Source organism: Hyperolius riggenbachi, chromosome 1 (assembly GCF_040937935.1).
Source record: "Hyperolius riggenbachi isolate aHypRig1 chromosome 1, aHypRig1.pri, whole genome shotgun sequence".
Lineage (NCBI taxonomy): Eukaryota > Metazoa > Chordata > Amphibia > Anura > Hyperoliidae > Hyperolius > Hyperolius riggenbachi.
The window spans coordinates 514801814-514873902 of NC_090646.1; the positions used below are offsets into that span (position 1 = coordinate 514801814).

A 72089-nucleotide genomic window follows, 5' to 3' on the forward strand; every position below is an offset into this window, starting at 1 on the left:
GCTAGTGGAAAAGGGCCCTTAGCGTACAATGTATGCTTAGAGGGACATAGTCTCAGAAAAAGCGTAGCTTCCGAGAGAAGCTGTTGCTTTTTCAACGGGGGAGAGGAATCAGTGATCGGGCACCATAGCCCGATACATTGATTCCTGGGCTACCGAATCCGGGGCCGGGAGTGCGCGTGCACGTGCGCGATCGGCTGCGGGAGCGCGCCTGTCCTCCTTGACGTTTTTATACGTCAAGGAGGACAAAGTGGTTAAAGTACCAGTCTGCTGGCCTCAACCTTAGTCTTTTACTTCCTTGTTGAGAGGAAAATGGGAGTTAAGTTCCCGTCCTAAAACAGATCTGGTCCGCCTCCTCTCTGTGCTGGAAGAGCTCGATCCTGTTTGAGATACTGTGAGGGAAAATAATTTCAATATGCCACTAATATGGCCTCCTCCTCCCCTACAGCCATGCCAATCCTCACCAATCATGGCAACCTGCAGAGTACCACGCCGGGGCTTATTTAAAATGATTTAAATATGCAGTCTAATATGGCCTCCTCCTCCCCTACAGCCATGCCAATCCTAGTCAATCGTGGCAACCTGCAGAGTACCACGCCAGGGCATATTTAAAATGATTTAACCTGCTGGGCGTTTCAATTCGCCCGATTTTTTTTTCCTTTCATGTAGCTAGCCTAGCGCTAGCAACATGATTCTCCCCTTCCTCCTCTCTCCCTCCCACCCTTCTGATCACCGCCGGCGATCACGCCCATAAGGAAATCCCGTTCTGAACGGGATTTCCTTTAGGGCTTCCTCCGTCGCCATGGCGACGAATGGAGTGACGTCATCGACGTCGTGACGTCATTGGGACTCCCGATCCACCCCCAAGGCGTAGCCTGGCGGCGATTGGCCAGGCTGTGCACGGGGTGTGCGGGGGGGGGCCCTCTTTCGCGGCGGATCGGCGATGAGCGGTGGCGATCGGGGCAAACACGCAGCTAGCAAAGTGCTAGCTGCGTGTTTGAGAAAAAAAATTATCAAATTCGGCCCAGCGGGGCCTGAGCGGTGCCCTCTAGCATCTCTGGACGAGCACAGCAACCTGCAGAGTACCATGCCGGGGCATATTTAAAATGATTTAAATATGCCGCCTAAGTATGGCCTCCTCCTCCCCTACAGCCATGCCAATCCTCGCCAATAGTGGCAACCTGCAGAGTGCCACGCCGGGGCATATTTAAAATTATTTAAATATGCCGCCTAAGTATGGCCTCATCCTCCCCTACAGCCATGCTAATCCTTGCCAATCATGGCAACCTGCAGAGTACCATGCCGGGGCATATTTAAAACGATTTAAATATGCCGCCTAAGTATGGCCTCCTCCTCCCCTACAGCCATGCCAATCCTCGCCAATCGTGGCAACCTGCAGAGTACCATGCCGGGGCTTATTTAAAATGATTTAAATATGCTGCCTAAGTATGGCCTCCTCCTCCCCTACAGCCATGCCAATCCTCGCCAATCGTTGCAACCTACAGAGTACCACGCCGGGGCATATTTAAAATTATTTCAATATGCTGCCTAAGTATGGCCTCCTCCTCCCCTACAGCCATGCTAATCCTTGCCAATCATGGCAACCTGCAGAGTACCATGCCTGGGCATATTTAAAATGATTTAAATATGCCGCCTAAGTATGGCCTCCTCCTCCCCTACAGCCATGCTAATCCTCGTCAATCGTGGCAACCTGCAGAGTACCATGCCGGGGCTTATTTTAAATGATTTTTAATATGCCGCCTAAGTATGGCCTCCTCCTCCCCTACAGCCATGCCAATCCTCGCCAATCGTGGCAACCTGCAGAGTACCATGCCGGGGCTTATTTAAAATGATTTAAATATGCCGCCTAAGCATGGCCTCCTCCTCTTCTACAGCCATGCCAATCCTCGCCAATCGTGGCAACCTGCAGAGTACCACACCGGGGCATATTTAAAATGATTTAAATATGACACCTTAATATGGCCTCCTCCTCCCCAACAGCCATGCCGATCCTCGCCAATCGTTGCAACCTACAGAGTACCACGCCGGGGCATATTTAAAATTATTTCAATATGCTGCCTAAGTATGGCCTCCTCCTCCCCTACAGCCATGCTAATCCTTGCCAATCATGGCAACCTGCAGAGTACCATGCCTGGGCATATTTAAAATGATTTAAATATGCCGCCTAAGTATGGCCTCCTCCTCCCCTACAGCCATGCCAATCCTCACCAATCATGGCAACCTGCAGAGTACCATGCCGGGGCTTATTTAAAATGATTTAAATAAGCCATCTAAGCATGGCCTCCTCCTCTTCTACAGCCATGCCAATCCTCGCCAATCGTGGCAACCTGCAGAGTACCACACCGGGGCATATTTAAAATGATTTAAATATGACACCTTAATATGGCCTCCTCCTCCCCTACAGCCACGCCAATCCTCGCCAATCGTGGCAACCTGCAAAGTATCACGCAGGCTGGATAGCCTCAGGGAGCTGATCCATTGGCTGAGCATCTGGCTGGGCTGTTGGCTGAGCATCTGGCTGGGCCGTTGGCTGAGCATCTGGCTGAGCCGTTGGCTGATACCCCGATACAGTCTGTGCGGGCTGGAATGGAGCCTGTGCGGGCTAAAAACGGAGCCTGTGCGGGCTGGGAGCAAAGTTCTGCAGGCTGTCAGCAAAGTTCTGCAGGCTGGGAGCAAAGTTCTTCAGGCTGGGAGCAAAGTTCTGCAGGCTGAAACACTGCGGGACTGGATACTGCAGGGCGAACATTCTGGCACTCTGCAGGCCTGGCAGGCTGACATACTGTCAGCAAATCTAGTCCATAAAAAAGTCCAAAAAGAAAGGCGAGAGGCTGCACAGGACTGACTGAAGATTGCTGAGGACACAAATCAGCAGGAGTCTGCACGGACATAATGAGAGTTGACAGGTTTAACAACATATAGAGACACGTTCCTCAGCTACAACTCAATGAAGTGTTCTGCTGCTATTGGGAAGGGAGAGGATATGACTGTGCTATGCAGGAAGAGTGGGATAAGAAGAACAATGCAAAACAATGCTGTACATCTTTACCCAAGATGGCCCCAGTCATTCATCTCTGCTGAGTTTCGTCAAGCATGTTGATAGCTCAATCTCAAGATGATTTCAGCAGCATTCAGACCTGTAACCCACTGGATTCAACTCCCTTCTGCTAGTGAATATTCTCTCTCCAGCTGGGAGATGCAAAAATCACACTACACACAAGTTGGTGACCGCATCTGATTTCATTATTAACAAACAGCCTTATATATGCTATAATGGTTAAAAAAGCGGATCAAACTGGTGTGCAACACATGGGTTCGTGTAAACAATAGGATAGATCTTTTGAGGCAATAATTGTGTTTACTGTAAACAATGTGTTAGAGGTAGAATTGGTCACATGACTTAATTTTCAATACAACAGGTTCTTTACCACAATGCATCAAAGGAGTCTTCTCATTTTGTTAAATTAGCTTTTATGCTAATACATAAGCTAGTTAATGTTCCTCTGTGATATGTGTAAAGGTACTGTCAGCAACTTACCTCCACGATCCCGCGAAGCGTCTATCACCGCAGAGACCCGACCTGCTCCCTCCTCTTTTGCTCTGATGGTTGTTTCACGTGTGTGCGTCCATAGCAACCAGGATGCGCACACAGCCTCCGGCAATGTTGCAGGGCGGGTGCACTCCGGCAAGCGTCCGCCCTATGCTTTCAGACGCAGGAAACTTAGTGTCAGCTGACATGGGTAGTTAGCTGACACTTAGGCAGATTTGTAAACTTGTGTCAGCTGGCATGGGTAGTCAGCTGACACCTAGGCAGAGTTGTAAACTTGTGTCAGCTGATCAGTTGTCAGCTGACACTCAGGATGACTTCTCTGTGTCTGATTGGATGCTGTGATGTGTGGCTGACCACTTATTGGTTGCATGCCTGTATTTAAAGCCTGCTGTGACACTTTGATGTTGCCCATGATATTAGCTGTGTGCTTATTGCTGGGTGCCCTGTTATCATATTGAATTATCTGTGTACTGACCTTGCCTTGAACCTGACCATTCTCTCTGATTTCCGCCTGTATTGACCCTTGCCTGGAAACATGACTACTCTCTGAATGCCGTCTGTACCGACCCTTTGCCTGTAACTTGACTACTCTTTGAACGCTGCCTGGACCGACTTTGGATTGCCTGACTCTGAATTTGCCTACTCCCTGTGTACCTTGCTATCTCTGATCTTACGTGTATGAACTCGGATTGTCACTGGACTTACTCTTGTCTCTTGTTTGGCTCTGGTGGGTTACCTAATTCTGCTCTACGATCAGCATTTATACCTTGCACGCTAAGTCCTGGGGGTACCCATAGTCAGGAAACACTTTCAGACTTGGGCTTGTCTATAGGTGAAGACCGTGAGCCGAGCTCAGAGCTATGGCACTAGATTGGGGCATAAGTGTTGATCTGCAGATAAATAACTTTCCAAGCCTGACAGGTACGTAAACACGTCTGATATTTCCTAACGACTTGTTGTTCAAACCGGTCACTTCAACGATAGTTAGACGTGTGTATGTTTGATCGATAGCAGCAGTTTTGACTGATTCGCTTGGTAGATCCTTTGGATCCACTGTCGTTCAAACGACAGGTCCGTACATGCAAACAAAAGACTGGGAGTCGTTTGTACAAGTAATGGCCATTCAAACATACAGTCTTTTGAGCAGTCATTTGATCTGGTCTATTGTTCTATCCAGTCCATTAACCAGTCAATCGACATGTAAATTAGTTGACATTAGAATATCAGCCGTTTTGTTGGTCTGTGTGTACAAGACTTTCGAACTACTTGTTGTTTGAATGACAAGTCATTCAAACATCCGGTTTAAACGACAATCGGGCGTAAAATCAGACGTGTGTGCGCACCTTAAGTCCATATTTGTATACTGTCCAGCATGGATGACTAGAACTAATTTATTTTCTGTTTGAAGTGTTAATGCAAATTACCCACCATCCTGAAAAGCACATTCCACAAGAAATGTGCTTCTGAGAAGCTGAAGGAATTATGTAATTTTACGACATCTCAGAAAGGTGGCTGAGGGCGCTCCTCTATTGGGACACTCTTCAAATTTACACAACAAAGGCTGATGAGTCTGATGAGTCTTTGCTGACGAAACTAGTAAGGCGGGGCCTCTAGCGTGGAGTGAGCTGGGAGACACGAGTGTGCGAGCCTTGGCAGGACTTTAGAGAAATATTACAATGCGCATTGTACCGCTGGAATTGTGAGTGCACTGGATGTATTTTAAACTTTTGAATAAACAGTATTACACTATGCAGCGTTTGTTTTAAGTTCATAGGGAGTCGCATATGGGAGCTGCCATTGAAGGACACTGATTACTAAAGCGATGTGTGCTGGTCTGGTGATCTGATCAGCATGTTTATTCGATTCAAGTGAAGTTTTGATGACTACTTGATGCAACTGACATGCACACTTGCTGATCTGTAATTGAATCAACCAGCAGAGTCGGTGAGAGTACCCAATGTGGACATTATTCCAGATGTGGATTTACTTGGGACTGTTAATGTGAATGTTTTATGTTGTGTTGAGCGCCTGCACAATTATTACAGATTTTATGACATCTGCTGTGGTGTATGTTTTTAATATCAAGGTGATATTGACAGCACATAAATAAAACCCTTCACATGTGGAGAAATATTTTAATTTTAAGAAGAGGGAGGAGGTGGGTGAGGTCAGGCATTTTGTGCACAGAAAGAAGGGCTGGCTGCTGCTCCTTCCCTACACTCTTTTTGCTGTCTCATGTGGGCAATAATGGGATACATAGAGGAGTTTGACAAGTTTTTTCCAAGGCCAGATTTATATGATTTTCTCTGCTAGGACAAGTTTCTTGTGGCCTCAATCCATATGCAACCCTCTTACACAGTTTGTAACCAGCCCTTGTAAGTGACAATCCATGTGTAGCTCACTCTTCCATGTATAGCCTCAATGCTCAACAGGCTCTTTCCTTCATGTACTCTTGGTCATCGGCCAGATTTTTTTTTTTTATTATTATTTTTATTGCATAAATTACATATACGCCTTGCACAGAAGTGCATTGCTGATTAATACAAATTTACCATCAAATTAATTATATAAATGGGAGGGTTTGTACATACAAATAAAGCACTTTGACACTTTAGAGAAAATCTTCTGTATACACATACACTCATAACAATCTACAAGAAAATTGGGCTGTAAGGTACAAAGAAAAATGCAACATAACCTTACCCTTCCAATGCAAGTGTAACGATCGGTGAAGCACAGAGAGGATCTGATTACCGGTGATCTGCAGTATCACTGGGAATACAGATGTATTCCAGATTATAAGTGATCTGCAGTATCACCGATAATCCGATATACCAGCTAACCTCTGTTCACCTGAGTAGAGTGTAGTGTTTGGTGTAACAGAAACACGTTGAGGACTAAGCCTCAGCGCAGTAAGGTATACTGCACGGATTCCTTCCGAAGACCTGGACTCTCCAAGACGGGAGGAGTCAGGCTGCGAGTAGGAAGGATTGTCTAAAAGTAACACTCTGGAGGAAGTGTCACTGATAGAACGGGGAACCGCCTCCAACAGTGAGGTCGGTTCTCGAGGTCGGACAAGCCAGGTCGTACACACACGGACAGATAAAGTACAATATCAAGAGGCAAAGGCGGAGTCAGGTACAGGCAGGGTTCGGCAACAGGGTATGAGAAATATCGAGGTACAAGATCAGTAGGCAGAAGCAGAGTCTAAGGACGAGCCGGGGTTCGGCAACAGAGTATCAGAAATATCGAGGTACAAGATCAGAGTTCAGGAGGATAGTCAGGCAGGCAAAAGGTCAAAACAGATAATCGCAATCAAACTAGTACTTTAAGCTATCAACAGAAACTAGCTAAGTGTAGGATTACAGCTCCAGCTGGTCCCGGCACACTTGCGGATCTGACTACGGATCTGGGCGCTCCCACGTATGTGATCGCAACGCCAGACAACCAGCAACTGAATAAGCAGCAGAATATATAGTTGCTGGACTCTGCTGCCCCGCCCGAACCATTCAGCCAATCATGAGTCCTGCAGGAATCAGCTGACCTTCCTGATCAGCTGACACTTCCTCTGCAGGTATAAAGGTCCTGAATTCAGGCCCGTGCGAGCATAGCTCTCCATCTGCCTAGGTGCACTAACAGACCCAGCCACACCAAGCACATGCTGCTGCATGCAAACAGCCGCTTTGCTGTCAGGACATGCGGCGGCTTTTCCGCGTTCCACCACACAACCAGACGCGTGCAAACCGCCGCGTAGGACGCGGAGTCAGCCGCCTAGCTTTTGGCACACACGGCGGCTTTTCCGCGTTTCCTCACAGCAAGCTTTTGATATCGGAAGGTGCAGGTGCAACCTAGGAATTCTGATTGTAGCTGAATAAAACTATGAGGCACATATGCAAATCTCTTTTCCCCCTACATTTTCTCTCAGGAGATACTTTTTCATCTTCTCTTTAAAATAACTTTTAAGCACTTTGCAGTTGAAAAAGTACCAAAAAATAGAGAATGTACTAACAAAATTATTCTGGGTATTTTCTTGCTTGCTGGTGGCTCATTGACAAGGTGTGATATTTTTGTATTACTGTGTGGTATTTCACAGCATCTCATTTCCTCAGAGTTACTTTGAGTAATGCCTGGTACACATCGCAAGGTGTGTAGCAGGCATAAAGCAGAACTTGTTATATTTTCACCATGTTTTTCCGTTCCCCTTCCTTTAGTAAATTTAGCTGTGGATAACACCATGGCACCACAGTAACCTCAGCTCTTGAAGGCTCTTTTCACAGTGCTCAGTGACATTGCAGAATAATTCTGCATGTGGACTTGCTGCCCATACAATTCTATGGGCCTGCTCACAGTGCTGCGCTGTAACTGACCATGTTATTCTAACTCGCTGCATGCAGGCTTTGTATTGATTCGTATTATAATTATTTTTATTTATAAAGTGCCAACATATTCTGTGTCACTGTACAACGTGCAAAACATACAACAATGGGGAGCATAGATACATGAGCAGTTCAACATACTACTCAATCGGGACAACCAGTGACACAAGTACAGATGCATACAATTGATGTGTAGTTTGAATAAATTGCACAGAAACAGGAAACAAAAAGGGGAGGTGTATGGTAATGCGCTTGTAGCTATCACACATTATAACGAGTGCGTTACGCAACATATGCAGTATGAATCCAGCCTTAAAGGACCACTATCACGTAAATCGTAAATACTTGTAAACATATAGAAATAAGAAGTATATTTCTTCCAGAGCAAAATGAGCTGTAAATTAATTTTCTCCTTTGTTGTTGTCACTTACAGCAGGTAGTAGAAATCTGACAGAACCGACAGGTTTTGGAGTAGTATATCTCCTTATGGGGGATTCTCAGGGTTTTGTTTATTTTCAAAAGCACTTTGTGAATGGCAATTGCTCTGTCCAAATGCCAAAAACGTGTGCAGCGAGCAGGGAGGCTGGCCAGCATCATTGTATAAATCCTTTTCAGGTGATGTCTTTATAAGGAATAAATGCATTGCTGAGAATCCCCCATGAAGAGATGGACTAGTCCAAAAGCTGTCGGTTCTGTCAGATTTCTACTACATGCTGTAAGTGGAAAAAAAAAATGATGGCTCACTTTACCCGGGAAGAAACATACTTCTTCTTTGTATATGTTAACATGTATGGCAAATTTTACAATTTTTAGAGATAGTGGTCCTTTAAGCCCTCTTTCTGGGAACAGAGTTTGACTCTGAGTATTAATTCAGCCCTTACATAAACTCATGAACCACCTTTTGCTTCTTTCATCCTAAAGTGTACCCGAGGCAGTATTGAAAAATAATCATGAGCTACTTACCTAAGAAAAGGGAACCCTCTGGATCCTGCAAAGGCTTCCCACGTCCTCCTGGCCCCCACACACAGACTGTTGGAAGATATTCAACAAGAGCTTGTCAGATGTTATGTGGCTGTGCTCCTCTTCATTCACGAGCACCACTTTACTGCACCTGTGCAAGTATGGCCACGCCTGCACAGTAAGCCGGAACCACTCCTCCACAAAGAGAAGCGCAAACACGCCTGACAATATCAACTAAATAGGTAAAATATCAACTTATGAAGTAAATGTCTTAAAATGTTATTTCACAAAGCATAAAGCAAACATTATTAAATGTGATTTTTTATTTACCCTTCAGCCTGAGACTGAAGAGAAAAATAAAAGTTGCTGAAGGTGTTATATTTTATAGTATAACAATATTACATTACACTAGAACTTCAGTCATCCAGCACCTGCAGGAATTGGTACATGCCAAAAATATTCCCAACCAATACTGTACTATACCCCAAACCATCCACAGACCATAAACTCTGTAATAATGTCGAAGTACAGTAACTAAAAGCATATTGCAACAAATAAGGACAAAGTTAACTCAATGTAACACAGTTTTATTACATATATTGTACTGTAAAAATAACAAATAACTGCAAATCAGGTGTTCAATTTTAGTTAAATGGCAGACAGTAAACTTTACAGCTTAATGAACTTCATGAACTTCACTTATGTTTTTAACTCCAAATAACTGTTACAGTAGAGATAATGGGCAGACATCGCATCCGGTTTATCAGGATAAGATGATGTAGCTGGGGCAGAAGAAGGGGATGCAGTGCTTGAGAGTGCCGGTTAACTGAGGTCCAGATAAGTGAGAGGCCAGTTGCTTGAGAGTGCCGGTTAACTGAGGTCCAGATAAGTGAGAGGCCAGTTGCTTGAGAGTGCCAGTTAAAAAGTTCCAGATAAGTGAGAGGCTAGTTGCTTGACTGTTCTGGTTAACGAGTTCCACATAAGTGGGAGGCCATTTGCTTGAGAGTGCCAGTTAAAAAGTTCCAGATAAGTTAGAGGCCAGTTGCTTGACAGTTCTGGTTAACAAGTTCCACATAAGTGGGAGGCCAATTGCTTGAGAGTGCCAGTTAACTGAGTTCCAGATAAGTCAAAGAACAGTTGCTAGAAAGTGCCGGTTAACTGAGTTCCAGATAAGTCAGAGGCCAGTTGCTTAAAGAGGAACTCTAGTGAAAATAATGTAATAAAAAAGTGCTTCATTTCACAATAATTATGTATAAATGATTTAGTCAGTGTTTGCCTATTGTAAAATATTTTAAATCCCTAATTTACATTCTGACATTTATTACATGGTGGCATTTATTGATTCTACTGTCAATTTTAATAAAAATTCTGATGACGTTATGGCCAATTAAAAGAAAAGAAAAAAATAACTGCTTATAAAATATGTTAATGCTGGAAGTCCTATCTGTATTCCATGTAGTCAGTAAAATGTTTATAACTTGAAGAGGAAATGATCAGGAGACCTAATGAAATTCTCTGTCATAGTATTTAAACCCATGTGATTGTTAGGACAAAAATGATACATACTTACCTTATAGAGGGAAGCCTCCGAATCCTCCAGAAGCTTTCCCCTCCCCTTCCACTTTTCTGTTACAGGGCTGGTACCCCCTGAATCTCGCAGCTGTGGTTTTGTACATCAACAAGCGTTGCCACACTGCACAGGTACAGGATGGGTGGCGCCTGCGCAGTAGCTCGGAGCTGCCACTTGGGCCCGGCAGAGGAAGCTGAGTCCATTCGTGATAGATGCAGGCCATCTGCGCCTGTTTAGTGCAGCCATGCTCCATTGACGAGGGCTTGTTGATGAGTTTTGGGAGGTACCAGTGCTGGAACAGCAAGGTGAAGGATGCAGAGGGCTCCCGCTACTGAAAAATGCAAATTCTGGATACTATATGCAATTCATTTTTCACCTGAGTTTTCTCCTAGGAGATAATTTTTCAACTTTTTAAAATAGATTTTCAGCATTTTGTAATTGAAAACGTACCAAAAAGTAGATGAAAAGCACTATCAAAATTATTTTCAGTATTTTCTTGCTTGCTGATGGCTTAGAAGGTATTTAATTAACAAGTTTAAAAATAATACCTAGGAGAAAACTCAGGAGAAAATGTTAATTGCATATGGCCCAATGGCCCTTAACCTATGAGACAATTTTTAATCTTCTGCTTAAAAAAACTATTCAGCACTCTGGAATTGAAAAAGTACCAACAATTGAAAAAGCACTGTCAAAATTATTAGTTTCTTGCTTGCTGGTGGTTTAAAAGGCATTTTATTGAGAGGGTGTATATCACCCAGGAGAAAACTTAGAGGAAAAAGTCACTTGAATAAGGGCCTATATTTAATTGTCATACATAAAGCAATATTACAGTTGACAAGCACAGTGAATACCATTAACAAGTAGCAAAACTTTTGCCTTTCCTCGAACACCTAGCAAGGGTAATAGAATACCATTCATTGTACAGTCTTAATAAAATGTATGGTTTTATTAGAGAAGTAAAATATATGTGCTTGACTAAAGTTGACTTTCAATTGTTCGGGTCTGAGGCTGGTTATTGGTATTAGTTGTTCCAGCCTCTGATTCAGACTCTCGCACGCTGGAACATTTCATTATTTTCAGGTAAAACTGTCTAAATGAAGGACTTGAAAAGTAATAAACCAAAGGATTACACATACTGTTCATGTAGGTGAAGCAGACTGCTATGTAAAAAGCTGTATCTGCGGTTTTGTAAGTGCTGCATTTGTCTCCTTCGGGTGTTGCTTGGAGTCTCAACACCTCTATTCTGGTCCACACACTTGGCAAATAGCACACAGAGAACAGCACTGCCACCACAGTAATACATTTAACAGCTTTCTTAATCTTTGCATTCTTGTCCAGGTTCCTTTGCCCAAGTCTCCAAATGATGCTTCCAGTACAAAGTAAAACAACGCAAAACGGCAGAAAAAACATAAGAACGTAGAGGAGATCATGTTTCCGTGAACCAGCAGGACACACCATAAAACTGTCACAATACTGGTTTGCTCCACCGGTATGGACCTTCATGAAGATGTATATTGCCAATAGAATTGTAGCCAGCCAAACTGTGCATGCAACAATTGTAGCAAGCTTACTGGACATGGAGTTGATTTTACTGTAAGGATGGACAACTCGGATGTAGCGATCCAGGGCAATGAGGGTTAAGAAAAGGATGCTTCCTGTCCTATTCATAGCAAGCATGAAAAGCATGAAACGGCATGGTGCATCTCCATACGTCCATCTCATGTGCTTCAAGTAATAGTCCGTTCTGAAGGGCAGGCAGATGATGAGCAGGAAATCAGCCAGTGACAAGTTGAACAGATAGACTGTACTAGACTTCCATTCTTTGACGTGGAAGCAAAAAGCCCACAAAGCAAATCCATTAAGTATCAATCCCAGCAAAAATGTGACAATAAGAACTGGAGGAAGCATGTAGAAGAACACAGGCTCTTCAAACGGGCAGCAGGTGCTGTTGCTCTGGTTCTGATAGCTCTCCAGCATTGTCCTGTCTACCTTGTGTGTGCTTGGTTAGGTGTAATAACAGCAAGTCCCTTCTCAGTACAGGAAAGAGAACAAAAACTGAAGACTGACTGTATTTTGAAACTGACAGCTTTGACTTACTGTCATTAGTGATGTATATATATATAAGTCCCTTCTCAGTACAGGAAAGAGGAAGCCAATCACAGAATAAAACAATGATAGCTCTGACTTACTATCATTAGTGATTTTTACATATCTATATAGGCTTCCTTTGTTATTTCACTATGGTGACAGAAAGAAAAATCTTTCTTTGTGACAGCAGATCTTACAGTAGCACCCTAGAGCAGGACTATGCAACCTAAGGCCCTGGGGGCACAACCCATTTTGCTTGGCTAATCTTTCTTAATTTTACTATAGTAAATCTGGAATTTGCTTGCGTTTTTAGGACATAATATGCTTAAAAAATGAATTTTCTGAAATTTTCAGCCAAAATAGGTAAATATCTCAAATTACAGCAATAAAACTTTCAGAAACTGATTATTCCATATGTTGTCTATGCAAATATGTCAAAATTATGTAGATTATTTATTTTGTAGGTAGACTGCAGGGACACTAAATAGAGGTGGAAATGAGCATTTTAAGAGCGAAAAAAGGGACTAAAAGAGATCTAAAAGCCCTCCTACTAAAAAGCAATGCAGCTTGGGGTTGTACTACTCTGTTGTACTGGTCCAAGCCCTATCCCATAAAGCCAAATCAATCCCTGCCATGCACTGAGGAGGACCAAAAGTCAGAACCAGGCTGTCTGCATGTGGGATTGATGGGGCTCTGTAAAATTTGAAGCTATAGGCTTGCTACACACCAGCGGTTCTGGATGCAAGCCTGGCTTCAAGGGCATAAAGAGATAATTTACATATTCAGTAATGGTGCATTGTGGGAAACCACAGATGATCACTTAAAGCTGAATTATCACAGGTATTTTCTGTTTTAAGAAGGCAAATCACAATAAGCATTGCTTTTTAGTAAGAGGGCTTTTCGATCTCTTTTAGTCCCCTATACTTTCCTAGTGGTTTTGGGTCACCTCAAGCTGCTTAGTTACGTTATTTAAAGAGACTCTGAAGCCTCTTTAAAAATCAGTGTTTACCTCTTATTGATGTTAAGGATCTATGCCAGACCTAAAAGCCGCTATCCCTTGGCCGAACAAGGGTTTTATCACCTTCAAATCCTCTTGGTCGTGGATTTTGCTGTCCAGGGAGGCAGAGCTTACCACTATAGCTCTGCCTCCATTCACGTCAATCCACTGCGGATCTCCGCCTCTCTCCCGCCCCTCTCAGTGAAGGAAGACTGAGAGGGGTGGGGAGAGGCGGCGATCAGCAGGGATTGATGCGAGGAGAGGCAAAGCTACTGCAGAAAGCTCTGCCTCTACCAGGAAATGCTCCTCCGTTTTTGCCCTGGGGATTTGAGGGTGATAAAACCCTCGTTCAGCCACGGGATAACTTATTTTTAAAGAGGCTTCCGTCTCTCTTTAAAGAGAACCAGAGCCAACCTAAAGAAAAGATTCTATACATACCTGGGGCTTCCTCCAGCCCCATACGCACCGATCGCTCCCATGCAGCCATCCACGTCTGCCCGCATCTAGGAGAACCAGGACCCCGCTCTGCCGCCAGTCTAGCGTAGCAGAGGTGCGCTGTTTGCGTATCTCTGCTGCAGTGTATGGAGAGATACGTAGAGGGCGCACTTCTCCTGCATAGCACGGCTCCGATGACGTCACTGACGGGAGCCAATTCTCCTAGATGCGGGCAGCGGTGGATGGCGGCGTATGATCGATCAGCGCGTATGGGGCTGGAGGAAGCCCCAGGTATGTATAGAATATTTTCTTTAGGTTAGCTCTGGTTCCCTTTAAAGAAACTGATTGTCATGTGGAAGCAGCAAGTATCTTGTCTAGGATGAGAAAACAAAATGGGGAAACCCCATAAACATTAAAATACCAGTAGCCAATTATCAAAGACAATTATCAAAGCCAATTATTCTCCGGACACACCCCTGATGGTTTTTCAGGATGTGATGAGTGAAATTGTTGTTTTAATTCCTCAGCATGAAGACGATGGGCCGGTACCCATGACCTTTCCTCAGGACCATAACCTATCCAGTGGACCAGATACTGTACCGAATTCCGCACCCTGCGAGAATCCAGGATCTCCTCAATTTCATATTCAGGCTCCCCATCAATCACAACGGGGGGGGGGAGGGTGAGAGGAATCTCCATATACAGCAGGTTTTAACAATACAACGTGAAAGGACTTTACACCCCTCATAGTAGCTGGCAGGGCTACTCTATATGCCACCTCATTAATTTTTTCAGTAATGGGATATGGCCCAATATATTTAGGTCCCAACTTTTCTGAGGGTTGTCTTAAAGCAGGGGTCTCAAACTCGCGGCCCATTTGCGGTCCTCGATACAATTATTTGTGGCCCTCGCCAGCAAAAGCTTCCTTATAGTTCGCTTCAGTGCTCCCAAGTAATCCCCTGCATCCCCGCTGCTAAACGAGGGCTGCAGGCCCCCAAATCGCCCGGGGGGCAATCCGACGGCATTTCCTGGAAGGGGCAGAGCTTTCAGCTTCAGCTCCGCCCCTCCTGACGTCAATCGCCGCACGGATCGCTGCCTCTCCCCGCCCCTCTCTGTGAAGGAAGAGTGAGAGGGGCGGGCAGAGGCAGCGATGCGCCGCGATTGTGAAATTCCTTATGCGGCCCAGCCTCATCCTGACTTTGCCTCCTGCGGCCCCCCAAGTAAATTGAGTTTGAGACCCTGACTTAAAGCAATATGATGGGTGGAGACCCATACCATATCTCCTGGTGCAAACCCCTACTCAGGAGAACGCTTCCTATCAGCATGTCTCTTTTGAATCTCAAAATCTTTCTCCAGATTTACTTTTACCAAAGCCCAAATTCTTTTAAAAGACTCCTGCCACCATTCCAATGCAGGAAAGGGAGAATTATTCACAGGTAATGGAGAAAACTTCGGTGACCTCCCCGTGACAACCTGAAAAGTTGAAAAACCTGAGGAAGTGTTCCTAAGATTGTTATGGGCAAATTCCGCAAAAGAAAGGAATTTTACCCACTCATGTTGAGAATCAGCTACGTAGCAATGGAGAAATTGTTCCAGAGATTGGTTCATCCTCTCTGTTTGACCATTAGTCTGAGGATGATATCCTGAGAAAAAAGACAAGGTCAAGCCCAAATGCTGACAGAAAGCTCACCAAAATTCTGAAACAAATTGAACTTCCCTGTCTGAAACTATGTTCTCTGGTATCCCATGCAAACGAAAAATGTGGGTGACAAAGAGATCCGCTAGTTCTTGGGCAGATGGGAGTTTTTCCAAAGGTACGAAGTGAACCATCTTACTAAAACGGTCCACTACCACCCATATCACAGTTTTCGCTTCTGAAGTAGGGAGTTCCGACACAAAATCCATGGCAATGTGAGTCCATGGTTCTGTGGGCACTGGTAATGACTGCAGTGTCCCTGCAGGAGCTTGCCTGGAATGTTTGCTCTGGGCACAAACTGTACAAGACATCACAAACTCTTTACAATCATTCTTAAGTGAAGGCCACCACACACAACGGGACAATAATTCTTGAGTTCTGTCCATGCCAGGATGCCCTGTGTTCTTATGGCTGTGAAATAGTTGCATAACTTGAAGGCGCAGATGCAATGGAACAAACAGGAGACCATCTGGTTCCCCTCTGGAGTATCCTGTTGATAAGGCTGCAGAGTGGTTGCCAGATCCTCCATGGGTTCTGTGGCGGCCAACACTACATGCTCAGGCAGAATATTAACAGGAGATGAGGGCTGAACTGTCTCTGGCTCAAAGTAACGGGACAATGCGTCTGCTTTGATGTTTTTATTCCCAGGTTTGTACGTTATTATAAACTTGAATCTGGAGAAAAAGAGTGCGCAACGAGCTTGTCTCGGATTGAGCCTCTTAGCTCCTTCAATATACTCCAAATTCTTATGATCCGTGCATACCGTGATCACATGCTCCGCCCCCTCCAACCTATGACGCCATTCTTCAAAAGTCATTTTCATGGCCAATAACTCCCTGTTACCAATATCATAATTTTTTTCTGCCGGGGAGAACTTGCGAGAAAAGAATGCACACGGATGTAACCATCCATGAAGCCCTGAATGTTGAGACAGAACAGCCCCCACTCCTATTTCAGAGGCATCCACCTCCACAATGAAAGGACGTGTCACATTCACATGTCGGAGAATGGGAGTGGGACAAAAAAGTGTTTTCAACTGAGAAAACGCTGCACAAGCTTCCTCAGGCCAATTGCAGGTATCTGCCCCTTTTTTGGTAAGATTAGTGAGGGGGCGACCACTGAGGAGAACCCCTTAATACATTTTCTATAATAGTTTGCAAACCCAAGAAATCTTTGGAGTGCCTTCAAACCAGAGGGTTGAGGCCACTCCAACACAGCAGAGACTTTCTTATTGTCCATAGACAGACCAGTGGTGGATATGATGTACCCTAAGAATGACACCTCTGAAACCTCAAATAAACATTTTTCAAGTTTTGCGTACAAACAATTCCGTCTTAGTTTATTTAATACAAACTTAACACGATCCCTGTGTTCCATGAGGGTTTTAGATAAAATAAAAATGTCGTCCAAATATACAACAACGAATCATCCCAGTACCTCCCTGAAAATTTCATTTACCAACTCCTGAAACACAGCAGGAGCATTGCATAACCCGAAGGGCATAACCAAGTATTCATAATGACCATCGGGTGTATTGAAAGCCGTTTTCCACTCGTCCCCCTGTCTGATTCGTATCAAATTATATGCCCCTCTCAGTTCTAATTTAGAGAAATTTCGGGCCCCAGATACCTGAGAAAACAAATCCTCTATTAACGGCAGCGGGTAGCGATTCTGAATGGTAATTTTGTTCAAAGCTCTGTAATCAATACAGGGACGAAGTCCACCGTCTTTTTTTTTAACAAAAAAGAATCTTGCTCCTGCCGGTGATTTAGAGGGACGAATGAAACCGTTCTCGAGGTTTTCTTTAATATAATCCTTCATGGCAACCTGTTCTGGACCTGAGAGGTTATACAAATGGCCCCTGGGAGGCATGGTACCGGGTCTCAAATCAATGAGACAATCAAATTCTCTGTGAGGATGAATTTTATCGGCAGAACGTGGGCAAAAAACATCCGAATATGCGACATACTGAGGAGGAACAACCTCAATGTGGATTTCAGCAGAACACAAGGTAATTCTCTCCAAACAGTGATCTTGACAAGCTGGAGACCAGGCCAGCAGTTGACCTGTGTTCCAGTCTATTTGAGGAGAATGTTTACGTAACCAAGGGAGACCGAGAACTATGGTAGAGGAGGACATGTTCAACACATAAAATTGAATTTCTTCCCTATGCAGAACCCCCACATGACAAGTGAGGAGTGGAGTCTGCGAGAGAGGTTGCTTGTTCTGTAGGGGAGAATCATCAATGTCTGTTACGTTGATCTGCCTTTCCATGGAAAGAACTGGAATATTCCACTTCAAAGCTAAACCTAAATCAATGAAGTTTGCTGCAGAGCCTGAATCGATAAAGGCCAGAGTACAGAAAACCTGATTCTCCCAAGTGATACAACAAGGTAATAACATTTTAGCATTCTTTTGAGGTAAACAGGTTCGCCTAGGGTAGTACCTCCCACTACACCTAGGCGGAGAAGTTTTCTGACTTCTTACTACAATTTTGAACAAGATAACCCTTCTCCCCACAGTATAAGCAAAGACCCTCTCTCCTTCTCCTAGTTTTCTCAGTTTCTGACAGTTTGGAATGGCCTATTTGCATAGGTTCATCAGAACTAGTCGTGACCGAGGGGGTGGCAAAAACCACTTTGGGAGAAACACGAGATCTGCCCTGCTTGCGGAACTGAATCCTATGGTCAATCTTGATAGCCAACGTGATAGCCTCATCTAGTGATTTTTGTTCTGGGTGACTAATCTTGACGTCTGATACTGACTCTGATAACCCCGATCCAATAAGGTAAAATGTTCGCACCTGGAGGAAACAGCACACTTTCTAAATTCTGAAGCATACTCTTCGACAGTACTATGACCCTGACGGAGATTCTTTAACTTTCTTCCAGCAGTGGCTGCAATGTCGGGGTCGTCATATATAGCTGCCATGGCCTTAAAAAATGCCTGAACGGACGACAAGCTTCGTGACCGTCAGGCAGATTATAGGCCCAGGTTTGAGAGTCCCTGTGTAATAATGTTTTAATTAAAGTCACTCTTTGTAATTCTGTGCCGGATGATAAGGGTCTCATCTCAAAATAAGACATACTGTACATCTGTTCCTGAAATTTCTAAAATCTGATCTAAGACCAGAACATTTTTCTGGGAATGCCATCTTGGGTTCAATTACACGAACGGGAGACACTGATGCTGTGGATGCCTGCAGGTTGTGCACGGCATCAGTCAAAAGATTTAATTGAGACTGTTGCGATGCGACTGTGCGATTTAATTGATCGACAGCCGTGGTTAAGGCCTGAACCTGTTGGCATAGTGCCTCCATGATTATTATGGTCTGTTGTTATGTAATAATCAGTAGTGATCAGCTCTTTCAACACAATAGTCAGTATTCAGATGTGTAATACAAGTGATTTGGTGCACAGTAATACTCAGTAGCACTAGAGAGTAGTAGCCCCCAGTGGCAAGGGCCCACTAGTGAGAGAGCAGTGGCCCCTAGTGGTAGGGGACCACTAGAGGGAGAGTGGTCAGATAGGCGAGGTCGGCAACAGATCAGATTGGCAGAAGTACAGAATTGTTGGACAGAATCAGCGTAAGTATTCAAGCAGTAGTCGGCAACAGATCAGATTGGCAGATAAATCTCCTAATCTAGTGTGAAATCCCCGGGGTCCTGCCGGATCAAAGCACACACGGATCTGACTAAGGTCTGAGAGCTTCAACTGCGAAGTTCCAGCAACAACAGACAACGAACCACTGACAATCCCAGCCTTAAGTACAGACCAGCAATTTCAAATGTCCCGCCCAAAAAAGCTCAACCAATTAGCAGTGAGATACAGCGATCTGATGTCACCTCCTGAGTGCATAAAGGTCCTGACGCTCCGTGCGCGTGCGTGCTGACCTGAACTGATGTGACGCTGAAAGATCTGTCCTGCCGGAGCCTGCGTGAGACACCTGAGAAAGACACGGCAGCAGCCGCGGTGACGTCAGACGCGGAAGCAACGGCCGCGCCGCATCCCGCTGCAGAGGAAACCGCACTATTCCTAACATTTGTATTGCGCATGACTTGATGGTGCCATGTGGGCTGCTGCTAGGGCTTACATTCAGGGGATGTCTTATATTTCAAGCATGCTTGGAATTCCTGCTAGGGCTTATTCTCAGGGGATGTCTTACTTTATTGGAAACATGGTATGGTATCTAATATAGTAGCGGCTGCGCTAGTGGAGTATCGCGGTCGATAGAGCAGTGCAGTTTGTTGAATCAAATCCTCAGAGAAATAATTAATGAGATAAAACATTTATAGAAATATATTGGGAGTTCATTCACAAAACGTAGGCCTCGTTAACATGTTCATGGACTGTCACTTGCAGGGATGGGGATGCAATCCCTAGGGTGATGGTTCAGGGCAGAGCACTGTGCAGAAGCTTCCATAGCCTGCAGGCTAGTAATGCATTTTGTTGCTATAGAAGGGGCATGGTGCGGCACAGAGTGGAAGAAATAAGAAGGAGAACCACAGCCTTGACCTGCATTCAGAGGAGATTGTCCAGGAAGGTCCTAAGTATAACTGATTCTCAACCAGGGCCGGGCCGAGGCATAGGCTGGAGAGGCTCCAGCCTCAGGGCGCAGTGTAAGAGGGGGCGCAGAATTCATTCAGCTGTCATTCCTAATTGTGTTTGAGGCAGAAAGAAATAAGAAAAGGGGATACATGGCAGTGACTGCAAGCCAGATAACTACATATTAAGGTGTTGAGGAGGTTGTGGGCCCTGAGGTGCCTCTTAGTCTAATAGCAATCAGTGTGTGACGGCTGGGGTGGGAGGGATGGAGGGGCGCACTTTGGGGTCTCAGCCTTGGGTGCTGGAGGACCTTGTCCCAGCTCTGTTCTCAACAGTGGCGGTTCTGACCAGCTGCCTCAACCGAGGATCATCTAGCTAGTGTGAGAAGATTTATGCTTATATTACTATTAACTCACCTTTCCGCCTTCCAGCGATGAGTCATCCTTGAGCAACCTGACCCGAGTGAACTCTGCTGTCCGCCTCCATCATGATGCCCCTCAGCTTTCTCTCTACTTCCGTGGACTATCGGTAGCACCTGTCTTGTTGGGAGCGTGTCGCTGTGTAGCGTCCAGTGCCGAAAATGGCAGCGCTCATATCAGCTCTCAGGCTGCTGCTCCAGTCCCACTCTTTTCTGTTCCTGCTATCAGTGTATGTCCTGCTATGGTTGTATTACGTTAACTGTACGTGTATGCTGCAATGCTCTCTGTCTTGTTTTTTATTTTTGCTTTAATTGTTTTTATTGTTTATATGTATGTACCATGCTTAACTGTATGCAATGCTGCACTCTGCTTAATTGTACGCACAAGCTGTAATGTTGTCCTATGTATGCTTTTCCTATGTATGTGCCATGCTTAACTGTATGCTATTTCTTGTTTCTTCATCAACGACCCTGTATGCGCCAAAACCAATTCCGGGTACAATCCACCGTTGTACTTGGCGATAATAAATTCTGATTCTGATGTTCTGGGCAATCTGCTCACATTACGTGTATTTTCTTGAGAAAACCTGCACAATTATGTGAATTTTCTGGGGAAAGGGTGACCTAAACTTGGGCCCACTGTCTTTGCGTTGCACTTTTAAAGCGAACCCGAGGTAAGAATAATATTGAGGCTGCCATATTTATCTCCTTTTAAGCAATACCAGTTGCCTGGCTGCCATGCTGGTCCTCTGCCTCTAATTCTTTCAACCATAGACCCCGAACAAGCATGCAGCAGGTCGGGGTTTCTTAGAATATTGTCAGAACTGATAAGATTAGCTGCATGCTTGTTTCTGGTGTAATTCAGTTCACTACTGCAGTCAAATAGATCAGCAGGGCTGCCAGGCAACTAGTATTGTTTAAAAGGAAATAAATATGGCAGCCTTCTTATCACTCTCACCTCAGGTTCACGTTAAATTACAGTTAGCTCCACCCTCATCCGGTCATGGCCACACCCATTTTTTTTATAGCCACAAAAATTAATCCAGCACCTGCATAGCACCCCTCCCAAAAAACCTGGAGCCGCCACTGACTGTACTTATGCTAATTATTTATATAGCGCCAACATATTACGCAGCGCTGTACAGAGTATGTATTGTCTTGTCACTAACTGTCCCACAGTGGGGCTCACAATCTAATCCCTACCATAGTCATGTGTGTATGTAAGTATCGTAGTCTAGGGCCAATTTTTAGGGGAAGCCAATTAACTTATCTGTATCGTATGTTGTTGGGATGTGGGAGGAAATCAGAATGTCTTAAGGAAACCCACACAGACACAGGGAGAACATACAAACTCCTTGCAGATAGTGCCCTGGCTGGGATTCGAACCGGGAACCCAGCGGTGCAAGGCGAGAGCACTAACTACGCCACCATGCTGCCATACTACTGTACTATATTGTACTGCCATCTTCAGCAGTACTTCACAGAGTATGTAGTCATGTCACTGACTATCCTCTGAGGATCTTACAATCTAATCCTACCATAGTCTAATGCCCTACCATATTATTATGTAGTTATATAGCACTGACATCTTCTGCAGCACTTTGCAGAGAACAGTCATGTTACTGACTTTTCTCAGGGGAGCTCACAATCTAATACCTACCACTACTTTGTGCGAGAGAACACTGGCTAATGTGTGTGTGTGTGTGTGTGTGTGTGTGTGTGCTTTTTTAGGGTCACTTTACTCATACCCAGGGAGAAAACATGGCCCCACCGACTTTGGCTTACTAGAAAATTTTAATTGGCCACACCCACTGGGTATGGACATGCCCACTGTATTATGTGACCACGCCCATTTTTCGCCGCGGCCAACTTCCGGGGGGTGGGGGGGCGCCGTAGGTTTGGGGTGCCTAGGGGAGCCCAAACCCTAAATACAGCCCTGGCGATGACCCACACTTCTCTACAGGAACTGTCTCTATGGCTATGGCAGTGCATGCTGGCTGGTTACTTGATAAGAGATGCTGCCTGAGTCATGGAGACAAGATGCCAAGTAGGAAGGAAGATCATCACTGGACTCTGAAGAGGTAAGCTACTTCTCCCTCTGCTCCTCTCACCACTGTGCACTTTAGGGGACCCACTGCAGGTCTCCATGAGGCCTGTGGTAGACTCCCTTATTGCTGGCCACTAAGACTAGGCTTCTCTCGGGTACAGATACCTATGCCACAGGTGGCTGGACTCTTATGGGGAAATCATGTGGTCACAGTTGCTATATGACCCCTTGCAGTTGAGCCCACTGGCTGTGAAGGGGACACCGTGGAGAATGGAGGCATGAATGTAGGGGGCAGTAAACATACTTAAAATACCAGTCAGCTGGCTCACTCGAACATATAAGGATTTTAGAACATATACTATGATTCTAAATTCCTTATATCTTCTAACCAATAGTATCTTACTACACAAAGGTTTTATCTTTTACCTCTTATTTAAATGCTATTTTGAACAACACCAGCCGTTGATCAGATCCGGTGGTGTTGCCAACAGTTATATTCCTTTTAGCATGCCTAGTGCCAGTAACTGCTGTACATTATATTTATATGATAATTATATATATATATATGTATATATATATATATATATATATATATATATATATATATATATATATATATATATATTCTACTTATTTATTTTATTTATTTCCTATATACTTCCACCTGGTTTATATACCTATCTGTACATATATATGGCATATTATTATGTTGCCTCCAATATTATAACACATATTTATATTATTTTATGGTATTCATTGGTTTATATATACACCAACACTGCCTCAACACAGAGGAAAGCCCAACAGATACTTTTCTTTCTCCGCCAACTGAAAAAGTTCAGTATGGCCCAAAAACTCCTGTCAAATTTTTACTCAGCCACGATCGAATCCGTCCTATGCTCGTCCATCCTGGTCTGGTACGCCAGCTCCTCCGCCAGCGACAAGCTCAAACTGCAGAGGGTCATCAAATCTGCAGAGAGGATCATCGGGAGATCCCTTCCCACTCTGGACCTCCTCTACCACTCCAGGCTGAACACCAGAGCATTAAAGATCGCCAACGACCCCTCACACCCAGGCCACCGCTTCTTTAATCAGCTCCCCTCGAGCCGGAAGCTCCGGTTCCGATCCATCTTCACCAGGACCTCAAGACATAAGAACAGTTTCTTTCCCTCGGCTGTCAACCTCCTGAACTCTCTCCATGGAAATGCCCATTCCCTCCCCACAACGCACTGAAGCACTCTGCACATAGACGGCGCTCCAGCTCAAGCGTACCTTTTCGGTTGTTTTTGTATTGTAATTTATACCAAATTGTCTCCCTCTGCATAAATGTTATATAATGTTCTGTATAATGTTCTGTTCCTACTGCTGTCCTGTCCTGTATCTGTAAACACTGTATATCGTGTATCAGTACCCTGTACGTGCCAAGCCCAATTCCGGGCGTGCTTGGCGAAATAAAGTTTCTGATTCTGATATCATGTTTGAGAATTGTTTCATTGTCTACCATACGAATTTGTCATCCTTGAGGTAAGTCAACTCATTTTTATTTCATTTTAGCTGTTTTTAACGCAGTTTTAATAATACCCTGGATGCCTCTTTTCCCCCTTTGTGCTACCTACTCTCCCTTGGGAGGGGTATTCTATATGGTCAGGTGGCTGACACCACCTCTAAAACCATCTAAAACCTTTTGCACCAAGAGAGCAACCGTGTCTTGTTTGACTGGACACCCTAGTGGAGTCTGGTTTGTGCATCTCCACCGGCCTACAGTGGTTGGTTGTCCCACTGTAACCTGCCTCTGTGAGTACCTCTACCTACTCTACTTCAATTGTCCATTGTTGTGACTTACTGCACCACTGGGGATCCCGTTGTCTCCGTGTTTTTTGTTTCCCTCCAGGTTGTTTTCTGTTCACACTACCTACCTGTTTCTCTTGGGGGATACAGTAATTTTTCATCTTCTTTTTAAAACAACTTTCAGCACTTTGCAGTCTAAAAAATACCAACAGGTAAAAAAAAAGTACTATCAAAATTATTCTGAATATTTTCTTGCTTGCTGGTGGCTCAAAAAGCATTTTGTTGACAAGGAGTCATATTAATGTATTACTATGTGGAGTTTCACACCATCTCATTTCCTTACAGTTAATTTGAGAAATGCCTGGTACACTTTGTACCAGACATAAAGCAGATGTTGTTATCTTTTCACCATCTCTTTCTGTTCCCTTCCCTTTAGTCAATATAGCTGTGGGTAACACCATAACGCTTTCCATGAGAACATTTATGCGTGCTCAAACACCAAGTTTAACCCTAGCAAGTCTGGCTTGGCAAATATGGCCTAATTGGCTATTCATGAGGCAATGCTCATGCAAATATACATTTGCTTTCGCATGCCAAACTATGCAGGGTCAAAAAACCAATACCGCAAAGCAGTCACCCTGCGGGAATTAGTTCATGCTACATTAGCACTATCCAGGAGCGCCATGGGGAGGCTTCCCAATGCCCCCATACACCATAACACCCCAGTAACCTCTACTCAGTAGCTGATACCCCCTTTTCCCACAAGAAATATTTACCTTTTCTCAAATAAATCATTGGGGGGTCTGTATGACTGATATTGTGGGGAAAACCCTTTCACAGTGTGATGGACCATGGCCCTGACAGTTTTCTATCTGTGAATCTCATTGAGGGAAATAATGGCTTTTCCCATCTGCTAAGCAAGCAATATCTCCCTCTGTGCATAGAACTCAGTAACAAACATTCCATACAGATCACCTGGCAGAACTAAAGATGTCAAAATAGTCTATATTGATCAGCGCAGATGTCACTCCACAAACACAGATGTAACCTTCAGTATCCACCACCACAAGCAATATCTCCCTCTGTGCATAGATCTCAGTAACAAACATTCCATACAGATCACCTGGCAGAACTAAAGATGTCAAAATAGTCTAGTTATTGATCAGCGCAGATGTCACTCCACAAACACAGATGTAACCTTCAGTATCCACCACCACACCGATAGTGAACGCACTCACTAGCTCCTCTGATCATAAGAAATGATCGTATGCGCGTGTTCAAACAAATCTCTGTCCCTCTCGTCAGTAATGTATTCCTCCTTCCTCCTCTTCACGTTTTCATTTGCATCATAAAACATATAAGAATGCTCCACATGCGTAATACAGTTACCATAAAATGTATTTTCCACTTTAAAATATGTAAAATACACTCACGTATTTACCATGTATGTCTATTACAGGCATACAGGTAATTGCAGGTTTTGAAGGCAGCGCACCGCTGACAGCCGTTCACTCCACGCAATACCTCCGTCTCACCGACATCCGCGAAAACCTCCGTATCCTCGCCTGCCCTGTAACTCCTCCCCACCGGTTTCGTCCACGTCACTTTCTCGAGGGGTTCAAAGGTCATGGGCTGCGCAACGTCATTTTATCAAGTACACTAGCTCCGCCTGCCGGCTTCTGAGACTCGCTCACTCAGCCTACTGTCTCAAAGCCTGCGCCTGCCCGTTTTAGGAACTAAAGATGTCACCACCAGTGATAAATTTCAGAATGTAAATCAGGGAGAGGAAAGATTTTACAATGGGCAAACACTGACTAAATATAAATATAAAATATAAATGGGAAGCATAGATACATGAGCAGGTCAAAATACTGTACAATCGGGACAACCAGTGAGACAAGTAACGATATATACAAATGCTGTGTATTTTGAACAATATCAGCAATACTGAAAGATGTTCATTTGTTTAATTGCACAGAAACAGAAAACAAAAGGGGGAGGTGTATGGTATAATGCCCTTGCAGTTTACACACATTATAACGCGTGCGTTACGCAACGTGCGCAGTATGAATCCAGTCTTAAGCCCTCTTTCTGGGGACAGAGTTTGACTCTGAGTATGAATTCAGCCCTTACATAAACTCATGAACCACCTCTTGCTCCTTTCAATCTAAAGTGTACCTGAGGCAGTTATGAAAAAAAAAAGAGGAGGGATCCTGCAGAGGTTTCCCACTTCCTTGTGCCTTCCACTGTTGACGCCTGCGGACCCCTGGAACATATTCGACAAGAGCTTGTTAGATATGTTACATGCAGCAGGAAACAAAGCAAGCGCTCACCAATATGGGCCGCATCTGAATGACTCACCACCTCATATGCACCGCTTAAATAGCTCAAATACACACTCAGCAATCAGACAGATGCAAAACATATGCAAAACTAAACTAAATACTTACCATGCAAAACAGGATAGCACAATGGGTGCTGCTAGCCTGGTAGTTACAGAACTGTGGATACAAAATATAGGTAAAAGGCTGCGCATCCCTGACCCAATACTGTACAATTGACAGCGATTAACCATTCAATTGTACAGTATTGGGTCAGGGATGCGCAGCCTTTTACCTATATTTTGTATCCACAGATATGTTACATGGCCACACTCCTCTTCAATCACAAGTATAGCTGCGCCTGCATGAGTATAGCTGCGCCTGCATGAGCACAGCTGCTCCTGTATGAGTACAGCTGCGCCTGTATGAGTATAGCTGCTCCTGTATGTATGAGTATAGCTGCGCCTGTATGAGCATAGCTGCGCCTGTATGACTATAGCTGCTCCTGTATGTATGTATGAGTATAGCTGCGCCTGTATGAGCATAGCTGCGCCTGTATGACTATAGCTGCTCCTGTATGTATGTATGAGTATAGCTGCGCCTGTATGAGTATAGCTGCGCCTGTATGAGTATAGCTGCTCCTGTATGTATGAGTATAGCTGCGCCTGTATGAGTATAGCTGCTCCTGTATGTATGAGTATAGCTGCTCCTGTATGAGCATAGCTGCGCCTGTATGAGTATAGCTGCTCCTGTATGAGCATAGCTGCGCCTGTATGAGTATAGCTGCTCCTGTATTTATGAGTATAGCTGCGCCTGTATGAGTATAGCTGCTCCTGTATGTATGAGTATAGCTGCTCCTGTATGAGCATAGCTGCGCCTGTATGAGTATAGCTGCTCCTGTATGTATGAGCATAGCTGCGCCTGTATGAGTATAGCTGCTCCTGTATGTATGAGTATAGCTGCGCCTGTATGAGTATAGCTGCTCCTGTATGTATGAGTATAGCTGCGCCTGTATGAGTATAGCTGCTCCTGTATGTATGAGTATAGCTGCTCCTGTATGAGCATAGCTGCTCCTGTATGAGCATAGCTGCGCCTGTATGAGTATAGCTGCTCCTGTATGAGCATAGCTGCGCCTGTATGAGTATAGCTGCTCTTGTATGTATGAGTATAGCTGCGCCTGTATGAGTATAGCTGCTCCTGTATGTATGAGTATAGCTGCTCCTGTATGAGCATAGCTGCGCCTGTATGAGTATAGCTGCTCCTGTATGTATGAGTATAGCTGCGCCTGCACAGTAACCCGGAGCAACTCGTCCACAAAGAGAAGCTCAGACATGATCTTCAAAAGGGTTCCATGCAGTGGTGGTAGTGTAGTGGAGGGAAGCCTCTCGTGGATCCAGAGGCTTCCCTCTTCTAAGTTAAGTATCTGTTTTCTTTTATATTGCCACCTCAGGTTCTCTTTAAAAATATAAATTCTAAATATGCCTGTTTCTCATACAGGACACTAGTAAAATACAGTTGTTCATGTCCTCATTATCTCCCAGCTTAACTACTGCAACATTCCACTCTATGGTGTACCAAGAAACAAATCTCCTCTTGCTGTCAGCGCACTGTAAAGATCAGAGGATCAGGGTCACAGTTACTTGGCACTAACTGTTGCTTAGCACCTAAAATGACTTAGCAGCCACCGTTACTCGACACCAAATGCTAATTTGCATGCATAGTTAAAACCCAGTGCTACTTAACATTCACATCTACTTAGAACCTGCTGCTAGTTGTTATCTGCTTCTGCCCATTGAGAAACCTTAGAATCAAATAAGAAGTGAACCCAAATGAGGTATAGTGATGGAGGTGTACTCCTACCTTCTATGCCCTGAGCAACAGCACTAGTCTGACCTAGCAGAGGGCACCAAAGGCACCCTATCAATGGAACTGTAGGCAACACCTGATTGATATCTAAATATAACCTAAACAATCTAATAAAACATTAATAAAAACTCCTTGACTCCAGGCTGGAGGTTAAAGGCCGTGGCCATCTTTATTGGAATAAACTTTGTTAACTAGTTGAGGTCCAAATAAAATTAATAAAAGATAACTTTATTAAAATGAACATCAAAACCACTCATTATATGATCCACCATTACAGTTCAGACCAAATTAAACTGAAATAACTCCAGAAGGACCCCAACGGCAATCTTCATCCACGCCTACAACGTGATGTTTCTCCAATAAAGATTTGACCACGACGAGTCCATATCTTTTGGGAGTGGCGGGAGGGGAGCTCGCCCAGACCGCTCAGGAACAAAGGCAGCTAACCTGCCTACGGACCTTTCTTAAATACACACCACTTAGCTGCCATTGGTTGTTGCAACAATGTTTGACCCCAGCAACACCTGGCAGATTTCTTAACACACCTGTAGCGACCAATCAGGGCTTAGGTCAAAACACCACCTTCATGCAGTGTTCTAGCAGCCAATCAGAATGTAAGTTACCTCACAGTGGGAAAAACATAGCTCCCTTGACTTTCACCCCAGGTTACCACAGTTCCATGTAGGGCCTATTATTATCCATAACGGCCCTTCTCATTCCCCAGTGCATCTGGCCAGCAGCAATAAGATGAAAGACATCGATCCATGCAGAGCTTCATTTCAGTGGTGGAATGGAAGCCAAACTTAGGGGGAGACCTCTTTTATTCGAGATCCTTTTATTTTCTAGCCTCTACAGATGGAGGTGAAGACATTATCTCCCAGGATGCTGTCCCAGAGATGGGCAATGACCTGTGAAGAAGTAGATAGTAAATGGAGGAAATTCTTGTTTAATCTCTTTTTGAGTTCATACATTATTAAGGGCTTAGTTGTATGGCAGAGCCCTCATACAGTATATAAATAGATATGGCCCGAACTGTCTGCCCGGCAATTATCTGCGGTGGACAACGTGTTCACGTCTATTCGCGAACATATGGCGTGTTCAATTCGCCCCTATAGATTATAATGGAGTTAAAAATTGACCCATCACTCCAGAGTCAGCAGACACATTGCAGCCAAACAGCTATACCTACCACCTGGACCCCCCACCTATCAGTAAACCAGCACAGCAGCCATTTTACACTCTGCCTGTGGCTGCTGTGAAGGAGACTAGGGACAGAGCTGTACTGTTGTTAGGGAAAGCGTTAGTTAGGTCTGTGTTCTGTGTCCCCGGTGGAGTTCCTTGCTGCTACAGTACCAATTCACCATCTACATAACCCAAAGAGCCCTTCTAAAGGCTGTGTTTTGATCTTGTGATATTGCTATTCAGTATGTCCACACAGTGCACTTTAGCTGTTGCAGACAGGTGCAGTCAGTGCTTAGTGCTACAGAAGTTCACCCTTCTAAGGGCTGTTTTTCTTTTTCTTGCTATTGTTATGTTGCAATTCTGTGTATCCAGTGCACAGCTTAGCTGTTGGAGACAGGTCTGCTGGTCCTGGTAGTGCACCGACTTGAAAATCAATTGCCCTTGTAAGGGCTGTTTTTATTTTTCTTGCTATTGTTATATTGCATTTCTGTGTGTTCAGTGCACAGCTTAGCTGTTGGAGACAGGTCTGCAGGTTCTAGTTGTGCACTGACCATAACCCAATAATCCTTCACCACCACAACTGGCATCTAATATTCACTACTGCCCCCTGTATAAGGCCTCAGTGCACAATCAGTGTTTTTTGGTCACTTAACTGTCATTGAACTACCTCAGCTTGACCATAGGGGGTGGAAAACCGCAATTGCAGACAAGGATTACCGCCGAGAGGACTAACATTTATGTCGGGTGTAAGCACGCTGGATGTTTTAAAGCACTAAGTTCCACAAATTTAGGAATGTACTGTGATTTCTGCCCGTTAGAGATTAAAATACAACTCTGCGTCAACTACGTAATTTTTGGTGGGACTTTTGCCAAGGATCCCCCTCCGGCATTCCACGGTCCAGGTGTTAGGCTGCTTGAAACAATTTTTCCATCACTTTTGTGGCCAGAAACACTTTCTATAGGTTTTAAAATTTGCCTGCCCATTGAAGTCTATGGCGGTTCACTCGGTTCGCCTGTTCGCTAACTTTTGCGGAAAATTTGATGTTTGCTACATCACTATATATAAAACTGTGCAGTGCAGCAAAAGTATAACAGCTGTTTTTTTTTAAAGCAATTTTCTCTTTAAAAATAGTCACAATGCGTGTCGGTTTGGCACACAGGAACATTATAAACAATAAACATACTAATGGGAATTGTGAGAGTAACACTTTCTTGTAACATACAATTCCTTAAATGGTTTGCTGGAATATTTGAGCTCAAACAGAACCACGTGTCAGATTTACTAATGCTCAAAAAAAAAAATTGAAAACAAAATAAAACATTTAGGCTCTGTTCATATCTGAATTCGAAATCGCTGACGGCAGCGATTTTCTTTTTTTTTTTGTGCGTTTTTATCTTTCCCCCTCCCGCCGCCCCACGGCGCAGTACGATTTTGTGCAAATCCCTTTTGTAAGCGCTTTTGTAGAGTAATACCGTTTTTTCGCTTCCTAAAGTCAGTCAGGAAGTGAACTCTTTGACCAGGAAAGTAATAAATACAATGCATTTATTCTTAAAACCGCAAACGCAATCGTTGCATAAAGCGATTTTGTGAACGTTTAGCGCTCTTCCTATACCTTCCATTAGAGCAAAATCGCCCCAAAAATGGTACAGGCACCGCTATGGGGAGCGCAAAGCGAATGAAACACACAGATATGAACTTTCTAATAGAAAATCATTGCACAAGCATTTTGTGGGCGATTTTGAAAATCGCCTGCGCTTGAAAAAAGCCTGAAAACGCCCTAGACGTGAACAAGCCCTCAAAGCCCAATTCCAGAAACTAGCTTATAAACATACAGTCTGATAAACAACATCCTAGTATTGGAAACCTGGATACATTTAATCAGATCTGTGAAGAATGGATTGGTTAAAGAGAGCTCTAATAAGTCTTTTACATAGATATCTTTATTCTGAGGTCTTAGTCAGTGGCGTAGCAAAAAGGGGTGCAGAGGCTGTGACCGCATTGGGGCCCTTGGGCTGGAGGGGCCCATACTCAACTTCAGTATTAGCTCTTTATGTGGTTCTGTGCTGCTAATATTTACTTCTATAGATATTTTGAATAGTAGGGGCCATAAAAGAAAATCTGTAACGAAAAAGACTCCCCTAGGAGGTACTCACCTCGAGTGGGGGAAGCCTCCGGATCCTAGTGAGGTTCCCCCTGTCCTCATTGGTCCCACGGCAGCGGCGAAAATCCTCCCGGAGCGGCGGCGACGTAAACATTTACCTTTTGGCTCCAGCGCAGGCGCAGTATCCGCTCCTTCCCACGGAGATAGGCGGAAATAGCCGATCTCCGTTGGGCCACTCTACTGCGCAGGCGCAAGTCTCCTGCGCCTGCGCAGTAGAGCGGACCCGGCGGAGATCGGCTATTTCCGCCTATCTCCGTCAGAAAAGCAGCAACAGCGCCCCCGCTGGAGCCTGGAAAGGTAAATATTGAACAGGCTGTCGGGCCGCTGTTTGGAGGGCTGCAGCGAGACCCCCGTGGGACAGAGGAGGATGGTTTTACAGTGTCTCTTTAAGACACTATTTCCCATCCTCTTCTTGCACCTCTGACACTGTGGTTGTCCTTGATTGGTTTTGGTGCACCATATCAATTGTTATGCATAGAATGCTTGGGGAGCCACAACGTAAAACTTGCACTGGGGCCAGGGAGCTCCTTAGCTACGCCACTGGTCTTAGTCCTGATATGTCTTTGTTATATGTATGCAATAGATGTAACACATGATCTGTTGTTCCATATTGTGTACATGTTGTATTCCCTGTGCTCTCTGATTTTGTTGTAATCACTATTTTTGATATTCAATTAACTTGTTTTGAATAATAAATGTTCTGTGTCTAGTGTTTAGACTGGGTGATGCATAGACTGCATTCACTGTTTGAAAAGTTTGCAGCCTGTAGTGATGGAAGTCTGTGGAGCAGGAAGGGGTTTCTTACCTAGTGAATTGCAATGACTGAGAGCTTCCTTGGCCTCTCTGCTTCCTGGTCCCCCTCCGGCGGCTGATAGTTCACATCGCATATCAGCGGCGACAGGCAAGCAGGCAGTGAGGCAGTGCCCAGTATTGCCAGCCACATACAGGAAGTGACATATGTTTACTTCCTGTATGCGGCTGGCGTTACTAGGCAATGCTTGCTGCTTGCTCGCTGCCGGTCACCGCTGATAAGCGGTGTGAAGTATCAGCCGCTGGAGGGGGAACAGGAGGCAGAGAGGGCGGCAGAGCGGGGAGGGGGGTGACCGAGTCGTGACAAGTACAGCGAGCGCTGCAACGGTAACGTACAATAGTAGCAATACTCGTATTACTTGATTACCCCGGGTCGAGCTAATAGTGTTACTCACAGTACACTGCTGCAGTAGTACCGGTAACATTTCCATGCGCTGTCTCTGCATGCCATTATTATCAGTTAGTGCATCAGGCCCTTAGAGTCCTGGTCTTCCTAGCCTGGCTTGTAGGTGGAAAGGTTGGAATAAGTGGTTCCTTTACATTGGGAAGAGGTCAGAGAATCATAAAGCAATGATTTGCATGATTCACTGATGATCATGAAGTGATGCATTATAGGAGTAAATGGAAACACTATTGTCAACATCCCTATTACCTACAGGACAAGTAAATATGTATACGTTGTGAAAGGCACAGGTCACACTAAGCCATTAATTGACAAGGCAGCTGTACAAAACGTGAGTGATTTTGTGCTAAGAAGCGTAGCACAGGGCTAACAGGAACTTAAACCATACAAGGGGCAAAAATAAATAATCAGAAAAACGGAGCTACCATATTTAAAGAGAAACTGTTTCAAAGGGGCGTATCCCCTTTGATAATGTCTTCAATGGACGAAACTGGAGACTGCCGCCAGAGGGCAGTAGAGAGTCAGAGTGGCAGGCGGCTGACGGAGTGTAGTGCCAGAGAGGGAGATGGAGCTGTATTTCTCGGAGCACGCAGAAACGGCAAGTTTCACTTATGTGCACATGCTCTTTTTTATGATCCTTAGCTGGATATACATGTTAAGAAGTTGAGTGTTGCTTTTGATGTGTTTTTATCTCACTAATATTATAAATGCGAAAGTTTGGATGTTTGTCACTCAATCACGCAACAATGGTTGAATGGATTTGAATGAAATTTGGCACACACATATAGTACATTACCTGGAATAACATATAGGATACTTTTTATCCCCATAACCGAAAAGTGGATGGAAACAAATACAAATTTCAATGGGAAAATGTAAACTGAAGACTATGTTAATAGTAGGGTCCTCACACTTTGCAAAGTTGGTCACTGGGTGACTGGGATTAATATTCAGAAAAGTGGGTGGAGCCTAAAAAAGCCAATCAAAATTCACCTATTGGTTTTTAAAGGGGAATATTGAATTGCTGCCATTCTTGCACTGTTAATGGCACAAGCCTCAAACCTGGTACAGTTGGTCATTGGGTGACTGGGGTTCAAATACCAGAAAATGGGGTGGAGCCACAGCCAATCAGATTTGTTTCATTTCAATGCAAATTATTGATGCCAAAGACAGCAAAGCTCACAAACTAGGTCATTGATTAATGTGTGTTTTAGGGTTAGAAAAAGTGGGTGGAGCCAACACCAGCCAAATACATACCCGAGCAATTCCGGGCCATCAGCTAGTTGGGAAGTAAAGTGTTTTTAAATGTTAATACAGTATATGAAGCATTTTTGCATGACCCGTGAGAAAACCCAACCCTGGGAGTCCTGCTGATCCTCTGCCTCTAATACATTTATACATATACCCTAAAAAGGCATGCAGATCAGGTGTTTCTGACAAAAACCTGACTAGATTAGCTGTATGCTTGTTTCAGGTGTGTGATTCAGATAATACTGATGCTGGACTGCCAGGCAACTGGTACTGTTTAAAAGGAAATAAATATGGCAGCCACCAGATACCTCTCACTTCAGGTTCTCTTTAATACTGTACCCAATTGGCATATATTTGCTAAAGAGGTGGATAATGGTAGAAACAGTACATGTGTCTCAATCTGACAATACCATATATAGTCATCAAAGTAGTCATTGACAAAAATACAATAAAAACAAAAATGTTTATTTCACAAAATAAGAAACAGATCTGAATCTAATTAATCTGCAAGCATTCCATTTATGATTTGATGTATTAATATTGTCACTGAGTGTTATTCTTCCATTCTGCTAGTAATTTTTCCCTGCTTGTTCTCACGAGACATTTGAAACGTATGAAAATACCTAAGGGTGATTTCACACATCGTAAAAGACAATATTATTGCCCTCAATTCACTAAGCTGTACCGAACACTTTATCGAACGTTTGATAATTTACCTTGTGAGTAAAACCTAATTTTGAATTGAGTAAGGTGTTATAGATTTATCGAATCTTTTATCGATAAAATGTTCAATAAATCTATAACACCTTAGTGAATTCAACATTAGATTTTACTCGAGGTATATTATCAAACGTTTGATAAAGTGTTTAATAAAGCTTAGTGAATTGAGGTTAAATGGGTAGAAAAGTTACACTGCGCTGTGAGAGTGCAATGCAACACATAACGTGTTTAGAAGTATGCTTCACTGCAACAGTAATTGCGCACATCGGCTGGTAAATGCACAGTATGCTGCGCATCATTGAGACGGAGTCCGCCCCATCATGCTACTAATACTCAAATGTGAACACACCGTTGCAATATAACTGCTTCCTGTTGCAATGCGATTATATTGTCCGTGGCACCACAAAGGATGCAGTGTAGAAGGACCTTTAGAAGATTTATCCTTTCCGGCAAAATGTTTCCAGAGACTTAATGATTTTTCTCTGGTTTGGTGCCAGAAGTATGTGTCAAATCAATTATACGGTTAAGAACACATTCACAGTGGTGCATTGCGGTGCGGTGTAACGGACGCTTAGTAATGTGGATTACCGCACTGCAATGCAACACCTATGCGACGTTCATAGTGTGGCGGGACCAATGTGGTATAACGGGTTGTGGCGTTACAGCTAAAAGCGTGAGTTAACAGTAGAAGTGAAGCATACTTTTCATTGACTGGATGCTTCATTTTACCCAAAGCAACATGAGGATAACGTGCAGCGATCATTTCCTGATCCATTGAGTTGCATTCCTCCTGTCACAGGTAACGCAGTGCAATGACCACTGTGAACCTGGCCTTACTGAAAAAATGTTTTTAAAGTCATATATCTGTACAGTAGATTAGCATTACATACACCATATACTACATCCTAAACATGACCGTTGTTAAGAAAGAGATTTTTATGTCACAGGCACAACTACATCCTGCACTTTGACTTGAAAGTGGTATGATTTATAAAACCTGGATAACAGCCGAGTCCCTTCAGTGTGACTATGATAGTATAATACCACCACAAGTTATTCCATACAAGCATTGGAAAAATCAGTATCATTAGTAATTTCATCAGGTGCACAAAGGAACAGCTGCAGTTGATTAATATACCAAAATCACAGTCCAGCATCCAAATACAGCGGTATAGTCTCAAAACAATAAATAAATACAAAATGAATAAGGGTTCCTTCAATTATTTCTCACACTATGAAATAGTCATCTTGAAGATGAGCAGCTCTTGCACCAGTTACCATTTCAATTTTTGTGGTTTCCTGTAATGGTGAGCCCAGATCTCTGAAAAAAACTCCACTGCTTTACCTGGAAATTCCCAGTGCAGGTGCCTGACTAAATTCCATTCAGACAGTCTCAGAAGCAGTCAGTTCATAGTCTTGGCAATGATTTGCTCTGTGGAGCTGACACTTTACCCTGCTGCTCTGATTCCATGACAGGACTGTAATAGCCAGACAATATTGGTGCACTTTTTTGCCTCAAGAAGATCCTTATCCCACTTCCCCCACACACATTTACACAAATTGCTCTTTGTTCTGGTGATCTGTCAATTAAGGTGCTATCCTCTATCTATGCAAGCAGACTCAAAGTTAAGTACTTCCTGGTAGTAAATGATTAGGAAATAGCAATCATTTTACCACCTTAAACCACAAATTTTTTAGCAGATTTCAGCAGAAATGCAATAAAGAATTGATCAAACCAATTTCCTCACCAGCTTCCTACTGCTTGGTGCAGTACAAAGTTACACAACTGTCAATTCCCCACTGTTCTTCCTTGCTTCCTATCAATAATAATGACAGCCATTCCTGATCAACTCTCAGTTTCTAGTTGAGTGGTCAATTTGATAGATTTTTGTTCAAGTAAATATTTTAATTGAATCAATCGATGGATCAATTTAAAAATAGTATAGCGGATAGGTCCTTTCATTATGCTCCAGCAATGGAACTTCATTTGACGGAGATGCTGGCATTATATAAATCCAAAATAATAATTTGAAATAGGTGGTTTTTCCTTTAAAACCGCAAACAAAAATAAATAAAAATTATTTGGGGATGGAAAGTTTAGGGCAAGTTGTTGGGTATATTTTTAGCTTGACTAAAACTTGTAAATAAAAAGTCCTCATGGAAGGACTGGAAAAGTAATACACCAAAGGATTACATACACTGTTCATGTAAGTGAAGCACAGTGTGATGAAGAAAGCAGTTTCCACAGTTCTGTAGAGGCTACAGTTACATCCTTCAGGAGATGCACTGAGTCTTATGATTTCAATCCTGGTGGACACACTTGGTAAGAAACATATGCAGAAGACTACACCGACAAGCGTGATACATTTGACAGCTTTTTTAATCTTTGTGTCTTTGTCCAGGTTCCTTTGCCGGAGCCTCCAGATGATACTGTAGGAACAAAACAGGACAATGAACATAGGTAAGAAAAACTCCATGATGAAGAGGACATCGTGCCACCACGAGGCCACAGGACACACCAGAAAGCTGTCACAGAAGGCCTTCCTTGACTTATTCCCACCTGTATGGTTTTTAGTGAGGATGAAGGCAGTCACTGAAATTGCTGTAAGCCATACAGCACAGGTAGTAATAATAGCAGCCTTAATGGACATGAAATTGATTTTGTGATGTGGGTAGACAACCTTAAAATATCGATCCAAACCGATTATTGTAAGAAAGAAGATACTTCCTGCCCTGTTCACAGCACACATGAACAACATCACTCTGCAAGGGACATCTCCATAGAGCCAGGTTTTCTGCTTCAGGTAGTAGTCCGTTCTGAAGGGCAGGCAGATGATGAGTAGGAAATCAGCCACCGACAGGTTGAAGAGATAGACTGTACTAGACTTCCATTCTTTGATGTGAAAGCAGAAGGCCCACAAAGCAATACCATTAAATAACGATCCCAATAAAAATATAATAATCAGAATCGGAGGAATAACGTAGGAAAGAAGGGTATCCTCAAAAAAGCAGCAAGTGCAGTTGCTCTGGTTGTGAGAAGGGTAAAATCCATCCATTATCATTCGATGAACTTTTTTCTCGTTAAAAATGCTTTAAGTCTAAAAATGCATGAGATGCCTGTGAGCCCAAAGAGCAGGAAGCTAAGCTAAGAGGAAAAGCTGAAGAGTGAACTGAACCAGCGTGGAGCAGGCTTTGTGATTCTCCAGATCCTAGGGGTGATTACGTAGCTAAATATAGTGTCTCTGTGTTACGATGTAAAGTCAGTTCTCACACTCTGGTGCTGGAGCTAGTTACATGCAGTGATGAAAATGTTGGCACAAACTCTTCATAAACTATGACAGCAGTGAGGGAGAGCACACCATAAACATGGTACAAGGATGTTCTGTTGACATTTAAATCATTCAAATATATTGGGCAATAGAACAAAGACACAGCCTGTGTTTTATGACACTTGTAAAATAATATTGTATGCTAATTGTGCTGATTGCTTTGCATTTATTTGTATATGTAGTATGTACACAGCCTGTACATGATGGGGAAATCTCAGATATGTAAATAAAAAAAAATACTCCTAATGTAATTACAGTATAAACATAGTGAAGAAAGAGAGCAACTGGCACTGCTGCTAAGTGATATTAACCATGGCCGGCCTTTGACCTGAGCGACCGGAGCGGTCGCTCAGGGCGCCGGCTTCCAGGGGGCGCATATTCCCTTAAGGCATCGCTTCCCTCCCTCCGATAGGTGCTTTACCGCCGCACAGCTTCCCTTCCTCTGATTAATGTCCCCTGCCCGCCCCACTCTGAGCTCCTCTCGGTTCCTCTCCCTCCGATGTAGAGACCAGTGCTGGCAGTGGCTCACCGTCCACCTGCATTGTTCAGCTCCGGGGCATTCTTCTGAATTAGAAGGGCTTTGCTTGATGACCTCATCAAGCGAGGACCCTTAAAGCCACAGTTCAGAAGAATGCCCCCGGGAGCTGAGCAAAGCAGGTGTTTTCGAGATGGATGGTGAGCCACTGCCAGCACTGGTCTCTACATCGGAAGGAGGGCTACTACAATAAAGGTAAATGGGGTATATGCCCCAGGGTCTGAAGAGGCTCCCAGGCTTCCCCATTGCCCCTTTTAAAATTGAATCTAGGCAGAGTAATATAACCTGAGCGCATATGTGTCGGTAGGAGACAGGCAGCAGCAGCAGCAGCAGGCAGGGGGAACATGCTCTGTGTGTATCAGCTTATTTTGCAGCATTGCCACTCTGTCCTGCCTCCCGACCCGACCTGATCCGGCCACGGTTCCCTCCTTGAGAGCACAGCAGGCACATGATGTAAGAAGGTGCCGTGCTGTAGTAGGAAGCAAATGGAGTGTGGAGTCCTTAGCAGCTGCATCCATGGTAAGAGATGCTGCTGTACTTCCACACTGCACGCTTGGGTAGGCGAGGGGTGTATGGAGATTGGAGAAGGAAGAGAGAGCTGCCTGTAATTTATGATCAGTGACCATGGCCCCCTCCTCTTACACACACACAAATGGCAAAAGCAGCAGGAAAGGGGGATGGGGGTTGGACGGACTGAGGAACGAAGAGAGAGAGAGCTGCCTTCATGCTGGGAGGGGGGTAGGGGCAGAGGGACCACCATATACAAGGCTGAAACGATGTGCAGGAGGCTGCAAACCTGAGCAGGACCCTCATTCAGATAAGGGACTGGCTGCAGATCTCCTGCACTCCCCTGGAGGTGTGTAAAATCTGTCATGACTCTATTTATGGATTCTCTGCAGTCTCTTCCTGTTTTACATCCCCCTTTCTTTGCATTGGATGGGACACCACAGCTGCACTACATGTAGTGGTGAGCATTGTGGCTGCCCTTCATGTAATAGGGACATTATGAAAGCATGTGTTACATGAAAGACATAATTCCCACACAATTGCACGCAGCTGCCCTTCCCCCGACTTGTGCACCCTGGGGCCCCTGCAAAGTTTTTGACAACATAGCAACAACTTGTCTGTCCCGACTGGCACTGCTTCATTAGTCCCTGCTACATGTCTTCATCCTCATTAGATGCATCTTCTCAGTGACCTGGCACATGTGACATGTCATTATGTAATAACATGCGCTAGGCCATTGAGAAGAGGCGTCCCTGCGAGGATGAAGACGAGAGCTCGGACTAATAGAGCAGCACACCTACAGAGACAAGTGAGTTGCTGTGTTGCCAAAAACTTTGCAGTGGGCCCTGGGATCAGAAGGCCTGGAGAGGGGGCACTTCGACAGCCAGTCTGGGGACCCCGGGGGGTGAATTTGCTGCCGGGAAGGGGGCCCCCCGGTTTCTTTTGCCCCAGGGCCCCATTGTAGCTAGAACCGGCCCTGATCGGAGGGAGGGAGGGAAGGGAACTGAGAGGAGCTCAGAGCGGGGGACATTCATCGGAGGGAGGGAAGCTGTGCGGCGGGGAAGACACTTTTATTGGAGGAAGGGAAACTGAGTCGCTGGGGGACAGTTTTATCGGAGGGAAGGAAGCTGTGTGCCAGGGGGAGATATTTTAATTGGAGGGAGGGAAGTGGTGCAGCAGGCGCCTCTTATTCGACTCCAGGGAGACATTCTGCGAGAGGGGAGGCCATGTGTGATCTGCTTGTGTGTGACCTGCATGTGTGTTTGTGTGTGTGATCTGCGTCTGTGTGTGTGATCTGCGTCTGTGTGTGTGTGATCTGCGTGTGTGTGCGATCTGCGTGTGTGTGTGTGTGTGTGATCTGCGTCTGTGTGTGTGTGGTCTGTGTGTGTGTGGTCTGCGTCTGTGTGTGTGTGGTCTGCGTCTGTGTGTGTGGTCTGCGTCTGTGTGATCTGAGTGTGTAATTGGTGTGTCTGTGTGTCTGTGTCACACACACACACTAAAGGGGGAACTGCTTTTATACACTAAAGGGGGAAATCTGCCCATATACACCAAAAGGGGGGCTCTGCCTATATACACTAAAGGGGATCTTGCACATGGACAGGTGTGCGTGTGCGTGCGTGTGTGTGTGTGTGTGTGTGTGTGTGTGTGTGTGTGTGAAGAGGATGCATGGGGGGGGGCACCAAAATCTGGTTACGCTCAGGGCGCTGTGAAACCTAAGGCCGGCCCTGATATTAACCTCCCTGGCGGTATGCAGTTTATGAGGCTGCGTACGCGGGAGGGATTTCTAGAATAAAAGTTGTTTGAAACTTCATAGTTAGCACTAGGCTAGCTACCTGTGTCCCCCAAGTCCCCCGGCACCTATCTGCTCCCCCCGATCGCTGCTGGCAACATTGACCTGTCCGCAATCCCGCGAGAGCCGCAGCTTCCCAATTAGCTTCAGTTGTCGCTATGCCGACGATCGGACATGACGTCATCGACGTCATGCGCAGTCCCGATCCTCCCCATAGCGAAGCCTGGAGCTGATCAGGAGGCTGCGCCATCGCGGGATCCCTGATGTATTGCGGCGGGGATCGGGGGGAGAGTGGAGGCACTTGGGGGGCACAGGTAGCTAGCCAAGTGCTAGCTGAAGACTATTGCACAAATTTTATTTTAAAGAAATCCTCTCGGGGCCATGCGATCCCTGCGGCGGCTAGCCAGACAATGTGTCGGGCTTACAGCCAGGGAGGTTAATAATGTATTCAATTATGACAAGCAGCCAAATTAGGCAGTACCGTTGTAACAAACAGTCTATAAAACATACCGGAATGCAGGGAAAGTGTCAGGAGTGTAGCGATCACGTACCTGAATCTTCGGATACCAGTGTGTGGAGTGCAGCGACCCTTGCCACTCACTGCCAATTGCCCCTGAGTTTGAGACAGGCAGCGCAAGGCTGTGAGGAGCAGGAGGGCTGTTGGACCTCTGTTTGAGTGCGGTCCTCCGGTTAAAGATGAACGCTCCTCCTGATGATGAGTTTCCGGAAAACCAGGAACTGGCCAGCAAACTCCTTGTTGAGCAGAACAGAGACTGACAGCAGATTGGTTTCTCAGGACAGTCACTACTGGCAACCAGGTAAGTACTTGGACAGAGCGGAAGTCGGCAACAACTCGGGTTCTCAGACGAGCCAATAATGGTAACCAAGCGGGTAGTCGGACAAAGCAGGATTCGGCAACAGATCGGGTTTTCAGACAAGCCAGTAACGGTAACCAGGCGGGTAGTCGGACAAAGCAGGATTCGGCAACAGATCGGGTTTTCAGACAAGCCAGTAACGGTAACCAGGCGGGTAGTCGGACAAAGCAGGATTCGGCAACAGATCGGGTTTTCAGACAAGCCAGGGTCAGCATTCAGATACAGGAACAGAACAGAGCACGGAGTCACGGAGACAGACACTAGCTGCAATACTACAGCAACTTGTTAGTGCTGCTTCCTGGTTTAAATAGGCCTCTAGGCGCCAAAATGGGTACGCATGCGCATACGTGATTACGCGTCACGTCAGCGCACGCGCACAGAGAGCCCGCGTCCAACGCGGACCCCCATACGCATGCGCCAACGGACACGACGTGCCACGCGTCACACCAGCGCACGCGCACAGAGAACCCGCGTCCAACGCGGACCTCCACACGCACGTGCCAGTGCACGCGACGTGTATCAACACACCCCCCCCGGAAAGAGAGCATGTCAACACACACGCACACACGCACGCGCTGGACCCCCGTGTGTACCTGCCGCCGGACCAGGTTAGTGACTGTGACAGTGCCCCCCCTTAAGGGCAGCCTCCGGATGCCCCTAGGGGCCGGTTTACCTGGGTACCGCAGATGAAAGTTCTTAACCAGACGTTTAGCATGTACCTCAGAGGCGGGTTCCCAAGTATTATCCTCGAGTCCATACCCTTTCCACTTAATCAGGTAATAAATTCTGTTGCCCCTTCTTCTGGAGTCCAGGATTGACTCCACCTCATACTCTTCCTGCCCTCCTACAACTATGGGTGGTGGAGGATCCTCCTTCCTGTCTGGAAATGGGTTATTCCGTACTGGTTTCAACAATGAAGAATGAAAAACAGGATGAATTCTGTATCTGCTGGGGAGTAAAAGTTCAAAAGCCACAGGGTTCATTTTCCTCTTGATGGGGAAGGGTCCAATGTACTTGGGTGCCAACTTCCTAGAAGGACATGGTAGTTTCAGATGCTTCATAGCTAACCAGACTAGATCTCCTTCATTTAATTCCACATCCCCTCTCCTATGAACGTCAGCAAAATGTTTAAACCTCTCCTGAGCCTGAACCATAGCATCCTGTAATAATTTATTATTCTCGTTCCAAAATCTTATTTTATCCTGAACTGCAGGTACTGTACTTCCGGTAGGTAAGTCTGGCAAAAAGTTTGGGTAGAATCCATAATTTGCAAAAAATGGTGCTTGATTAGTGGCTGAATGAACTGAATTATTGTAAGCGAATTCTGCAAGTGGAAGAAGTGATGACCAATTATCCTGTGTAGATGAAGAGAAACAACGAAGATACTGTTCTAATGACTGATTGGTGCGTTCTGTCTGCCCATTGGTTTGTGGATGATATGCTGAAGAGAGGTGTATCTTGATGTTTAGTACTTTACACAGTTCTTTCCAAAATCTTGAGGTGAACTGTACCCCTCTATCTGAAATGATATCGCTAGGAACACCGTGTAACCTGACAATGTCTTTAATAAATACATTTGCTGTGGTAAGAGCGGATGGAGTCCCTTCCATAGGAATAAAATGAGCCATTTTAGATAATCGGTCCACAACTACAAAGATGGTAGAAAACCCGCCTGATGGAGGTAACTCTACTATGAAGTCCATAGATATTGAAGTCCACGGTCTCTCTGGAACAGGTAGAGGATTTAGCAGACCCCATGGTCTGTTTCGTGATGACTTACTCCTATTGCAAATGGTACATGAGTCCACAAAGTTCTTGCAATCTGGAATCATACCAGGCCACCAGAATGATCGTTTGACCAGTTCAACAGTCTTTCGAACCCCAAAATGGCCTGCTAAAGGATGATCATGCAGGGTTTGTAATATCTTCGTGCGGCAATTTTTTGGAACAAAGATCTTCTCCTGAAAGAAATATAATCCATCTCTTGTAGTTAGACCTCTAATCCCTTCCGGAGGGGATACAGACTCCACTTTCAGTTTCTCAATTAAATCCGTTTGTAGTAGTAAAAAATTACCTTCTTTCAGGACCGTATCAGGTGTCTGTGTAAGAATATTATCTGCATACATACGGGATAGTGCATCGGGCTTCACATTCTTAGAGCCAGGACGGAATGTTATATGAAAATTAAAACGGGAGAAAAATAATGCCCACCTTGCCTGACGAGGATTTAATCTTTTAGCTGTCTTTAGGTATTCTAAATTTTTATGATCTGTGTAGATTAGTATTGGTTGACTCGCCCCCTCAAGCAAATACCTCCATTCTTCTAAGGCTTCCTTTATGGCCAACAACTCTCGATCCCTAACATCATAGTTTTTTTCAGAGTCGCTCAATTTCTTAGAAAAGAAAGCAACAGGGTATAGTAGTGCTTTATCTCCCTGTCTTTGTGAAAGAACCGCTCCTACAGCAATATCAGATGCGTCTACTTCTAGTACAAATGGTAATAGAGGGTCTGGATGTTTCAAAATAGTGGCAGTTGTGAAGGCTCGCTTTAATTTTTCAAAGGCTTGCTGTGCTTCTTGATTCCAGGAAAATTTAATTTGTTGTCGAGTAAGCTGAGTAATAGGGCGAATAATGGCTGAAAAGTTCTTGATGAATTTTCTGTAAAAATTTGCAAATCCTACAAATCTTTGTATCCCTTTCTTGTCACTCGGTGGCGGCCAATCTAGAACTGCTTGTATCTTTTGTGGATCCATCTCCACCCCCTGAGGAGAGATAACCAGACCCAGGAACTGGATGTTTTGTTTCTCAAAATCACATTTCTCAGCTTTTACAAACAATTTATGCAGACGTAGACGTTCCAGTACCTGCTTTACATGTTTACGATGATTCTCCAGATTGTCAGAAAAAACTAGGATATCATCCAAGTATACTATAACAAAATGGTCAATGAAGTCCTTGAAAATATCATTCATAAAATGTTGAAACGTGGCAGGGGCATTGCATAATCCAAACGGCATAACTTGGTATTCAAAATGTCCGAACTTTGATCTGAACGCAGTTTTCCATTCGTCCCCTGCCCGAATCCGAATCAAGTTGTAGGCTCCCCTTAAATCCAGTTTTGAAAAAATCTTTGCTTCTCGTAACTTCTGAAAAAGGTCTGACATGAGTGGTAGTGGATAGCGATTCTTGACAGTTATTTTATTTAATTCCCTGTAATCCACACAAGGCCTAAGGGTCTTGTCCTTCTTTTCTACAAAGAATATACCCACCCCTGCTGGAGAAGATGAAGGTTTGATAAATCCCTTTTCCAGATTTTCTGTAATATATTCTTTCAAGGCTTTTTCTTCAGGTTCAGAAAGAGAGAAGGTACGGCCATACGGAATTCGAGAACCCGGAAGTAAGTCAATCGGACAGTCGTATGACCGATGAGGGGGTAATTGATCTGCTTTTTGTTTATCAAAGACGTCCAGAAAATTATGATAACTGACTGGAACATATTCCGAGATGTCTGAAACCACTAATATGGAATTGGATTGATCGAGATTGCAGGGTTGCAAACAGTTCTTTACACAATAGTCTGAGGCAAAAGTAACCTGTTTAGTACTCCAGTTGATGAGTGGATTGTGTGCTTTGAACCAGGGTAATCCCAAAATAATTGGATATAGTGGTGAGGTAACAACATCAAAAGTCAGTAATTCAGAGTGATGAATTTGTATTGTGGAGAAGATTGGGGGTGTTTCCAAAGTGACAGGTCCTGAACTGATTGATGTTCCATCAGCAAGATGAATATATAGAGGAGAGGAACGATTCTGTAGAGGGATTTGATGTGAAATTGCAAAAGTTGAGTCCATGAAGCAACTGCATGCTCCGGAGTCCAGGATAGCAGAAGTATTAACGATCCCTCCTGGGAACTGTAAGACAATGGGAACAAGAAAATTACTTTCAGAGCTAGGGACTGGAAAGCAAAGATCCTTTCTAAACGTCTTTTTCCTACCTGTGGACTTGATGGGACAAGATCTCACATAATGTCCAGGATTTCCACAATACATGCAAAGATTATCTCTTCTTCGTCTATTTCGCTCCTCGGGGGACAGAGAAGGGCGGATTACTCCCAGTTGCATGGGTTCCACAGTGTCAGGATTAGGCTTAGGTGAGGTATTTGCTGAAGCCGCTCCGGAGGTGAAAGCCCAAGGTGGTCTGGTGAAGCCTGCTCTTTCTAGCTGTCGTTCCCGGAATCTTTGATCAATCTGGATTGCTAATTGGATCAAAAGTTCTAGAGTGTCAGGAATTCCTACTCGAGCTAGTTCATCTTTAAGGTTTTCGGAAAGGCCCATCCGGTACTGGAAGCGAAGAGCAGAATCATTCCAAGTTGTGTCAATTGCCCAACGGCGAAACTCAGTTGTATATTCCTCAACGGGTCTACGACCCTGACGAAGGTGTCTTAATGTGGTCTCTGCCGTAATCTCTCTTTGTGGGTCATCATAGAGAACGGACATTGCCTTGAAGAACTCTGTTACTGAGGCTAAGGCAGGATCCTTGAGTTCCATGAGGCTATGGGCCCATGACTGTGGTTCCTCCAATAACAGTGAAATAATAAACCCCACACAAGTTTCTTCAGAAGAAAATGTCCTGGGTTGTAGAGAAAAGTACAGAAGACAAGCACTCCTAAATGATCTGTATTTCTTGCGGTCACCGGAGAATCGTTCGGGCAGGGGAACACGCGGTTCTGGTGCAGGAACCGCAATGGGAGCTCCTGCAGGTGTTGGTGGTGGGGGAGTAACTGCGGGCGGATTGACTTGGGCAGCGGGAACGGAGACAAGTGAATCCAGTCGAGTTTCCAGGTGAGTATATCCGGTTTGTAGTTGTTTTATAGAGTCGGTGAGTGCAGAAACTTGGTTACATAAGGTCGAGAGGACGGACGCTGCCTCCACGGTATCCATTCTGTGGCTGTAGTATTCTGTCAGGAGTGTAGCGATCACGTACCTGAATCTTCGGATACCAGTGTGTGGAGTGCAGCGACCCTTGCCACTCACTGCCAATTGCCCCTGAGTTTGAGACAGGCAGCGCAAGGCTGTGAGGAGCAGGAGGGCTGTTGGACCTCTGTTTGAGTGCGGTCCTCCGGTTAAAGATGAACGCTCCTCCTGATGATGAGTTTCCGGAAAACCAGGAACTGGCCAGCAAACTCCTTGTTGAGCAGAACAGAGACTGACAGCAGATTGGTTTCTCAGGACAGTCACTACTGGCAACCAGGTAAGTACTTGGACAGAGCGGAAGTCGGCAACAACTCGGGTTCTCAGACGAGCCAATAATGGTAACCAAGCGGGTAGTCGGACAAAGCAGGATTCGGCAACAGATCGGGTTTTCAGACAAGCCAGTAACGGTAACCAGGCGGGTAGTCGGACAAAGCAGGATTCGGCAACAGATCGGGTTTTCAGACAAGCCAGTAACGGTAACCAGGCGGGTAGTCGGACAAAGCAGGATTCGGCAACAGATCGGGTTTTCAGACAAGCCAGGGTCAGCATTCAGATACAGGAACAGAACAGAGCACGGAGTCACGGAGACAGACACTAGCTGCAATACTACAGCAACTTGTTAGTGCTGCTTCCTGGTTTAAATAGGCCTCTAGGCGCCAAAATGGGTACGCATGCGCATACGTGATTACGCGTCACGTCAGCGCACGCGCACAGAGAGCCCGCGTCCAACGCGGACCCCCATACGCATGCGCCAACGGACACGACGTGCCACGCGTCACACCAGCGCACGCGCACAGAGAACCCGTGTCCAACGCGGACCTCCACACGCACGCGCCAGTGCACGCGACGTGTATCAACACACCCCCCGGAAAGAGAGCATGTCAACACACACGCACGCGCTGGACCCCCGTGTGTACCTGCCGCCGGACCAGGTTAGTGACTGTGACAGAAAGTCTCATGCAGCGGGTGTGGGCAATAACGACCATTTCACGCCTGGCGGTGCTTCTTCCGAGGCTGTGTCACTGTGTCGCTAGGCGTGAAATGGCCTTTCTTCAATTTGGTAATCATGCACTTTACTTAAAGTGGTCTGAAAGTCAGCATTTCTACTTTGCTCTAAAAGATTTCCTACAGCTTTATAGCTACTATCCCAGAAAAAAAATTGTAGCAGAACATAACTGAAACACAGCAACTTGTCCTGCCATGGAAAGGCTATTCAGCTTGAAATCTGCATCCAGACTGGAGATAACAGTATCTTTATTTACATTCCAATGTTGTTACATTTGTGTGTAAACAACTGAAAACACTCTCTTAAGGCCCATACACACGTCGGATTTCCGCGAACGACAGGTCGTTTGAACGTCCCGTCGTTCCGTCGTTCGCCCGCTAAATCGGGCGTGTGTACAAAATTTTGCGCGGTACTTTGCACACGAGTGCTAATTAGCGCGCGCAAAGGATTTTTAGGCGTGATAAGGGGTTTTTCACAAGCGTGCTAACAGTTAGCACCGCTTTGTGAATCAAGCGCAATATCACTTGTGCACAAAAGCAAATATGATAACTCTGTGGGTAATAAAAAGTAGGAAAACACATTTTTATTGAATGTTATATCAGAGTTTCAGACCACTTTAATATAGCAGCTAGAGCATGCTGCTTACATGCTGGGAAGTAAGACCTTTACAACGAATAGAGGATAGGCCTTGTAGTGCCAACTTCCCCACTGCTCTTCCACAACATATACATATATTTGTGCAACATAAAGAAATAGACATAAAAGTCATGAAGAGCAAGCATACTTGTACATTTCACCAACTTCCTGCTGACTACATCATGCAGGAGCGCCTTGGAAGAATCAATGTACATATTGCCCAGAGGACATTTCTTCACTATGTATATTCATATGTCTTTAGATTTATTATGGCGGCAATATGCCGCTCACTATATAGATGGAGGTCACCTATATCTGGCATCTTCACTTTTTGTTGTGTATGGGATACACTTTTCTATTGCCACTACAGTGCTTTCTATTGCACTTGGGTTGTGGCTTATTTTATACATACATACCCATTGGAGATCTTATATATACTTACGATTTTTACAGATTGCGATTTCATTTTACCTATGAGCCAACAACTGGTAAGATACATTTATTGCCTGTATCCTGATTCACACATATGACCATGGCTGGTATGTAAGTGAGTGTACAATTGATACTATATGTGTATTTTTTAACAGATATATATATGTACTGGGTGCCTCTGAGGAAGCGGTTTTTGGCCGTGAAACACGTGTCAGGCAGTCCCTTGGTTTTTTGATGTGGAGCTCTGTATGTGGGTCTTGTGATACCTGTCCGCAATCTGGAAGAAATTTGAACACTGAGGAATAAACGTTGATTGTTCATTTAAAACCCCACTGTATTGCATATGTATTGTACAAGACATTTCACCAACTTCCTGCTGACTACATCATACAGGAGCGCCTTGGAAGAATCAATGTACATATTTGAGCCTTGTTCATTATATATATAGGATGCCTGGATGCCATTGATTATTCTTCAGCTAATAAGCAAATGCTATTTGTCACAGATCTGTTTATCCACTACTGCTTTTTTTTCTTTTTTAAACACATTTATTGAAAACAAGAATTCAATGCCAAAAATAACAATAAACAGATAACTGTTCACATAACCATATTTTGTAGATATAAATATAACTATATGTTCACTTGATAGTCTAGAGCAGGGATATCAAACCCAATCACGTAAGGCGCCAAAATCTAAAACATAGTGTAGGTCGCAGGCCAAATTGTTTATAACGATTACCACAATGGAGCACCCTAATATTTACCTACTCCAGTACTGCTCCGGGTCTCCTATCTATCAGACAGTCTCACACTCTATGCTGCAAACCTTTGGCTCTGAATGCATGTCACGTGATCGGGAGCTGGAGGTATAAAAGTATAGAGCGTGCAGCTGCTGGGAAGAACAGAAGAGACATGACACAGTGCTGGAGCGCTTCACTACTCTGCTATGAATGGAAAGGGTGCTAGGTGTGTGGTAGGGGTGTGTGTGTGTGTGTGTGTGTGTGTGTGTGTGTGTGTGTGTGTGTGTGTGTGTGTGTGTGTGTGTGTGTGTGTGTGTGTGTGTGTGTGTGTGTGTGTGTGTGTGTGTGTGTGTGTGTGTGTGTGTGTGTGTGTGTGTGTGTGTGTGTGTGTGTGTGTGTGTGTGTGTGCAGGGCCGTGCAGAGGATTCTCAAGGGGGGTGCTCAAATTTGAAAAAGGGGCCCTAATCGATAAATCGTGCTAAATTGTGTATGTAATACCCCTTCTCCAGAAAGCACTAGGCAGTCTTAACCCCCCCACCACACACACACACACACACACCTTTATAGAAGTATCAGGCAGACTTTGTGTCGTCTTCCAACCAACTTCTTTGGTGCCACCACCCTCAAATCAGCAGTCATAGGTGCGCACTATTAGAGTGGGCACAGTGGAGCCTGATGTAGGCATAGATTCACCTTTCATTACTGGGACCTCTGTCCCTCTAGATCAGCACCCAAGCTTCTTTTCAGGCAAAGAAGCAGTGGTTGCCAATATGCAGTGGTTGCTAAGCATTAGTAGATGCAAAACTGCAGTAAGTGCCAAGGTGCAGTGGGTGCCCAGATGCAGTGGGAGGTAAGACGCAAAGGTCCAGTTTGTGCTAAGTTGCAGTGGGTGCCGATGTGCCAAAGTACAGTCCGTGTCAAGCTGCTGTGGGTACCAAGGTCCAGTTTGTATTGGGTGTTTATTTGCAGTGGGTGCTATGCTGTATTGGGTGCTGAATGAGTAGCAGAAGGCGATAAACAATAGTGGGTGGCATGTGAGTGCTAATTGGTACAGGGAGCCATGTGAGTGTTGGACATGAGTGAGCAGGGAGTGCCATGTGTGGTCTGGATGTGTGCCATGGGAGAGAACTGAGTCTCATATGGGTTCAGACCAAGGGTGGGTACTGGTTGCTATTTGAGTGCTGGCCATGGATGGGTACTGGGTGCATATAATGGCTTTGGAACTTTGTGCTGTGTGAGTACTGTGCCATGTGGGTGTTGATTATGGGGGTTATAGGGTGTCATGTGGGTCTTAGGTGCAAATACTGAGTGCCAAGTGGGTACTGGGAGCGAGTACATGGTGACATATGGGTGATGGGTGCTGGCTAGTGGGGTATTTGTTGTCATGTGAGTGCTAAAGGCAGATGCTGGGTGCCATGTGGGTTCTGGGTGCTGGCACAGGGTGTCATGTGCATTCTGGCTGTATGGGTTGGTGTCAAGCATCATGTAGGTGTTGATTGCAGTTACTCAAGCCCTTGTGAGTTCTGGGTGCAAGTACTAGATGTCATATGTGAGTGTTTGGTGTTTGTGCTGGGCACCAAGTGGAGGCTTAGTGCAACTGGAACTACTGCAGATGAAACATGTGGGTGTTGGGTGCAGGTACATTGGTGCGAATACTTGGTGCATTGCCTGCACTAGGTGCTAGCTATGGGTGGGCATTGTGTGCCATGTGGATTCTGAGTGCAGGTACTTTGGGTGCTAGTACTGGTTTATGTGAGTTCAGATAATGTGCAAGTACTGTGCCAAGTGGGTGTGAGTACTGGGTGCCAGCTATAGGGTGAATGATGCAAGTACTAAGTGCCATATGGAAGTCGGATATAAGTATTGGGTGAAAGTTGCTTGGTGCAAGTACTGGGTGCTTGCTATAGTGGGGGTTACTGGTTGAGTGTAATGTGGGTGCTGAATATTGGTGGGATTGCGGTGGGTGCAGGGAGTGGGAGGTCACTGTGGGTACTGTTATGAATGGCATAGTTGCTGCTAGGGGAGGTAGAGGTCAGTGTGGTTGCTGGGGGAGGTAGAGGTCAGTGTGGGTGCTGGTGGAAGGGTAGGTCACGGTGGGTTCTGTGGAAGGAAGAGGTCAGTATGAGTGCTGGAGGAAGGGGAGGTCACTGTGGGTGCTGGGAGAGGTCATTGTAGTTATTGGAGGAGGGAGTAGTTGTGGATGCTGTGTGTTGGGAGAGATCAGCGTGGGCGCTGCTTTTGGGATGGGAGGTCGCTGTAAGTGCTGCAGGGGACAGGAGGGTAGCCTCTGGGGGAGGGAAAGATCACTGTGGGTGCTAGGGGAAGGATAGGTCAGTGTGGGTGCTGGGGTAGGCAGGATCACTACTAGATTTGGGGAAGGAGAGGTGATTGTGGGTGGTAGGTGAAGGGAGAGGTCACTGTGGGAGGGAGAGGTCACTGTGGGTGCTGGTGGAGGGAGAGGTCACTGTGGGTGCTAGGTGGAGGGAGAGGTCACTGTGGGTGCTGGGGAAGGAGATGTCACTGTGGGTGCTTGGTGGAGGGAGAGGTCACTGTGGGAGGGAGAGGTCACTGTGGGTGCTGGTGGAGGGAGAGGTCACTGTGGGTGCTAGGTGGAGGGAGAGGTCACTGTGGGTGCTGGGGAAGGAGATGTCACAGTGGGTGCTTGGTGGAGGGAGAGGTCACTGTGAGAGGGAGAGGTCACTGTGGGTGCTGGTGGAGGGAGAGGTCACTGTGGGTGCTAGGTGCAGGGAGATGTCACTGTGGGTGCTAGGTGGAGGGAGAGGTCACTGTGGGTGCTAGGTGGATGGAGAGGTCACTGTGGGTGCTGGGGAGGGAGAAGTCACTGTGGGTGCTAGGTGGATGGAGAGGTCCCTGTGGGTGAGGGAGAAGTCACTATGGGTGCTTGGGGAGGTAGAGGTCAGTATGGGTCCTAGGTGGAGGGTGAGGTCAGTATGCCACACTAGGATTCCTATCCAGGCCTCTTCACCTGAAAGTGCCCAAGGGGGAGCTTCTCACGGGTGGGCGGGGCTTACCGCGGTAGGGGCGGGGCTTAATTTGCGCGATCAGAGGGGCCTTTTTTGCTGATTTTAAAAAGGGGGGGTGCCTGGGCACCCAGAGCACCCCCCTCTGCACGTGTGTGTGTGTGTGTGTGTGTGTGTGTGTGTGTGTGTGTGTGTGTGTGTGTGTGTGTGTGTGTGTGTGTGTGTGTGTGTTTTATCAGCCACATAGGAGATTTAAATCCAAGGAGGAAGCCCCATGCTAATTTTATAGGGGTCCCATGGGTTGTAACTGCAGCTAGGCTCAAACTAACTAATCTTTCAAATCTTTCAACCAGAAACACTTTCATCTGCTAACAGTGTCTGGATGGGAAGGTAGCGTACTGTTCTTTTGCTGTTTACAATGATGAATGTCTCAAGGACCACATAAAATAGCAAGGAGGGCCACCTTCAGCCCATGGGCCTTGAGTTTGACACCTGTGGTTGCAGTGTTCCCCAACCCTGTCCTCAAGGCCCACCAACAGTGCATGTTTTGTAGAAATCCACAGAGGTTGTTAATCAGCTCTGCTGAGACACTAATTACCTCACCTGTGAATGTTTGTGGTTTCCTGCAAAACATGCACTGTTGGTGGGCCTTGAGGACAGGGTTGGGGAACTCTGGTAGAGCATATAATAAGAAGATATTCAAGTAAGGGCTGGTGCACACCAAGAGCGCTTCTGAGTGGGTGGTGGTTGAGCTGCTGGGGGAGGAACTCAACCAACATATTACAGCCTGGGTGGGTTTCTTTTAAATGTAAGAACTTTAATTTGAAAATTTTTCATGATTTGGAGCTAAGCCCCTCCATCTGGATTGAACACTACAATGCTAGAACCTGTACTGTTTGCTCAGGCTCTGCTATTGGATTGTGTGGTACCAGAATGGGGGGGCTTAGCTCTGAGTCACGGAAAGTGGAGTTCCTCTTATATGGTATGTCCAGGATTCAGACACTTCCTGTGAGCACAGACATCATCACAACAGGTATTTGCAGGCAGCTGGAACCTGCACTTAGGTATTATTGTTAGCCTAATACTTGTGGACCCTTTAAAAATAAATTACTCTGTACAAGTAAACCAACCTTGTCACATGCCCCCTAGTGGCTGGACCGAACAATGCCTTCCAATCAGTTTCAGCACACAGACCATCCAATCTCGTGGACGCAATCGATGAGCTGAAACGGCTGGAATTTTGGCAGCAGACAGACCAGAGTGAGGCGTGCAATCTATTAAACAAAAAATACTAGGCTGCCACCACCTCTTTTTGATGAGAAGAGGAGCCCCAATCTGCCTAACTAATACCTGCAAATAGAATGGTTAAAACACACCCTGTTCTGACTAATAACAATTCTCAGTAGTGATCTTCAGAAGCTAGAATTCGGTTTGTGCGGCTGAATAGCAGGGGTAGCTGAGCAAATAAATGACTTTTAGAAGTCTTTTATTATAAATGCAATATAAATAATTAATATATACAGAAAATCATTAAAATCAACAATTATAGAGACAATAATAGCGCAGTATGAAAATAAAAAGGTAAGAAAATACGTGTATGTCCTTTCTGGGAAATCATGTGAAGTTTCTTTGTTTCCAGAGCAAAGTTCAAACAAAAATGGCCGCTGCTCGTCCTCAGAGCAACAGCATGTCTTCGTGAAGATGGAATTTGGAGGACTCCTCCTCTCAGCCTAAAGCTTGGTTTTATTGAAGCTAGTTTTGGGGCGGGACCAAGCCTGCCCCCATCTGGTTGACAACCAATCACAGTCCATGCCCTCGGAGATAGATTTAGGTTTAAACTTATAAAACGCTGTAATTCAACAACGGGAAATGCCATATTTGTTTGGATGACAGAGTCATACTCTTCAGAATATTAGGGCTTTTGGTATCAATAATTTGTATATTCCCATTGAAATTAAACAAATCGAATTTACTGTTTGTGGCTCTGCCCCCTTTTCGAATTTGAACCCTAGTCACCCAGTGACTAACAGTACCAGGTTTGAAGCATCTGCTATTAACAGTGTAAGAAGGGCAGCAATGTAAATATTCCCTTTGAAAATCAACAGGTGAATTTTAATTGGCTGTTGTAGCCTCCACTCACTCTCTTGAATATTCATCCCATTCACCCAGTGACCAACTGTGCAAAGTTTGAGAACCCTGCCAGAAACAGTGTAAGAATGGCTGCAGTTTATATTTTCCTAGTGAACTTTATTTTTGGCTCCGCCCACTTTTTGTAACCTTGACCCACAGTCACTCAATGACCATTTTTGTGAGCTTTCAGGTCCCTGGCATCAAAAATGTGTGACTGGAAGCCGTTTATCCACCAAGAAAGTCTGATTGGCTGTTTGTAGCCCCGCCCCTTTCAAGAATTTGGACCCCAGTCACCCAATGACCGACTGCAGCAAGTTTGAAGCCTCTGCCATTAACAGTGTAAGAATGGCAGCAGTTTTAATATTCCCCTTGAAAATCAATAGGTGACTTTTGACTGGCTGTTGTAGGCTCCACCCACTTTCCTGAATATTAATCTCATTCACCCAGTGACCAAGTTTGCCAAGTTTGAAAACCCTGCGATTAACAGTGTAAGAATGGCTACATTTTTCCATTTAAAATGAATGTCTGAAATTTCATTGGCTGTTTTATGCTCCGCCCACTTTTCCTGGATTTGTAACCTCGGTCACCAAGTGACCAACTGTGCCAAGTGTAGGGACTCTGGCTCAATTACTGTGAGAATGGCAACCTTTTCCATTTTTTCCCTTCAGTTGAATGGGTGGAATCTGATTGGCTGTTTGTAGCTCCGCCCAGGTGTGAAGGGGGGACGCGAGACCCCCAGAACATATCATCCCAGGTAGTAAGGGATCTGTATACCAAGTTTCGTTCAAATCGGTCAAGGCGTTTTCGCGTGGTCGCGGCACATACATACATACACACACACACACACACACATACATCCAAGTTCATTATTTTCTGTAATGTACTGATAAACATTAGACTTTCATATATTTTAGATTCAAATACACACAACTGAAGTAGTTCAAGCCTTTTATTGTTTTAATATTGATGATTTTGGCATACAGCTCATGAAAATGCAAATTTCCCATCTCAAAAAATTAGCATATTTCATCCGACCAATAAAAGAAAAGTGTTTTTAAAACAAAAAAAGTCAACCTTCAAATAATCATGTTCAGTTATTCAGTTATGCACTCAATACTTGGTCGGGAATCCTTTTGCAGAAATGACTGCTTCAATGCGGCGTGGCATTATTATTATTATTATTATTTATTGTATTTATAAAGCGCCAACATATGACGCAGCGCTGAAAATCCATGTTGGCATGGAGGCAATCAGCCTGTGGCACTGCTCAGGTGTTATGGAGGCCCAGGATGCTTCAATAACGGCCTTAAAGAGAACCAGAGATGAAGCAACCTCATGTATTTTACCTTATAAATCAGTGGGAACATGACAGTAAACACCTAATCTGCTCTTTGTTACATTGTTCTCTGTTTAATTTGCCTGTTATCACCTCTAAGATAAGAATCCCGACTAAGCAGTCGGTCTGGCTTTGCTACAGAATAATTATAGCTGAGACTGTGTTCTTTGCTGTCTTCAAGTCCAAGCCTGCCCCCTGCTGGCTTTGCTCAGGAATCATTATAGCTGAGTCATTATAGCAAAGCCAGAATCAATGCTCAGTCCGGGATTCTTATCTCAGCTAGATAACAGACACTTTTAGCAGTGAGGATGGAACAGAGAGCATGGTAAGTGTTTTCTCTAATGTTCCCACTGATTTCCATGGTAAAATACATGAGGGTGCTTCGTCTCTGGTTCACTTTAAGCTCATCCAGAGTGTTGGATCTTGCGTCTCTCAACTTTCTCTTCACAATATCCCACAGATTCTCTATGGGGTTTCGGTCAGGAGAGTTGGCAGGCCAATTGAGCACAGTAATACCATGGTCAGTAAACCATTTACCAGTGGTTTTGGCACTGTGAGCAGGTGCCAGGTCGTGCTGAAAAATGAAATCTTCATCTCCATAAAGCTTTTCAGCAGATGGAAGCATGAACCCACTTTTGAACCAGAAACAGCGGCAGAAGCGCCTGACCTGGGCTACAGAGAAGCAGCACTGGACTGTTGCTCAGTGGTCCAAAGTACTTTTTTCGGATGAAAGCAACTTTTACATGGCATTCGTAAATCAAGGTGCCAGAGTCTGGAGGAAGACTGGGGAGAGGGAAATGCCAAAATGCCTGAAGTCCAGTGTCAAGTACCCACAGTCAGTGAGTGTCTGGGGTGCCATGTCAGCTGCTGGTGTTGGTCCACTGTGTTTTATCAAGGGCAGGGTCAATGCAGCTAGCTATCAGGAGATTTTGGAGCACTTCATGCTTCCATCTGCTGAAAAGATTTATGAAGATGAAGATTTCATTGTTCAGCACAACCTGGCACCTGCTCACAGTGCCAACAACACTGGTAAATAGTTTACTGACCATGGTATTACTGTGCTCAATTGGCCTGCCAACTCTCCTGACCTGAACCCCATAGAAAATCTGTGGGATATTGTGAAGAGAAATTTGAGAGACGCAAGACCCAACACTCTGGATGAGCTTAAGGCCGCTATCGAAGCATCCTGGGCCTCCATAACACCTGAGCAGTGCCACAGGCTGATTGCCTCCATGCCACACCACATTGAAGCAGTAATTTCTGCAAATGGATTCCCGACCAAGTATTGAGTGCATAACTGAACATAATTATTTGAAGGTTGACTTTTTTTGTTTTAAAAACACTTTTCTTTTATTGGTCGGATGAAATATGCTAATTTTTTGAGATAGAAAATTTGGGTTTTCATGAGCTGTATGCCAAAATCATCAATATTAAAACAAAACAAGGCTTGAACTGCTTCAGTTGTGTGTATTTGAATCTAAAATATATGAAAGTCTAATGTTTATCAGTACATTACAGAAAATAATGAACTTTATCACAATATGCAAATTTTTTGAGAAGATCCTGTATATATATATATATATATATATATATATATATGTTACATCCAGAACCCGAAGTGTGGCCACTTCGCGTTCTGGCCAGCCACTTCGGGTTCTGGCCGGCCAATGTGCGAAGTGGCCGCAGCGCAGCGGCCAATGTTAGAAATGTAATGTTTACACTTATTTTACAGCCGTCTCGCTGCGGCCAAATGTATTAAAAGTTGCTTAATTTTAATTAAATATAGCCGGCGGCAATGTGATAGATGAAGCCGCCGGCTTTCGCACTGCCTCCTCCTCCTCCTCTCCCCCCCCCCCCCCCCGCCTCTCTCCTCTCTCTGCCTTCCATACATTACGGAGCCGCCGGGAGAGTCGTTCGTCGTGGCAGGAGAGCAGAGTGGGGAGGCTGCGGACATTGCTTCTGCCAGCACCCGCTCTGCAGGAACGGCAGGATTCCCCTGCCGCGACGAACGACTCTCGCCCCGCCCGGCTGCTCCGTATGTCGTATAGGAGGCAGGGAGAGGAGAGAGGCGGGGGGGGGGATAGGGAGAGGAGGAGGAGGCAGTGCGAAAGCCGGCTGCTTCATCTATCACATTGCCGCCGGCTATATTTAATTAAATTAAGCAACTTTTAATACATTTGGCCGCAGCGAGACGGCCGTAAAATAAGTGTAAACATTACATTTCTAACATTGGCCGCTGCGCTGCGGCCACTTCACTCATTGGCCGGCCAGAACCCGAAGTGGATGGCCAGAACGCGAAGTGGATGGCCAGAACGCGAAGTGGCCACACTTTGGGTTCTGGCTGTAACATATATATATATATATATATATATATATATATATATATATATATATATATATATATATATATATATATATATATACTGTATATATATATATATTATATATACATGTGTGTGTATATATATATTCCCCAAACATGTAGAGGATCATTCATGGCAAAGTTCCAATAGAAAAAACAGGGAAGCTTATACTGCAGCCCAGTTATATTATGGATTGCAACAGTCCGATATATTCTGAAAGCAGAAAAAGCTTCCCTACAAAGCGGATCACCTGAGGAGAAGTAGTAGCAAGAGTAGCTAGCAGCATAGGCAAATGTTATGGCCACAAGAAGCAAGTAGAGGAATATATGGGTAAAATAGCGCCCATGCCATGGCAAACACTGAAATTGCGCCACGGCCACTCCTTTAGAACCCCCAAATAACAGCATCCTAACCTCCTAACTACCTCATAGTCAAAAGCAACCTCTTCACATAATCCAATCCCCTCCCCCTCAAATCAGGGCACTTCTCCTCCCACAGAGACCTTGCTTGCCACACAAAGGAATCATCAGGGTTCCCGAAATACAAGAATGTATTAGTCACTATGCCCCCCTTCCCCTTGTACAAGCATCAAGTAGCCACACGCCTACAGAAAAGTCAATCAAGTAGTCACATGCCTCTAGATAAGACAATAGGTAGTCACCCCATCAGCCAAAGTAGCCCCAAGGTTAAGAAAGCCAAAGGTGTCTCCCATTATAGGTAGCCCTCACCCACAGGTGCCCAAAGGTGTCCCCAGTATAGATAGCTTCCCCATAGGTATTCAAAGGTGTTCCGAATATAGGTATGGCAGTGTTACCTCCAAAATCACAAGCAATATGGCAGCGTTACCTCCAAAACCACACGAAATATGGCAGCGTTACCTCCAAAATCACACGAAATATGGCAGCGTTACCTCCAAAATCACACGAAATATGGCAGCGTTACCTCCAAAATCAAAAACAATATGGGTTGTTAGGGTTGTTATGTTTTGTTATCTGTTGTATGCCTTGAATGAAATTCAATAAAATTCAACTTAAAGAAAAAAAAAGATTTATTGTTGGGGCGGCCAGGGAGGTATTCATACGTCAGCAGCAGAAGGGTGTGAATATAGCCCCCCCTCACCTGCCTGCTGCTTACAGATGTGAAGGGGGAATAGGGTAATAAACATTTGAAAATGTTATTAAAAAAAATGATGGGCCCGAGTGTCATAGGGCCCCATAGCAGCTGCTATAGCTATTCCTAATCCACTGACTCACAGCCAGATCCTATAGGCCTCTCCAGTAGGTCCCTTTGATAAAGCACAGAATGTAATGACCCATAGACATTCAATCTGGTGGATAACAGTGGTAAATTTGATTAAATGTTATGTACAAATGTGGATTGATATGTCTTATTTGATGTCCAGTTCTCAAATTCTATCTTGCCTGTATGATTTTCACACCTCTTGCCTTTATTATGCATGTTAGGATTTTATCACCCATTTAACAGCTGTCTCTCTATAAAAACATCAAAATGTGTTGCCAGTTTCCTTTTGCTATAGGCACTAAAAGCAAAGCGCTACTTAATCTATCTAGCTTTTTTCAGTGATCGAATGTAGTTAGTTTTATATATTTGCTTTGTATGTGTGTGTGTTTTATTAGTGCTTGTTAAAGTCCTACTCAAACAAACAATAAAAAAACAACAGAGCTAGTGCTGACTAGTTCAGGACTGCCATGTAAGTATAACCACCCCCAGCGCCATTTCATTTGCCCCTCCCTTTCTGCCAGGCATCCTCTATATCTGCTGTTTGTGCTAATATTAATATTTTGCAGTTAGTAGTGCTTTAACACAAAAAAAACCTTTTCCAACTAGTGTCAATGGACTGAGGGAATCAAATAGGAATACCATTGGGGGGGGGGGGGGGCTTAAAAAGTAATCAGCAAAAATAATATGCATAGTATTCATACTATGGGCTTGATTTACTAAGACAAATAGCAGGCCTTATGAAAGTTAGCACGCCTTATCAAAGTTAACACGCCTTATCAGAGTAGCATAGCAAACTAATGCCTGCTAATTGGCAATGACGAGAGCTCCCCTCATCCTGCCATGAGCCCCTGCGGGTTCGTAGCGCTCGCTATGTGACTCTGATAAGGCATGTTAATTTTGATAAGGCTTGCTAACTTTGATAAGGCGTGCTAACTTTGATAAGGCTTGCTATTGGTCTTAGTGAATCAAGCCTTATGTCTTTACTCAGGAATATGATTAAAGGACACTTGAACTGAGAGGGATATGGTGGCTGCCATGTTTATGTTCTTTTAAACAATATTAGTTGCCTGGCAGTCTTGCTGATCTCTTTGGTTGCAGAAGGTTATGTTCTGAATCACACATCTGAAACAAGCATGTGGCTAACCAAGACTTTAGCCAGAAACACCTGATTGGCATGCCTATGGCTAAAAGTATTAGTAGTAGAGGATCAGTGGGACAGCCAGGCAATCTGCACTGTTTAATAGGAAATAAATATTCTAGCCTCCATATCTCTCTTAGTTCAGGTACAGAGTACTGCATGCTGTGGTTCTGCATAACTCTTCATCAGGTTGATTCACTACGTGTACCTAAGCAACGGCCCATGCTTTCATTAGCTGCGTGAGAGTGACGTGTCTCTATACAGATACTTCACATTAATTAATGTAGTAGAGGCTGTGCTAGTGAAGTACCACGTAGCGATACGTCACTACCACGCAGCTAATGAAAGTATTGACCGTTGCTTAGGTACGCACGCTACGCTGCCACTAGCACAGGTAGCATGCCCAGCAGACAGCAGTGTCATTAAGTTGCGCTACTTTATTAGCTTGCGGAGGGGGAACCAACCCAGCACTGGTGCAGGGAAGCATCACTACATGGGGGATTTTTATACTGGTGATACTTGCTTTGGAAGTGGTCAGTTGCGTGTGGTCCGGTCATGGAGAGAATCCAAAGACATAACAACAAAATTTAATTACTAACTGTACAAGATTTCTTTGCAATCTTTTGAAACTTAAAGTATATTTTTTAGGCATGTTTCAGAACTGGATCAGAACCAGTGGTAAAAGGGTGCTGTACTGGCCAAACTTGCTATGGAGAGGGGGGAGGACCACACTTACTATGCGGTGAGTTGGGGGAGAGATTTTCATTGGGGCCCAATGGTTTAGCTCCTGCCAGCACCTCATTTATATCTGCCTGTTATTAGTAATATCTGCGGGACATTGATATCTGCCTGATGCTATTGGTAATATCTGCATGTCACTGAAAATTAATGGTGTTGGTAATATCTGTTATTATTATCTTTCTTATGTAACTGCTTTATGCCTAATGTTACCGTTGTTCATATATTCAAAGCGCACTAGCTTATAACCACTGAATAGGTACAATGAGAGCAGAGTGCGCTATGCCTAAAGTACAGCAATACTCAATACAATGTCTATAAATGTAGTTCAGCGCACATCCTTGCATATATTACATGTGACACAAAAAAAGTCCCAATTTAAATGTCCATTTGTCCGTGCTGTAGGCTTCCTTTAGTCCACCACCAGATAACACCAATATTAAGCGCACTCACCAACTCCAATGTGACCACTGTCAGACTGGCCAAACACAGCGCAAACCTCCAGGTCACCCCAGCAACTCAGGTCCTGGTCCCATTAGTACCAACACACTCCAGATTCACTTGCCCAGGTCGTTTTCCATGTACCTCAAACAAGAGCCTCTCATAGCGTAATACAGTTTAAAATTCTAAAAACTTTATTAAAGATTGCACTCACATGTCACTGATAGTTTTAAGGGCATAGAGTTTTGATTACGGGCTCTCCCCCGTTTGCCAAGCCGGGCTGGATAATAGTCCTCCGTTTCAACGCGTCCTGGCCGCCGCTGACTAGTTCCTGGTACGTCCAACTCCCCGCTCGCTCGACTAGTTTCGTCACTCCCTCGTGACTCATCAGGGTATATCTATACCCTGGAGTGTACCAATAAATTTATTCTGGTTATATTGCACAGTTTTTTTGTGTTTGCTTGGAGGGGGCGGATCCACCACAGCCTCCTCAGCTATTTTTTTATATTTTAACTACTGCTTTTATCCTTTTGGCGCCTCTGTTCAACTTACATTGTACTATATATCCACCCTTGGTGGAGGGGGATACCCCTTTTTTTCTTGTCTACAGAGAGCGACTTTTTAATCCTGAGTGGGGACAGGTCAAACTCCCCACCTGCTTATACAGTGGTTACCTTGAGGTAACCCGGGTTTGTGAGTATAATTTTACTCCTTTTTCATTATACCAATTGCCTAAACTTACTACACCATATCGGGCTCTCGGTTCTCTCTCCCTTTGTACAAACATGAATCAGTTTTATTGGAATTCCACGTGAAAGACCAATACAAAGTGGTGTACACGTGAGAAGTGGAACGAAAATCATACATGATTCCAAACATTTTTTACAAATCAATAACTGCAAAGTGGGGTGTGCGTAATTATTCAGCCCCCTGAGTAAATACTTTGTAGAACCACCTTTTACTGCAATTACAGCTGCCAGTCTTTTAGGGTATGTCTCTACCAGCTTTACACATCTAGAGACTGAAATCCTTGCCCATTCTTCTTTGCAAAACAGCTCCAGCTCAGTCAGATTAGATGGACAGCGTTTGTGAACAGCAGTTTTCAGATCTTGCCACAGATTCTCAATTGGATTTAGATCTGCACTTTGACTGGGCCATTCTAACACATGGATATGTTTTGTTTTAAACAATTCCATTGTTGGCCTGGCTTTATGTTTAGGGTCGTTGTCCTGCTAGAAGGTGAACCTCCGCCCCAGTCTCAAATCTTTTGCAGACTCCAAGAGGTTTTCTTCCAAGATTGCCCTTTATTTGGCTCCATCCATCTTCCCATCAACTTTGACCAGCTTCCCTGTCCCTGCTGAAGTGAAGCAACCCCAGAGCATGATGCTGCCACCACCATATTTGACTGTGGGGATGGTGTGTTCTGAATGATGTGCAGTGTTCGTTTTCTGCCACACATTGGCCTCAATTCACTAAGATCATGCTGGAGATAATAAGGCAAGAGAAAACTTACCTCCACACAGTTTGCCTGAGGTAAAATGTTTCCTGAATACTACATGCCTTATCACCATGGTGATAACTCTAGAAATGCAGGAGATAAGCTTAGTAAATTGAGGCCATAGTGTTTTGCATTTTGGCCAAAAAGTTCCATTTTGGTCTCATCTGACCAAAGCACCTTCTTCAACATGTTTGCTGTGTCCCCCACATGGCTTGTGGCAAACTGCAAATGGGACTTCTTATGCTTTTCTGTTAACAATGGCTTTCTTCTTGCCGCTCTTCCATAAAGGCCAGCTTTGTGCAGTGCACGACTAATAGTTGTCCTATGGACAGATTACCCCACCTGAGCTGTTGATCTCTGCAGCTCGTCCAGAGTCACCATGGGCCTCTTGACTGCATTTCTGATCAGCGCTCTCCTTGTTCGGCCTGTGAGTTTAGGTACACGGCCTTGTCTTGGTAGGTTTACAGTTGTGCCATACTCCTTCCATTTCTGAATGATCGCTGGAACAGTGCTCCGTGGAATGTTCAAGGCTTTGGAAATCTTTTTGTAGCCTAAGCCTGCTTTAAAATTTCTCAATAACTTTATCCCTGACCTGTCTGGTGTGTTCTTTGGACTTCATGGTGTTGTTGCTCCCAATATTCTCTTAGACAACCTCTGAGACCGTCACAGAGCAGCTGTATTTATACTGACATTAGATTACACACAGGTGCACTCTATTTAGTCATTAGCACCCATCAGGTAGTGTCTATGGGCAACTGACTGCACTCAGACCAAAGGGGGCTGAATAATTACGCACACCCCACTTTGCAGTTATTGATTTGTAAAAAATGTTTGGAATCATGTATGATTTTCGATCCACTTCTCACGTGTACACCACTTTGTATTGGTCTGTCACGTGGAATTCCAATAAAATTGATTCATGTTTGTGGAAGTAATGTGACAAAATGTGGAAAACTTCAAGGGGGCCGAATACTTTTGCAAGCCACTGTATATATATATATATATATATATATATATATGTATATATATATATATATATATATATATATATATATATATATATATATATATATATATATATATATATATATATATATATATATATAAAATCCAGAGAATAGCAGCACACAAGCTCAGTTTATTGAGCAAATAATACAGCTTACAGCAGCACAACAGAAAACGTTTCGGCTGTCCACAGCCTTTATCAATGTGGACAGCCGAAACGTTTGCTGTTGTGCTGCTGTAAGCTGTATTATTTGCTCAATAAACTGAGCTTATGTGCTGCTATTCTCTGGATTTTTTGTTGTACTTCAGGGTAACTGGGCACCCCCAATTGCGTGCACACCACCAGGAGAGTGTTATCCGTCTGTTGAGCTGCTGACCACCTCTGGACTTTATATATATATATATATATATATATAAATATATATATATATACACATATATATATATATACATATATATATATATATATATATATATATATATATATATATATATATATAATGAAACTGAGCATATTTTAGTTACTTCCTCAAAATAACAAGGTGGTTTTAGCACATTAGTGTAATGTAGCTAAAGAGAAAGAAAAAACAGCTAACACCATAATACCATATATAGAAGACAAGATCAAATCAGTAGATTATTTCAGTACTCTAGACCACTTGATGCTATTCTTGATATGTTCACATTTTCAAATAAATTTCCATCTTTACCTCACCTGAGGGCTGATTCACAAAACTTATCTGATGAATTATGTCCTCACTTATTTTTCACCTTAACCACAGAAAAAAATGTCTTAGGCCAGAAACCCACTAGGAGTGCTTTTCTGAGCGCTTTGTGATTGGAAAAGCTCTTGCTCATGTACTGCTATGGGTGTGATCCCACTTGATCGATGTGATTTTATAAAAATCCCCCATAACATTGCATTAGCAACAGTTTTTTCAAATCACTAGCGCCCAGAAAGCGCTCCTAGTGGGTTTCTGGCCTTAGAGTCTTAAGAATAATTCTGAGATGTCAGCAAGTGAAAAATAGATCATCATTCCAAAGTGGTATATTCCAAGTGAAAGCCTCTAAATCTATTTTACATCGTGAAACTAGCAGTGGTTGAGGAATACATAACACAGGCCTTCAAATCACAATTAAAATAAGCTTCTAAAAATCAATAAACCTTCAGTGACAAAGAAGCAAAGGTAGGAAGCCCTATTACTATTACAATTAAGGTCGTCTTTCTTGTCCCTTGAATCTGCAGCGTATCAAGGATAGTGTGACGGATTGCGGAGCAACCGCTGCGCGTTCTGGCAGTGAGGCGGCGGAATCCGCGCACAGAGCGGCGGTTTCCCCGCTGCAACATGCTTCTGGTTTGTCTGGACCTAGTAGTGCACACAGATGGAGAGCTACGCGCGCCGCAAGACAGGCTCTTTATGCCAATAGGAGAAGGGTCAGCTGATCGAGGCGGTCAGCTGATCCCAGCTCAGCAGGTGATTGGTTGATGGGAGCTGGGCGGCGCTGTGGGGCGCTTTACTATATATATCTCTTGCTGTTCAGTTGCTGGTTGTCTGGCGTTGCGAATACCAATGTGTTAGCACTCAGACCTTAGTCAGATCCTTCAGTGTGGTGGAACCAGGAGGACCTGGGAATCCACACTTAGCCAGTTCACTGTATTATTATCTGTGTTATTCTCTAGCATAGTTCCAGGGTGTAGAGACCACAGACCTCACACTCCAGACTAGGAATATTGTATATCATCTGTGTTATTCCTTAGACCAGTTCCAGGGTGTAGAGACCACGGACCTCACACCCCAGACTAGGAATATTGTATGTCATCAGTGTTATTCCTTAGACCAGTTCCAGAGTGTAGAGACCACGGACCTCAAACCCCAGACTAGAAATATTGTAGATCATCTGTGTTATTCCTTAGACCAGTTCCAGAGTGTAGAGACCACGGACCTCACACTCAAGACTAGGCATTATTGGATATCTGTTTATGAATTGTATCTCTCCTGACTTCTCTTCTTTCTTCTGATTCGGTACCTTCGCACTTCTGATCTACTGTTGCCGACCCTGCCTGTCCCTGGTTACCGAATCAGTCTCCTGTCTCTGTACTTTATCTGCCTGTGTGTTGCCGACCCGGCCTGCCCGACCCTTCTGGCTGTCACCCACCCTTTGGGTGCTCAGTCCTCCTGCAGGGGTCCCCTGCTCCTCAGAGGGGGCCCTGCTGCAAAACCAGTCGGGGACTCTCCCTCCTGGAGCCCTTGACTGCAGTAGAGTCTTTCTCTACTTATTAGACCACCTGCTACCCCGGTGGTTCAATTCCTACTGTTACACCAAACATTTACACGCTTCAGGTGTCTAGAGGTTAGTACTATATCTGTATTATTGGTGATTCTGCAGATCATCCATAATCAGGTATAGATCTGTATTCTTGGTGATACTGCAGATCACCAATAATCAGATTCTCTCTGGTTGCTGACACCTATCGTTACAGATAGGATTTCTTTTAGCGTGTTTATGTCTTCACCTGAGCATGGTGTTCTGTCCAAATGTCTCCTGTTCTACTATATTGCAACCACAAACCTGGGGGACAAGCAACACTAGCTAGCCTGCTCTCACTCTCTGCAATGGCACTACTGTATTTAGTGGTTTATGTGTACTTTAGAAATACATATTACAGCTTTTCTACAATTGGTCTAGCTTTCCAACTCATACAAAGTGACTTAGGCAGTATACTACAGTATACAGCTGTTCTATAAGCAGGGTACATAACTAACGTTCAAGAGGCACAAAATAGTGGGTAAGAATTCTACAGAGTATTTTGTGCATATTGTATGTTAGTCATGTACATTAGTTTCTTCTAAGTTATCCAATAAATGCTATAATCCTGATTCAAAACTTCTTTCTTTTAAGAATTCTTCCAAATGATAGAATCATCTGCCGAGACACTAAACTGAATCACTGCTGCCATCTGTTGAACAACTTTGATCATTTCTGCTGAGTTAATTTCATTAACAATGGCTCACATACAGAAGCTTGTACATCAAACATTATTTATTAGTTCTGTATCTAAGCCTAACTGATTTCAGCACATAGAGACTTAAATCTTTATTCTCTACAGTCTACACTAACACTAATGTGAGTACAACAATGCAAGCATTGGGAGATAGTTAATGTTAGAGCTAGTTATGTTTTAAAGTGGATCCGAGGTGAACTTTTACTCATTGCATAATTGTGTTCCTTTCCTATTGTTTATAGGGCATTCCTAAAGCCAAATACTTGTTTTTGTTTTAATACTCTAATTCCCTATAAACTAAATAAACCACGCCCACAGGTTTTCAGAGAGCCTTGGCAGTAGCAAGGGCTCATGGGAGCTCAGTCTGGGCAGGGGGAGGAGGAGGTGTTACTAGCCATTGATTTCAGAGGCAGAGGGGAGGAGGGAGGAGGGGGGATTAGGTTTGAGTGCTGATGGTGCAGATAAGCCTGCCTCTGTGTAATGTTTACAAAACAACATGGCTGCTGTCATTGTATCACAGGAAGAAATAATCATTTTCTATTAAATCTGTTTGCAGCTAGATTTGCTGTGTAAACTATCTAAACTTTAGATAAGATATATATAGACAAGTTACTTGTTATAGTTCGTTTTTCATCTCGGATCCGCTTTAATCTGATGTTATGTAATAATGTTATGGCCATTTATTGGCATAGGTTACCTAGGCAAGTGCCTACAGCACAACCAACTTGTGAGGAGTATGGTATACCCTTTAGTTGTGGAGTTACTGCTGCCTGCATCCTGCGCATGAGCTGAACTGTGATGGAGGAAGAAGTTGACAGCAGAGACTGCACCTCTACTACATAAACCTGGATTCAGTGGCATCACTATGTGGGGGTGCGGTAGGTGCAGACCGGACCAGTTGTCACCAGCACAGGGGGTGACATTAAGCTCCAGGCTAAGGGAGAGTGGAGGAAGGCTATGTAAATATACTAAAAAAGTATTATTGTTTTTTTTCTGCCTGGTGAGGTTGGAGGCTCATGGGGTAAGAGAGGGGTGGACACTATGAGTTTCCACACTGTTACCTAATTATGCACCACAGGTTGCTCTAACTGGCACACAAAAATATTAGGTGTGTTGGAGATGGCAGTATTTAATTTAATGATGTATGTCCTTGTGTTGTCGATATGTGAGCAGGCCAATCTATGTGCATGGCAGTACTGTGGCATAGTGGATAATGCTCTCACGTTACAGTCCCTGGTGCAATCGACACTATGTCCTTCCCATGTTTGCATCAGTTTCCTTCAGGTACTCTGGTTTCCTCCAATATCCCCAAAACATGCAGATTAATTGGTCCCCCAAAACATTGGTCTTAGGCCTGGTACACACAATCCAATTTCCCGTCAGATTGATGGTCCAATCAATGATTTCCATCAGGTCCAATCTGATTTCCGATCATTTTTCTGAACAATTTTTCAATTACTTCTATACAAAATTCGATCAGAAAAACGATTGGAAATCAGATTGGACCTTTTGGAAATAATCAATTTGACCGTCAATCTGACGGGAACTTGCATCGTGTGTACCAGGCATTAACCTACCACGGGAACATAAGACTATAGTAGAGTCACTAAATGTCATCTGTGGGACAGTCAGTAATCTGACTATATCCACCATATAAGAGTTCTGCGGAAGATGTCAGTTATCTATAAGTACACAATAATAATGTTCATATATATATATATATATATATATATATATATATATATATATATATATATATATATATATATATATATATATATATATATATATATATATATATATATATATATATATGATCGGGTGTGTGCCGATGTGTGTGCTGTGCACGTGTAGACAGGTATTAATGTGTGTTTCTTTGAGTGAATTTGCAGAAAAGTTAAATGTGATTGCATGTGTTAAATATATGCATTCACATTAGCTATTTTCCTCTATGACCATATCCCAGCCACTGAGTGGGCGTTTGGGCTGTCTTTCACCAATATCTTTGTATTTTTATGTTTGAATGTTTGCCTGTCCTATGGCTTAAAATTGTCTGGGGGCACCGTTTAAATACTATACCGTGTACTATGGAAATCTATGGTATCCCCCTGCATGGGGTGTATTTCTCTGTATTTTTGGTTGCCACTTTCAATAATAAACAAAATGAATGCATTTACATATACATATCAATGTGCATGTGTTGTGGATGTTGCTGATCATATAGTAAGCTGAGCCTGATTTGAGACTTGGAATCTATATCTAAAAATATTGAGAATATGAACCATCACTCACACTCTTAACCACGGTATTCATAAACATGCAGAGGGCATGCGTTAGTGCTGTATTGCATGAATACAGTAGAATAGCACCATCAGCCATCTTGCGGCCATACACAGTTGGATTTGCAGGAATTCACTTAATGTTCCAATGCAATTGTGTTACAGTGCTCCGGTGACTGATGCTGCATTCCTCAATTGAGAACTATGACTAACTGTCATGGTTCAGGAACACCTGTGCCGCTGCCAATCCAACTGCATTTTTGAACAATTCTAGTGGAATACATGAGAGACAGTAGTTCAATGGTTGCAGTTGTCAACTGCCAATAAAAAGCACCACAGAACTGTTGTAAAACTGTCTACATGATCAGGCTGTGAGGGCCCTCTTACACTTAATCAGTTGCTCTCTACTATGGTCTACTCAAGACCAGACTAGCGGCGCTCAGAGCAGAGCTTCCTCCTGCGGCTGGAAGAACAGCGTTAAGTCACTGCTCGCTGTCAGCTGCCGACACTTAAAAATTCCCGGAGGGGAGAGCCAGGAAGGTTGGCCCCAAGGTGAGGGAAACGTGACCCTTCCCCATCGCTGTGCATATCGCTCCCCTTCACTGCGCTGCCACCCTTCCTGGGGACACCTATAGACCTGGCTACCTATTCTGGGGACACCTATAGACCTGGCTACCTATTCTGGGGACACTTATAGTCCTGGCTACCTATTCTGGGGACACCTATAGACCTAGCTATCTAAACTGGGGACACCTATAGACCTGGTTATCTATTCTGGGGACAACTATAGACCTGGCTATTTATACTGGGGACACCAATAGACCGGGATACCTGTACAGGGAACACCTAAAGACCTGGTAACTTCCACTGGGGATTCCTTTAGACCTAGTTACAAATACTGGGGGCACCTATTTTGGGGGAACTGCTGCCAGATTAACTATTTTGGGGAACTGCTGCTGTCAGATTAAGTGTATTTTGTGGAACAGCTGCCAGATTATGTGTATTTTTGGGGAACAGCTGCTAGATTGTTTATGTTGGGGAAACCGCTGCTTCCAGTTTATGTGTGTTTTGGGGGAACCACTGCTGCAAGATTACATGTATTTTGGGTGATCCGCTGCCTGATTACGCATATTTTGGGGAACCGCTGCTAAATTATGTGTATGTTGGGGGAACCGCTGCTGCCAGATTATGCCTATTTTGGGGGAACGACTGCCCTATTCTCTGTATTTTGGAGGCAGTGCAGTTTCTAGGCTAAATTGCACCCAGGGCGAGGGTGTAAAAATTGCACCCCTCCCCCCCCGGAGTATGGGTGCCCACAGTATAGGTTAGCCAGGTCTAGTTAGCCAGCTATAGGTCCCCCTAGTATAGTAGGTAGCCAGGCATAGGTGAACCAGTATAGTTGCCCCCGGTGTAGGTTAGCCAGGTAGGTGCCTCCAGTATAGGAAGCCAGTATAGTTGCCCCCAGTATAGGTTAGATAGGCAGGCGCCCCCGGTATAAGTTAGATAGGTAGGTGCCCCCAGTACAGGTTAGCTAGGTGGGTGCCTCTAATATAGGTAGCCAGAATAGTTACCACCAGCATAGGTTAGATAGGTAGGTGCCCCCAGTACAGGTTAGTTAAGAAGGTGCCTCCAATATAGGTAGCCAGTATAGTTGCCAACGGTATAGGCCAGCTAGGTAGGTAGGTGCCCCCAATACAGGCTAGATAAGTAAGTGCCCCCAGTATAGGTTAGATAGGTAGCTGCCCCCCAGTATAGGTTAGATAGGTAGGTGCCCCCCAGTATAGGTTAGATTAGGTAGCTGCCCCCCAGTATAGGTTAGATTAAGTAGCTGCCCCCCAGTATAGGTTAGATTAGGTAGCTGCCCCCAGTATAGGTTAGATTAGGTAGCTGACCCCTAGTATAGGTTAAATT

At 44.4% G+C, this 72089-nt stretch overlaps 2 protein-coding genes across 2 annotated transcripts; both read right to left on the reverse strand.

Annotated features, from left to right (window-relative positions):
- Nucleotides 1-11446: 11446 nt before the first annotated feature.
- Nucleotides 11447-12448, reverse strand: LOC137533168 (hydroxycarboxylic acid receptor 2-like). Its single transcript, XM_068254433.1, has one exon. It carries the CDS (start codon nt 12446-12448, stop codon nt 11447-11449), a length of 1002 nt encoding a protein of 333 aa, XP_068110534.1.
- A 24829-nt stretch (nt 12449-37277) lies between these two features.
- Nucleotides 37278-38291, reverse strand: LOC137533238 (hydroxycarboxylic acid receptor 2-like). The gene has a single exon (XM_068254550.1). The coding sequence runs from the start codon at nt 38259-38261 to the stop codon at nt 37278-37280; it is 984 nt and encodes a 327-aa protein (XP_068110651.1). The 5' UTR covers nt 38262-38291.
- Nucleotides 38292-72089: the final 33798 nt, after the last annotated feature.

Bases quoted from the DNA above. Each gene is read 5' to 3' on its own strand.
- LOC137533168 (XM_068254433.1), bottom strand. From the start codon at position 12,448: ATGCTGGAGAGCTATCAGAACCAGAGCAACAGCACCTGCTGCCCGTTT.
- LOC137533238 (XM_068254550.1), bottom strand. From the start codon at position 38,261: ATGATAATGGATGGATTTTACCCTTCTCACAACCAGAGCAACTGCACT.